The sequence below is a fragment of the Hakea prostrata genome, chromosome 3 (assembly GCF_041222555.1).
Source record: "Hakea prostrata isolate BN-2017 chromosome 3, UWA_Hpros_2, whole genome shotgun sequence".
Taxonomy (NCBI): Eukaryota; Viridiplantae; Streptophyta; class Magnoliopsida; order Proteales; family Proteaceae; genus Hakea; species Hakea prostrata.
The window spans coordinates 27908131-27980219 of NC_142602.1; the positions used below are offsets into that span (position 1 = coordinate 27908131).

The 72089-nt window shown below is 35.8% G+C and overlaps 1 protein-coding gene, 1 long non-coding RNA gene and 1 other non-coding gene across 3 annotated transcripts; 2 read left to right on the plus strand and 1 right to left on the minus strand.

Moving 5' to 3' along the window:
* Positions 1-12091: 12091 nt before the first annotated feature.
* On the minus strand, positions 12092-14301 carry LOC149021963 (uncharacterized). Its single transcript, XR_016172020.1, has 3 exons — positions 13651-14301; positions 12252-12360; positions 12092-12146 (listed from the first exon to the last, which is right to left on the minus strand). It is a non-coding gene; the product is annotated as an uncharacterized LOC149021963 (long non-coding RNA).
* Positions 14302-25123: 10822 nt separating this feature from the next.
* LOC149021964 (small nucleolar RNA Z279/snoR105/snoR108) lies at positions 25124-25227 on the plus strand. The gene has a single exon (XR_016172671.1). It is a non-coding gene; the product is annotated as a small nucleolar RNA Z279/snoR105/snoR108 (small nucleolar RNA).
* A 32014-nt stretch (positions 25228-57241) lies between these two features.
* LOC149021965 (uncharacterized) lies at positions 57242-58235 on the plus strand. The gene is made up of 2 exons (XM_089147511.1): positions 57242-57266; positions 57373-58235. Exon 2 carries the CDS (start codon positions 57489-57491, stop codon positions 58233-58235), a length of 747 nt encoding a protein of 248 aa, XP_089003637.1. The 5' UTR covers positions 57242-57266; positions 57373-57488.
* The last annotated feature ends 13854 nt before the right edge of the window (positions 58236-72089 follow it).

Below are 72089 nucleotides of genomic sequence, written 5' to 3' on the forward strand. Positions count from 1 at the left end.
CCACAATTTCTTGACCACCACGGTAGAACACATTTTTTGCAGGTTCGCATGTCCGATCAGCCGAACAGGATTTTGCAACAACAATTGGCTGTGGGAAACGCATCAAGAAGTCATAGTGCAAATCAGATCTGGGGGAGTGGTCGAGGAAGAGTCCAGGGAAGACGAACAAGAAATTAATACGGGAAACGTTCCCCTAGGGATCATGAGGATTACTCATCCTGATATCCTTCTAGAACAACCTAATCAATTCATTACTATAGATTAATTCAATGAACTCCAGAAACAAATCTTAGAGTCTGAACGAATTAGTTAGGATGAGCATTGGCCAGCAAGTTGCTCCAGAAGCACATCAACAGGTTAATTTAAGTAATCCTGAAGAAGCCAAAGAGATGGCCGACTCCCAAAGCAAAATGAAGTTCTAACATCAATGCCCGACCACGATCGCCCAAACAGGATTCTGCAACAACAAGCAGAAAGGAATAAAGTTAATTTTAGTTGTATGATTTAAAAAATATATAATATGATGAATCATGATAAATATATACTTATGAGATGAATTCAATGATTTCCTCCGATGTCTTATTCTCACTTATAATGTTTTATAATCATAGTTCTTTATCATAGTCTAACAATTTATCAATGTCGAGAGACGACGAAACAAGAAAAATAGTGTACGGTGAATACTTTAGAAAAGGAGTTATTATAACCATATATCACGCCAAGAATACATGATGGTATGTTGCTCATAACTAATGGATGCATTTTTAATATTAATTTAAGAACAAATTACATATGGACCCTTGAGTTTGCAATCAGTTACATCTATTATTCCTGAAAATACCAATTATAAATTAATGCACCCCTACTGTTTAAATCGATTCTTTTGGCAGAATTTTACCATCACTATTTATATTTTATACTTCTTTATATTCTAGTGGAACTCTTTTAATATCTATATTTATTTATATATATTTGAACTTTAATATGAACTAATTTCTTATTTTGTTGGGATGATAAAGTACCCAGACCTGTGATTAGAGTTGTGATTATTTAGTTTAAAGTTATAGCACATTTTATTAGTAGTGTATTCAATATGCATGTTTTTGAGTAATTTCATTTATCGATTGGCCATCCTTGAGTGAATGTTGTGGTTTTAGTTAACTGAAAAATAGTTGAAGTTAGATCAATGTTGAAAAATGTGTGTTAGCTTGATCTTTATATGGATTTAGCTAATCAACGAGTAGGGTAGGGATATTCACTTACATGCCACCATTGAAACCTAGGCGTAATTTACATCCTCAGTTCAATTCTACATATAAATAATGGTTAATAAACTAGGATATTAATGCATAAGTGGATCAGAAGATACCCGTGTACAATGTTGTTCCAAGTTCTCTAATAAGCCTTGTGTTGCATCTTTGCTGTAACATTCACAACCCAAATTTAGGGAGGAGAGAAATTTATCATTCCCAATGTTCGTATTATTTATTGTAGTTGTTTCTATTGTGTGCTTTCCAATTTGGGATCTCTTGTTTAATTTATATGTCCTTCATTTAATTAGTTTGTTAATCAAAGTAATTTTGTCAATCTTGTTTAAATTAGTCTCCCTTTAATATTGAGATTCAAGAATAAAATTCTCCGTGGGACTGATACTCTTCTTACTCTTTACTACTTGATTACAACACGTGCACTTACGTAGCATTTTTCGACACAAGCATATAAATTTTCACCACTAGCTTTCATCTTTAATTTACACATTATTCCCTATGTGGAAGCTTATGGGGAGATGGGAGGTGAGATGTGTGTGCGATATCATCTTTCAATTATCATTACAGCCCACTATATCCATTGTATAATGAGTTATATGTATATTATTTATGTTTGGTTCTTACTTTATTCACAACATATAAAATGTATATAGGCCTATGGTCCCACTTGGTTCTCATGTGAGACTCATCCATGAGTCCATTTATTGGTATTTTTTAGTTCAGAAAATTGTATTGATCATCTACCCGTTTTTGGTTTAGCCTAATTCTGCCAAGTATGAAATCTACAATGTTACTAGGGTTGGTCAAAATATGAATTTTGGGTTATCTTTAATATGCTTTTGCACAATTATTATATTCTTGGGTTATTCAAGATATTGATACCCTTTTGTGATTCGGGCTGGTGCATAATTGTCAGCATTGGCCCCGAAATCATTATTTTGTTAGTTTAATATGTAGAATTTTAACATAAGAAATTAAAATTTGAGTTTTTAGATAATCAAATCATTCCCCTTTGGAATGACTTTCCCATCCAGATTATTCAGTGGGTCACTTGCCAATTTGGTGATATCAATTTGATGTTCATTGGTTCAAGTTGATTTGTTAGCTAAAAATCAAATTAGACAGAGATTTTGGGTTGTGGGTGTTACAAATGTGATCCAAACTATGGTCGTCTATACATGTATCACTCTTAATAATTATTTTCATGTACTTAGATGTGAAACATATGATTATACTCCATATCATATGGGACACGGTTGCCATGAACTACATCATTAGTTGATAGCCTTCCACAACGTAAGCATTTGCTCGAGAAGAGATGTGGGATCAGTCACATCAATGAAAGAGTGTGGGAAGGAAATTGAAGTGTCAAATTTGAGACCAAATTGGGTTGATCAATTGACAATGACAAGTTCGACCAAGTTCAAACCAAATATTATTAAATTGAAATGTTTTAAGTTTCTTGTGTTTTCCCTTTCTTTTAATTTTCAGTTTTTGTCCTTCTCTACCCATGGCCGATCAGATGAGGAGAAGTGATTTCATTATTTTGGCCAAAGTGTCAGAAAGACTTGGTATGACGGAGGATATGCTGGTTTGTATGTGGTACGTTTACAGAACCAAGAAGAAAAAGAAATTCTTCTCAGAGCCTTTGACGAAGTCATTCATCGTTTCAGTCAAGCTATCATGGTCCTGGATCAAGAAGGTCCACGACCCTAGGTAATAGACTCATATCGAAGGTATTTACAACTCCAACTTGAAGATCTCTGCAAAAAAGTGATAACGGCCTTAGAGAAGTTCTTGGAGGAGTGTTTCATTCCCAGAAGAATCAACGCTCTATACCAAAGATTGAAAGGAGACTATTTCACTTACCTTTGCCTAGCACGGGACGGAGATGGTCGCTTTCAAAGCAGAGACAGCTTATCATGGTACTCTGGTAAATTTTCTTCTTCGTTTTTAATTTTGAGTCATATTTTTTGTACCCTCATTTGAACTCTGGAATCTTTTAGTGGTTTTGGTGCCGATGGTGAATAATATTTTGTACCTACAATCCACCTTTTATTTCAAATTAAGGATGAATACCCTTTGAGCGCTACTAGTTTCAAATTCTGTAACTTACAGTTTCACAATATGAATTTCTGTTTTCATTTGTTTTCAAGAAATCAATCTTATCAATTGTATCGAACTCATGGCACACAAGTTTGTGAATATTACCAAGAAAGTGTAAAGATTTTTTCTTGTAATAACATATGATTTTCTTTTCCTTTATAATAAGGGTGTCCTTAGATCAAACAAAATTTAGGTCCTCGTCATAATCCAAAAAGGCTGAGGCCTTAAAGAAAATGGACGAACCCTTGTATGAGTGGCCCCAAGTGGAGGTGATGGAATTTTGGTTTTTTTTGTTTTTGTTTTTGTTTTTTTTTTTTTTTTTTGCCAACATAAACAACTTCATTCATTTGAAAAAAGAAAAGTCTGGGGATATCCTCCTAGTAGGAACTGAAGGAGAATGTACGACACATATTGGTGGATGTAACCACCAAACCTTTGACAAGTCCAAACACCAGACCCCCTTAACTAACAAATCAATCAAACCATTGGCAAATCTATCAATGTGAACAACCTGAATATTGTCAAATAGAACAAAAGAATCTTTGAGAAGCTGGATGACTTTAAACAAATCCAGCTTTAACTACTTAGGACCACCTCTTGTGGTGAGGTGTGGCTTCATGTGCACTAAGCCATCACTTTCTTTCTAAGGGAGTAGTAGTAACCACAAAGTCAGAATTGTGTTGATCCATGCCAGATATATCCACAGAGTCAGAATTGTGTTGATCCATGCCAGATATATCCACAGAGTCAGAATTGTGTTGATCCATGCCAGATATAACCACAGAGTCAGAATTGTGTTGATCCATGCCAGATATTTCCACATAAGTCTATAATTTTTCTGATCTATTTTAATTTACTCTACAAAATTGAGTGAAACGGCCTGATAATCGATTGTATTAAAGACTACCAGGCATAGTTATTTGTTTCAGATTCGAGTATTATTCAGAATAATTTGATGAATCAATTTTCTGGTTCGCTCAACAAAGCAGTCAAAACAGCACAAAAATTAAAATTCGGATGTTTAAGTTGAGCAAATATTACAGAAATTCAAAATAAGAGTAAAAATTATAGAGATAACTTGTGTGTAGTTAAAGAAACTAAGTTTAAGAGAAATTAATTATACAAATAGCCAAAAGACTATTATTACTAAAGAAACATAATCAATACTCAATAGTTTATCAAAATCTAAAATTAGCATTGACATCCATCAAGGAAGTAAATTGTACTTCTTTTTTTTTTTTGGTTTGCCAACCCCGGTTTTTTTATAAACCGGTGTTCGACCCGCGTCGCACACCTGGCTGTAGTGGGTGAGTCTCCCAGCGGGGATTTTTTGCATCCACAAGAATTTGATACCGGAACATTGCTTAAGCGAACCAAGTTGCTTACCACTTGGACCAACCCCCGTTGGTAAATTGTACTTTAAAAATAAATAAATAAATAAATAAAAAGAAAAACTATGTTTGTGGATTCTACAAGTTTAAAAAGTTATGAACGAATAGATAACTCAGCCTCTCGGCTTAATATGTTGTTCTCAAGTTGAGGTTCCTCAATCAATTGGTAGAGGAATGTGTAAAAATCATTTGTAGAAGGGGAATTGCAAAGAAACCATAAGTGTAGAAATTGTTTGTAGAAGGACTATATAAAGAAAATTTGTAAAAGAAAGAGAAGGAAGATTAACACTAGACCTATTGGTAGTGAAAAATTTATGAGTTTCAACTTTTTTATGTTGTCATCAAAATTATTCAAATATAATTTGGTTAGGCCAGAATTAATCGTGAATTTTATTCATATGGGTAAAAGTCAAGAACTTTACTGAATCAATTGAGAAAATGCGAATTCAAGAGAATAAGTCGTATTAAAGGGGCCATCAAGAACTTTACTGAATCAATTGAGAAAATGCGAATTCAAGAGAATAAGTTGTATTAAAGGGGCCATCAATCGCCCGTCGAGTACTCCTCACAAGAATGGAGAAAAGACAAGTGCATGGAAGATGCAACTTCATAAAAGTTAAAGAATATGATTTAACAAAGTGCAAACTAGTGACCTCTTGATCGGCAATCAAATGATCTACCATTGAGCTAAGAACCCTTGTGGTGTTAATGGTCCAAAATTTTTTACAAGAGTACACGACTACAACAATAAGAAGATCTCTTTGTTAAAAAAAAATTTAATAATAAGAATATCTCTTTTATGAAAATCATCATATAAATGCTTCATGGTATCAAGTCAAGGGTTTGAATCTTCTTCAGACAACCAGAACTGAAACCAAGAAGAAAAAAATTGTTTCTCAGAGCCTTTGACGAAGTCATTCATCGTTTCGGTCAAGGTATCATGGTTCTGGACAGAGAATGTACAACACATATTGGTGGATGTAACCACCAAACCTTTGACAAGTCCAAACACCAGCCCCCTTAGGTAACAAATCATCCAAACCATTAGCAAATCTATCAATGTGAACAACCTGAATATTGTCAAACAGAACAAAAGAATCTTTGAGAAGCTGGACTGACTTTAAACAAATCCAGCTTTAACTACTTAGGACCACCTCTTGTGGTGAGGTGTGGCTTCATGTGCACTAAGCCATCACTTTCTTTCTAAGGGAGTAGTAGTAACCACAGAGTCAGAATTGTGTTGATCCATGCCAGATATTTCCAAATAAGTCTATAATTTTTCTGGTCAACTTTTAATTTACTCTATAAAATTGTGTGAAATGGCCTGATAATTGGTTGTATTAAAGACTACCAGGCATAGTTATCTATTTCAGATTCAAGTATTATTCGGAATAATTTGACGAATCAATTTTCTGGTTCGCTCAACAAAGCGGTCAGAACAGCGCACAAATTAAAATTCGGATGTTTAAGTTGAGCAAATATTAAAGAAATTCAAAATAGGAGTAAAATTATAGAGATAACTTGTGTGTGGTTAAAGAAACTAAGTTTAAGAGAAATTAATTATAGAAATAGCCAAAAGTTTATCAAATCTAAAACTAACATTGACATCCAACAAGGAAGTAAATTGTACTAAAAAAAAAAACCTTCAGTTGTGGATTCTACAAGTTCAAAAAGTGATGAACGAATAGATAACTTAGCCTCTTGGCTTAATCTGTTGTTTTCAAGTTGAGAACCTCAATCAATCGGTAGAGGAGTGTGCATAAATCATTTGTAGAAGGAGAATCGCAGAGAAATCATAAGTGTGTAGAAATTGTTTGCAGAAGGACTGTATAAAGAAAATTTGTAAAAGAAAGAGAAGGAAGATTAACACTAGACGTATTGGTAGTGAAAAATTGATGAGTTTTCAACTTTTTATGTTGTTATTAACCAAATTATTCACATATGAGGAATTAATCATGAATTTTATTTATATGGGTAAAAGTCAAGAACTTTACTGAATCAATGGAGAAAATGCGGATTCAAGAGAATAAATTGTATTAAAGGGGCCATCAATTGCATGCTGGGTACTCCTCGCAAGAATGGAGAAAAGACAAGTGCATGGAAGATGTAACTTCATAAAAATTAAGGAATATGACTCAACAAAGTACAAAATAGTGACCTCTTGATCAGCAATCAAATGCGGCGTTAATGGTCCAAAATTTTACAAGAATACACGACTACAACAATAAGAAGATCTCTTTGTTCAAAAAAAAAAAAAAAAAAAAAAAAAAAAAAAAAAAAGAAAGAAAGAAAGAAAGAAAGAAAGAAAGAAAGAAAGAAGAAGAAGAAGATCTCTTTTATGAAAATCATCATATAAATGCTTCATGGTATCAAGTCGAGGGTTTGAATCTTCTTCGGACAACCAAAACTGAAACCAATGAGGATGAAAATTTGAAACCTAAGCCTCTTCTAGAATTAAGAACAAACTTTCATATTTAAAATAAAATGATAAAATTCTTGAATTCAGTTACAAGTATTCTTTTAGTTTCAATAAGAATGTTCAAGAATAAGTGGTAAAAACAAACATCTCTAGCCAAGTATAATTTTCATATTTCCAAATATTAAGATAAATCTACTTCTACTGTAAATAGAAAGCAAAAAGTAAGAAAAGCAAATCTTAGTTTTATGATTTAAAAAATATAATATAATGAATCTATGATAAATATATACTTACTACATAAATTCAATGGTTTCCTCCAATGTTTTAATCTTCACTTTGAATGTTTTATTATCATAGATAGTTCTTTAGCATATTCTATAAACCTATTAGTGTTGAGAAAGGAAAAAAGAAATATTGCATACTCTGACTACTTTGAAAGATGATTAATCATAACCATATGTCATGTCAAAAATGCATGATGGCTTTTGATAAGTTTTGCTCATAACCAATGGATGCCTTTTCAATATTAATTTAATGACATTTTTTGGTCGAACAATTTAATGACATTTAACACGCATGTTATCAAAAGTAATGTTTCAGGATTTGGCTTCTTTTCATGGAGAGAATCTCCCAACTAGTGTCCAATGATTAATATGATTTTGAGATATTCTAATATGTATGCACTCATTAGATTTTTCTTAGCCTTTGCATTAGAATAATCAATGTAGCAATATCCTAAAACTCATTGGTAGAACCCCTCAAATAAGAGGATCCAAAACTATTTCATGGCTCTTGTTATTAAAAACAACATATTAAGGGAGATGTTAAAATTTCCAAATTTAGTTATTTGATTATATTACTACGTATGGAAATTTCTATCTGTTCCTTGGATTTTGTTTGAGGGTGGTGCTACTCAGAGCAGTAGATATCTAGTCCGTTTATACGTAATTCACTTACTCTGGACTGTTTACATGTGGATTAATTGGACGTCCATATTTAATCTGGATCAAGCAATGAATCTGCTTCCCCTTCTACTTCTTATCAACCCCCAAAAAAAAATAGTGAACTATCACCTCCCTTTCTCTCCTAATATTTAAAATGATAAAATTACCTTTTGTTTTCACTCGATCAAAATCCATAACTACGTAAGTATATTCTCTCATTAGGTTATTGTGAGATTTGAGATTTTTATCTGGTTCTAACGATTGGTTGAAAGATTTCTATTATTTTTTTCTTTTATGTAGTGAAGGTTTTTCTTTGCTCATAGATATAATACATTGCATTGATGTGTAAACCACATTAAATCTCTATATACTTTTCATGTTACTTTTGTTTCTGTTTGTATTTTCTTGATTTTCATTCTAACATTTTTATTTAGTTTAAGTTAGGATAATATTAGGGGATAAGTCAAAAGGGTGGCACTGATATTTTCAATAAATAAATAAATAAATAAAAATAAACAAACAAACCAACAAATAACTTTTGGTCTTACTGAAAACTTCTTCAATAATGATCCTTATTTCTTTTATTTTCAGTAGACTCTCTCCATCCGAGCAGTAACATATTGAACAAATCCGTGCAAAAATTGAAGATGTGAAACAAATGATGCTTCTTAATCTTAACCACAATAAACTCAAGGATTCAATACCTATGTTGATACGGAATCCTGCTCGTCTTTCCCTGTTACGTTCCTGCAAAACACGTGTTCGACCTTGGGTGGTTGAGGTACGTCTCCGACGTGCAAATCAGTACCAATGATATGATCTCAGGTACTACTCAATAGAGTTTCTAGTAATTGATCACACAAAATATGAATGCTTACCCTCTTAGACAGGGGCGGACCTATCTAAATTTTATGCATATTCCCTTAATTTTTCCGGTTTTTTCTCTTCCCACTTGTGAAATGTCACTATTCCCCCCCCCCCAATATTGTGATGAATGCTTACCCTCTTAGACAGGGGCGGACCTATCTAAATTTTATGCATATTCCCTTAATTTTTCCGGTTTTTTCTCTTCCCACTTGTGAAATGTCACTATTTCCCCCCCCCAATATTGTGAACAATTTTTAAAGGTAAAATGATGAGTATAAATGACATTCCTAATAAAAAAACTAATTCATCAATCCCTTTTTATTCTCCCCTCTCTTCTCTCATCTTTTCTTTCTATTTATTATCTTCTGTTTCTATAAAACGTGGGGTTAAAAGAAATTTTTGAAATTTTTTTTCATCTTATTAGGTATTCAAAAATCAAAATGCTATTTATAATTAAAAACTAACTCTTCAATCCCTATTTATTCTCCTATCTCCTCTCTCCTCTATTCTCTTTTTTTTCCTATTTATTCTCTTCCCTTTCTATAAGCGTGGCTAAGAAAATTTGGAAGAAATTTTACTCCACAATTAGGTCTCTTTCTCCTCTCTCCTCTATTCTCTTTTTTTTCCTATTTATTATCTTCCCTTTCTATAAGCGTGGCTAAGAAAATTTGGAAAAAATTTTACTCCACAATTAGGTCTCTTTCTCTTTCTCAATTTATTTATTTTTTTCTTTTTTTTTTTTTTTTGTTATTCTTTTTAATTTGATTTTATATTCTATGTTTCTTTATTTCTTCTGCAATTTTTGTTATTTGATTTTGTATTGTGAATAAAATATCTATAGTTAGTATGTAACTACCATTGATTTGCATTTCTTATCTAAAATTTTTTTTGTTTACATTTCCTACCAAAGAAAATTTTGGTTTACATCTAACTTTTTGGGGTTGAAGTCATGTGTATAATTTTTTATATTGTTGTTTTAATTTTACCTATATTTTGTCGGAAAAAAAATATCATCATCAATAATTTATATTTTTTTCAAATATGTGTGGCCCCCACAAAATATATGTGGGTCTATTATTTAATTTAATAAAATATTTTAGAGGTGGGACCCCAAATGGGAAGGTTATCTGGCTTTCATTCTTCGGCCCCCCACTATTGCATCCTGGGTCTGCCACTGCTCTTAGATTTACCTGAGGTGTTTATATAGTGTAAGATGGTAAAGTTGGATTCGGAATATGACTCTAAGATGAGTTACTCTAGGAAAGTAACTTTATGAAGAGTTCTTTACCTTAACTTGTATTCCCATGAAGTTGATAGATAATAGGAGTTTATCTATGTCAGGTTCCCTAAACATGTTGTTCGGGTACTCTTGACGTTGTGGTCGGTCCTACCATGAACCGTATGGTCGAACCATTATAAGTAACAAACCTGGTCGGATGAGTTTAGACCCACTACAAAAAAAAAGGGTTTTCGTGGCGGTTTTATCCGCCACGAAATGCGGAAAAAACCGCCACCATTTGATATGTGGCGGTTTATAAAACCGTCACAAATCCGACGCGAAATCCACCACAGCCGAAATTAGTGGCGCATATGCCGCTACTTGAATGTGTAAGAGGATGACTGAGGCTTCCTTAGTGGCGGTTTTTTATTTACAGCCACTAATTATACCAATTTTGTGGCGGTCAGGTTAAATACAGCCACTAATTATTGGTAATTTATTTTCTTTTTTAGTGGCGGTTGTATAAAAACCGCCACTAATTACGTCCGAATTCTATATAAATACCCTTGTGAATTTCTATCATTAGTGGCGGTTTTTTGTTACCGCCACCAATTACGTTATTTTTTTTTTTTAAAATCCCCTATATTTCTTTTATATTACATTTATCCCTGAAAGACCATACAAATACATGAATACAAAGAAAATTCAAAAAAGCTAACAGTATTCAAAGAACACAATTTAAGAAAAATAAATACAATACATATTAATCAAGTCAACAAAAACTACATGTTGTACTCTACTTGATGTTACATGTTAATCTAAACACCAATAAGAGAAGAAGAAAAATGGCACAAAAAGGAATAATCCAATCACATTTCGAGGTTGCAACAGCTAGATCTTGTCTTCACTCTCTCTGCAAGGCTAAGCAGCCACTCTTTTTCTTCAGTACCAAAACTTAACACAGGAGGCGGGTCCACGAGCTAACCATCTACATAGTAAGGAGCAGCATTTAGAATACAATTTAACATTCATTGAGGACAGCCAGATGATTTCTTCACTTGATAACAAACAAACACATGCTGCAATTAGATTGAAAAGATATAACCAATTAACATTTGAGGGACTTATAAAACATCCTGCTACTTGGTAGTAGAAGGTTTTAAACACAAAAAAATTGATGATGATCTGAACCATTATATAACCAAACTGTGTAAGGGGCTTTGTATAGCTCTATCAATGCCAATTCCTCAATTCCTGTCTACTTATCAAGTCTGCCTCTCAACCCCAAGAGAGCAGCTCCGGGATCACTTGAGATCAGATGCAGCAAACCAACTTGATATTCCAACTGCACAAATGCCTTCGATTTCATCAGTTGATTCTTGACTACGTCAAATGCCGGTTTCACTTCAAATTGGTCGTAGTCAGTGGCTCAAAATCAGTTTGATTCGACCCACTATCAAAGAAGAGAGAAGGCTATACAAAGCCCCTTTTTTTTCCGTCCAAAACAAAGCCCCTGTTTGATCAATCTTGACCTAAAAGTTCTATTTGTAGGGCTATGAAATCCCTCCTGAAACCAAGTAATCTCAAGTGTCCATAAAATCCATGTGGTCATCCCTGAGAAATTAGAAAGACATCCACGAATACCAATCCATAAGCTGAAATCGTCTAACATCTCGCAAGAATAAAATCTAAACACCAGTTCAACTTGCACATAGTAGCATATAGAGATAAACATGAACTCAGCTAATGAAAGCTTCAATTTCCTGATTGGAGAACATGTGAAAGCCTGAAGAAAGGAACCTGACAAAAGATATAAGCAAAGCAGAATTCACCTTCACATCTTTTGCATCACTGATAGCTCCATTATCAGCTAATTAAGGTGGCTTGCTGAGGGGCCATGCTCAACAAAGAGGTCATAGCTGCTTCTGTAGCCTATGACAAAAAGTCATTCTCATAAGGATTATTATTTTTAACCTATGTCTTTGGTATAGGAATGTTACATATTAATGGAAAGAGAGAGAGAGAGAGAGAGAGGACCTTGAAACTTTATAAACTGTATAACCCATCAGGACAATGGAGTTATGGTGGAAGTTTGGTGACAGATTTGGTGGAACTCAACACTCCAATTTCCTTCTCAAAAGCAGCCCTGCATGAAAAGAGAAAATCCAAAAATTTCAAATTATAAAATTACAAAAGCACTTGATAGAGTCACCAACTCAGATCTGAAACTCAGTCACAGCATGTTGGAACAGCTTAAAACCACCTTAGAACAGCTTAAAGTTGGCACTCTAGGGTTTCAACCACTTAATGGTCCATAACTTAAGTGGACTGAAACCTTCATTATTCATAAATTTAATTTCTGGGTTTTCCACTGCAATTGGAGTTGCAGATCTCCATGATAGCAATAGCCATTACTTATTCTATTTTAGTCACCATAGTTTTACCCGAAGACCGCCTCAGATTCATTCTCACTCTATTAACATCAATCTTACCTGTTAGTGTAAGTTTAATAATCAGATGGGTGAGACTCCTATTCAGATGTGCAAGAGCCAGAAGAGACATGTCCATAACCATAAACAGAAATGGCTTATTCCCATTAGTTTCTATTTATGCAGATTATGTTAGTACACCTACACTGTTTCAGACTGCATAGTTTATCACATATGCATGATTTTGCCAAAAGATCATCAGAATGTGTTCAAAAAGAATAAATTTTTGTTTCTATAAACTTGAACAAGCAAGCTTCTTGAAGTCCATTGCCTTTCTTGTCAAAAACTTGACCAGCTAGCTAGCAGAGGCTACAAAAGCATTATAAGCAGGAGAGAAATCACACAATGACAACGACAGCGAAAACTTGGAATTGGAATTCCACCCTGTAAAACGTAGACGTTTTTGCTTCTCAGAAATCAATCGAACCAAACAAGAGAAAAAGGTGTTGGCTTTTGTTGACTGATGATCGGCTGTAATGAAACAAGGAGAGAGTGCAAATGGGTTTGTCAAGAAACCAATGGCTGTCTTTATAACATTGTTTTTGTCAACAATTTAAAGCACCCTAGCACTTTTGTTTTTGTCAACAATTCAGAATGGAAGAATCAAATATATGATGAAATCAAAGGAAATTAAGACTTTAGTGGGCCAGCTAGGTGTTGGAACCAGAGAATTCTTTTCCACTGCCGCCGATCAAGAATGGGACTACTATAGTGGGTCTTCAAGTTCCAATGGTGCAATCAATATTGCAGCTCCCATTGCTGCTCCACTTGTAATGTCTGCTTGCAATTTTTAGGTTCTTGTAGTTAGTTCCCTCTGGGGTGCATATCTGGGTTTTCTAGGAGGGGGAAAATTACAGCAACTTATCTTGGTTTGAGGTACTGTTGACCAACTAATTAAACAATCTTGGAAATAGATGCAGAATTCGTCATTCGATCAAATACCATACCTTGTTTGAGAAAGGCCACTGCATTCCTGAACTCTTCATGGAAGCTAAAGATTAAACAGAAACACAAAGGAAACTAAATCAGTTGGGTAAGTGATCAGAACAAATCAAACATGAAATAGCAAAAATAACAGAAACCCATTTCAAATCTTGATCAGACTTACCAAGAAGCTAAATCAAATCTGAAGATAAGAGCAAATACGAGGTATAGGGTGGTCAAACAGGTGATCAGATCCTTGGGAACACCATTATACACGAGGATCAAAATGGACATAAAGATATAATAATAATAAATAATAAAGTAGAAAAAAGAAGCAGCGAATCTTGAAAGATTAATTTGTTTAACATAAACATCAAAACAAATAAGGAAAAGAACGCAAGATTCTTCACGTGAATATTATATCTCCAAAAAGATCCACAAGAACAATAGTTCTATTAAAAATAAAAACCACATGAAAAGTAATTCATCCAATAATTGTTAATATGGAAGATAGAGCGTGTGGCAATGCCAACACCAAAAATTCTGACCAAGAGACCTATTCCCTGCAATGAAAATGCACCAATTAGTAAAATAAAGCAACTAATAAATTAATTTATGCAAGTTACATAAGCACAAAAAGTAATGATGAATAATGTCTTACCAAACAAGAACTGTGAGTACTTACTTATGTGCAACCTACACTCCTATTTAACTTGATTAGCTGTTGGTCAATTACAACATAATTAAAAGTTAATTTTTAAATCAATTATACCTACTTAGTTCTTAGCTAAATTATATGTAGGTAAAATGAAACATAATGGTTTATCATTACCTAATACAGAATTCTTGTCCAATATCAATTTTGTTAATAACTCCAATTTCTCCTGCATTGCATCATACTTTTGAGCATTTAATTTCCTTTCTTCTTCTCTTTGTCTCTTTTCCTCTTCTCTTTGCCTCTTTTCCTCTTCTCTTTCTTGTTCAACTTGTTGGAGTTTTTTACTCAACTCTGCAAGTTTACCATCCAACTCCTTATTTTGTTGGGTTTTTGTTAGCCCTAAAACTTTTGGACTTACTCCCGCTCCTAACAAACGTACCCAACCATGGGTATCTGGTCCCAAATGAGTGGTGAAGATACTTTCTAAGACTGGAACGTCATTTCGATTCTCTTCAGGCAAATTAGCCAACTCTTCATTTATCGCTCTCTGATCATTAAACATTTCTCAACCAAGTTAGCCCACTAAGACTCCAATATCATATCATATCATTCATGCAGACATTAATCTGATACATAAATGCATACCATTATTTCAGCTGAAGTTGGATCAACAGGAGTTTGATCCTTCCTTGTATGTGTTTCGAAAAACATCTCTATCCTTGTAGGGTCAAAACCTTCAGGATGCTCCTTTTTCTAAAGAAATCCAACAAAAAATAAATAAATAAATAAACAAAGATAAAAATGTTAACTAATAATTTGCATACATGTTCACAATAATTTAAATAAAGTGAAATTTCATAAACGTGCCTTCATGCGAAATCTTTGTGCATAGCTTCTTCGACCACAAGTATGAGTCATCTTTTGGAGCTTTCTGATGTCAGTATTAACATGACCGAAATGTACAGAGTGACCAATTTTATCCTTAACACCTAAAGAGTTAGGACAAAAGTCAAATTTTGTATCAGGTATTTAGATTTAGAGTTGACAACCTTAAATTTGTAATAGTGAGGTCTCTCCGTCTTTGTTCATTCAAGGATTCTAACTAAGCCAGCCGGCCTTGGATCAGTGCAAACCGTTAAATGAAAGTTTGATTCAGTTAAAGTATTGCTCAGCTTTGAACCCCAAAACCTCTAAACTTGACCTTCAACTCTGAATTCAGTTGAATTAGTGCGGATCATCTCCCTGTCGTGGGAGCACAAAGTGCTCTCCAACGGCTTCCTGCCCACAAAATCAGTGGGGCCTACAGGTGAAAAATACATTTTGAAAAAAAATCAAAATTTTATCTATGGACCCCACTGTGTTTTTGGGAAGCCGTCGAGGAGATGATCCCGACTCTACACATAAACCCTTGGTTCAGCTAATAAGAAATGGACGGTTCGAAAGGCCAAACCAAAGATTAATAATGGAACAAACCACGGTTCAGATAAACAACACAAAATGGACCGAGTCAATGCATATTAATCGAAACATGAATTTGTATTAGTGATCACTGACAAAGTCGTCCATGTTAAACTAACCTCAAAAATGATGAGGATGGCGAACCAAAGATGGAGTTCCCTTTTCCATTATAAAAATTTTCTTTCTTTTTTTATTTTGAAAATGAGGTTAGTCAAGGCTAGCCTATGCGCACCTTGACTACATCTTAGAAGGTAACTGTTACATATAATTTAAATATAAGGCAAGGCTTCGCCCCTAGCCTTGAGGAAGTTCATACTCATGACATCTTATTTTTTCAGGTAGAGACGCACCATCAACCATGCATATTGGGAAATGTATGTGATAAAAAGGATAGACAGTTTCACAATCAAATTATGTGCAATTAATGGTGGTATAATACCAATTTCTCATGCCATATTTAATCAACAAATGATTCTCCATTGGTGATTTGATAGTCATCCACATTGATTTGGCCTCAAAGGTGTTTGCGAGAGGAGTGTTGTAAAATTAAAGAGATAATTACTATTGCTCCCTTGTACTATTGTTTTATTACTAAAGGGATCATATTCTTTATACTATTGTCCCCTTCCTTGTAACGGTGGTAAGTGACCATTACGGTTTTGTGTTTAATGTATATTTTACCCTTCCAGAAATAAGAAGCCAAAAGATGATATCATTCTCATTTACAAAAAAAAAATAACCATATGAAACCCACACCTCTCAGTAAAGAGGTCGTGGGTGTGATCTTACCTGATGGTATATTATGCAATACCCCATCCACAATATATAAAAAATCACCTATTTCGAAAAAGAAGAAAAAAAACATATTAAATGCCAAATTTCCCCATTATATTCTTACAATGTACGATTCTAAAAAGTTGAATCTTGATGAGATAAAACCCACTGCAAGTAAGAACTACTTTTTACCAAAAAAAAAAAAAAAGAACTACTTGAAATTGATTACACCAAATTAGAAAGTAAATAAATAAAACCAATACTTAACAAACTCTTCCCCTTACAACAACTTGATACTAGGAAGAACAGGGCTACAAACAGGGTTTAGATCTAAAAATCTTGCATTTTTTGTGTCTCAGTGTTATTTTGTGAATTGGATATTTACTAGGGGTGTATAATTGTAATTTAAGAAATGCATAAACTTAAAAAAAATAGAAAATAAAATGTCACTGTATAAGAACTGTCGGATTTTTTTACTTTTAACGTTTGTCATCACCTAACACCTGCGGGACGATACCCATGTAGGCAAGAACAAAAATCCAAAAAGGAGTCTACTTGCAAAAAAAAAAAAGAGCAAGAGAAAAAGTGTTCATTACTAAGAGGGTGCTTAGATTTACATGGAAGAAAGATTTAAGATTTTTCCTGCGACTTTAACAAATAAGGATAAAAACAAAATAATAAGAGGTTATCCAAAATATATATATATATATATAGAATAATAAGAGGGAAAAAGAAAATTTAAATTTTTTTTACATGTATGACCTTTGTTTTCATTGAAAAAAAAGCACACCCTTCCAAAATCAAAACATTACAAAGAAGTGATTTCATTATTCTGGCTAAAGTGTCAGAAAGACTTGACAGGATGGAGGATATGCTATTTTGTATGTGACACCTCTACCAAGGTACGGGCGACCTGAACCAAGAAAAAGAAATTCTTCTCATAGCCTTTGACGAAGTCATTCATTGTTTCGGTCAAGATATCATGGTCCTGGACAGATAATGTAAAACACATGATGGTGGATGTAACCACCAAACGTTTGACAAGTCCAAACACCAGCCCCCCTTAAGTAACAAATCTGCCAAACCATTAGCAAATCTATCAATGTGAACAACCTAAATATTATCAAACAAAACAAAATAAATTTTGAGAACTTGGACCGACTTTAAACAACTCCAGCTTTAACTACTTAGGACCACCTCTTGTGGTGAGGCGTGACTTCATGGGCATTAAGTCATCACTTTCTTTCTAATGGAGTAGTAGTAACCACATAATTGTGTTGATCCATGCTAGATATTTCCTGATAAGTCTATAATTTTTCTAATCTATTTTAATTTACCCTACAAAATTGTGTGAAACGGCCTGATAATCGATTGCATTAAAGACTACCAGGCATAGTTATTTGTTTCAGATTCAAGTATTATTCGAAATAATTTGATGAATCAATTATTTTGTTCGCTCAACAAAGCGGTTAAAACAGCGCACAAATTAAAATTCGGATGTTTAAGTTGAGCAAATATTAAAGAAATTCAAAATATGAGTAAAATTATAGAGATATCTTGTCTGTGGTTAAATAAACTAAATTTAGCCAACGCAGAGCTGTTTTAGTAGTTGAAACCAACACCTCTTAGTGAAGAGGTCGTGGGTTTGACTCTGGTGAGGCATATTAATATTCCCATCCCCCGGATTAATAAAGCCCCTTTGTACAAAAAAAAAAAAAAAAAAGGCATAAATGTAGCAGAACGGTTGTGTAAATAAATCTTACAATTAAATGTATTGAATTAAATCTGAACCGTTTATGATGAACAACTCTGATTTAATTCCACCTAATTTAATGGTAGGATATCTAGAAGCGTTCAACCAAACAATTTACACGGCCGTTCAGCTACCACCTTTCCTAAAAAAATAATAATAATTAAAAAAAAAAACACACAACTATGGTTGTAGATTCTACAAATTCAAAAAGTGATGAACGAATAGATAACTTAGCCTCTAGGCTTAATCTGTTGTTCACAAGTTGAGAACCTCAATCATTCAATACAGGAATGTGCAAAAATCATTTGTAGAAGGAGAATCGCAGAGTAACCATAAGTGTGTAGAAATTGTTTGCAGAAGGATTGTATAAAGAAAATTTGTAGAAGGAAGATTAACACTAGACGTATTGGTAGTGAAGAATTGATGAGTTTTCAACTTTTTTATGTCGTTATTAACCAAAAATATTCACATATAATTTGGTTCGCCCAAAATTAATCGTGAATTTTATTTATGTGGGTAAAAGTTGAGAACTTTACTGAATCAATGGAAAAAACGCGGATTCAAGAGAATAAATTGTATTATTCGGATTTGGAGAATTATTCACAAAATTAAATAACTACACGACAGGGTAAAGCACCTAGTTGGAAGTACACTCAACAACCAGGGATTGGAAAGGGGCCATCAATCGCTCGTCGGGTACTCCTTGCAAGAATAGAGAAAAGACAAGTGTATGGAAGATGCAACTTTATAAAAATTAAAGAATATGATTCAACAAAGTACAAACTAGTAACATCTTGTTCCACAGTCAAGTGCTCTACCATTGACCTAAGAACCCTTGTGGTGTTAATGGTCCAAAGTTTTACAAGAATACACGGCTACAGCAATAAGATCTCTTTATTAAAGAAATAATAATAATAAATAAGAAGAAGATCTCTTTTATGAAAATCATAATTTAAAGGGTAAATATCACTTACCTCCCCTCGTAGCTGAACAAATAGCACTTACACCCCCTCTTAGTTAGATAATATCACTTACCTCCCCTCTTATCTAGCAAATATATCAAACACCTCCCCTCCGTTAACTTTCTCGGTGAAATTTAACTTTTACAGTTAAATATTTTTCTAAAACCCCAAATTACCCTTGGCTAAAAATATTTTTTATTTTAAACCCTAAATTACCGTAATCATCCTAACAGTTAAAATACTAAATTACCCTCAATTAAAATAATTATTAAAAACCAAAACACTATAGTTAAAACCCAAATTATCTTTAATTATTAAACAATTAAACAAAAGGTACTTCTATCAAGTAAAATTAAAAATGCAATTAAAAAAAAAAAGAAAAGGGGTATGTTGATAAAATTAAACACGAACTACTATTTTGGGTTTTTTTTAATTGTTTGATAGTAAAAAAAAAAAAAAAAGGGTATGTTGGGCTTTTAATAATTAAAGATAATTTACGTTTTAACTATGATGTTTTGGTTTTTAACAATTATTTTAATTGAGGGTAATTTAATATTTTAACTACGGATGATTACGGTAATTTAGGGTTTAAAAAAAAAAAAGGTTTTTAGACAAGGGTAGTTTGGAGTTTTAGAAAAATATTTAACGGTAAAACTTAAATATAACCGAAAAAGTTAACAGAGGGGAGGTGTTTGATATATTTGTTAGGTAAGAGGGGAGGTAAGTGATATTATCCAACTAAGAGGGGGTGTAAGTGCTATTTGTCCAGTTCAAAGGGGATGTAAGTGATATTTACCATAATTTAAATGCTTCATGATATTAAGTCAAGGGTTTGAATCTTCTTCGGACAACTAGAACTGAAACCAATGACGATGAAATTTGAAACCTAAGCCTCCAATAGAATTAAGAACAATCTTTCATACGAAAAAAAAATTGATAAAATTCTTGAATTCAGTTACAAGTATTCTTTCAGTTTCAATAAGAATATTCAAGAATAACCAGTAAAAATAAACATCTCTAGCCAAGTATAATTTTCATATTTCCAAATACTGAGATAAATCTACTTTTTTTTTTTTTTTTTTTTTTTTGTTTGCCAATCCTTGTTTATAAACCGATATTCGACCTGCGTTGCACACCTGGCTGTGGTGGGTGAGTCTCCCAGCTGGGATTACCAGAACCTTGCTTAAGCGAACCAAGTTGCTTACCACTTGGACCAACCCCCGTTGGTTATAAATCTACTTTTACTGTAAATAGAAAGCAAAAATTAAGAAAAGTATGATAAATATAATATAATGAATATAATGAATCTATGATAAATATATTTACTAGAAAAATTCAATGGTTTCCTCCAATGTTTTAATCTTTACTTTTAATGTTTTATTATCATAGATAGTTGTTTATCATATTCTATAAACTTATCAGTGTTGAGAGAGGAAAGAAGAAATATCGCACATTGTGACTATTTGAAAGATGGTTAATCATAACCATATATATATATCATGTCAAGAATGCATGATGGCTTTTGATGAGTGTTGCTCATAACCAATGGATGCCTTTTTCAATATTTATTTAATGGTTATGAATGCCTTTTTCAATATTTATTTAATGACATTTTTTGGTGGAACAAATGACATTTAACACGCATGTTATCAAATGTAATGTTTCAGGATTTGACTTCTCTTCATGGAAAGAATCTCCAACGAGTGTCAACTAATTAATAGGATTTTGCTGTATGCACTCATTAGATTTTTCTTAGCCTTTGCATTAGAATAGTCAATATAGGAATATCCTAAAACCCACGTTTATAGAAGGATAATATATAGGAAGAAAGATGTGAGAGATAAGAGAGAGGAGAATTAATAGGAATTGAGGAGTTAGTTTCCATTAAAAATGGCATCTTGAATATTTAATAATAAATTATTTTCAAAAATTTCCCTTAACCCACATTTATAGAAGGAGAATAAATAGGAAGAAAAGATGTGAGAGAGAAGAGAGGGAGAATAAATAGCAATTGATGATTTGTTTTTTAAATAGAGATGACATTATACCCATTATTTTACTTTTAAAGTTTGTTTTCAATTTTGGGTAATTTTCATTTGGACCCCCTGAGGTTTGGTCCAGGTCACTTTTAGTCCAGTTTAAGTTTTCTTTTGCATATGGCTCCCCTGTAGTTTTAATAAATGATTAAATAAGGACAAGTTTAACAGAAACTGTTAATTTAATAAATTGGTGACAAAAATACCCTCGTTTGGAATTTTTTATTTTTTTTAATCTATTAAAATAAATACTATAAAATAAATAAATAATAAACAGTCATCGATTCCCTTTGAACAGTTATCTGTCGGATTCGGAATACATTCGCCGTGACGAAGAAGATTGAGTGAGCCACATTTGGAGATCAAAACCATACCTGTGATCCTCATGCTACTGCACAAAAAAGAAAATGAGGACGATTTACTCTTATTCTGCTACTACTGTTGGTCTCCGTCTGCAATAGGGGTAACTGCTCTTCAAAAGTGTTACCTTTCTCATGTTTAAAGCTTGGATCAGTTGCTATTTTTCTTGGAAGTGGATCTTTTGCTTCATTCTTTAGAATCGCAGAGGTAAGAATGACAATCGGTTCTTTTGCTGTGGGATTATTGAATACATGAATATACCCATTTCTAATTTTCAATTTTTTTCAGGTTTCTGACTTTGTTTGATGGTCTTTTTTCTTCTGTACGGGCTTTTTTTTTCCGATTTTTTTCTTCTTCTATTTTAGAATGGATTCGTAGTTGACGTTCCTCTACATTCTAATAGAAAAAATCAGTTTTTTCTTTTTGGCTTTTGACTTTCTTTATTCGCTTTTGTGCTCTTGTTTTGTTTTTTTTGGATTGTAGATCCATCGTTTTGAATTTTTTTTCTCAAAGAACCAGTGGTGAGAACAGGTATGGTATCTAACGAATAATCTTTCATCTCAGATCATAATCGAATTGAAGTTTGAAATTTGTTCCTCATGACTTCCATTTTGATGTTTTTTAGGGTTTGAGAGGTTGTGATTTGAACTGAATTCAAAAAGATAAGAGCAAGTTATTGCTGCTAGGGTTTCCCTTCTCGCTTGAAAATTCCAAACGAGGGTATTTTTGTCACCAAATTTATTAAATTAACAGTTTCTGTTAACTTGTCCTTATTTAATCATTTATTAAAACCACAGGGGAGCCATATGCAAAAGGAGCCATATGCAAAAGGAAACTTAAACTGGACTAAAAGTGACCTGGACCAAACCTCAGGGGGTCCAAATGAAAATTACCCTTCAATTTTTTTTGGGGGGGGGGGGGAAATAGTGATATTTCACATGTGAGAAAAGAAAAAAAGCAAATTGCACTGGCACCCCAAAATGGAGGCTGTAAAACACTGACACCCCATTTTATGTTTAAAAAACACAAACACCCCATTTATTAAACACACTAGTCCATTCTGTTAGTAAAACCATTAACCCACAGTTATGTTTTTTTAATTCCAAAAATGCCCTTACTAACACTTAAAACCCTAAACCCAAATTTTTTCTCTCTCCTCACTCGGCTCTCCTCTACTTCACCGTCTCCACTTTCCTCCGGCAAGTTCATTTTGATGCATCCACAACACCACAATAGTGACTCAAGAAACAAGCTCGAATCAGAAGCAGCACGACTACTGGAACACCATCAGTTGAGAAAGTGTTGGGGTAATTGTATTACAAATTCTTCAAACATATAAAAGTGAAATTGCAATACAATTGAGAGATGAAGATCTTTAGCAAATTTGAAGAGCTTGAAGTAGCAACTGAACGAACCACTGATTGATGAGGTTGAGTCACACCTTGATGCTGTCTTTAAGGTAATTGATGCACCCTACTACCAAGGTTTCTTCGCACCACCACCTCCAAGATAAAGCAACCTCCAACTAGAAGATGAGGTACTTCTTCTAGTCCCTTAAAGGAGCCAAAAGCTAGAGCACAACACTTAGACAACTCAAGTAAGAAATGAACTTTGTAAAACAAATAATGTGGAGAGTCACAATAGCACACAATATGCAAGGAAGGGTTGGGTTTATATAGGCCCAAACCACACCTCCCCACAAGGGGAGAATCAATTCTCCACTAATGGAGAATCAATGGTTTGTCCCTCCTCCACTAATGTGAATAAACCCCCTTGACCTAACCTCCCCACTACTTGGGGAAGTAACTCTCATATTCACTTCTTTGGAATGAATAGGCTTTAACCCATTCAAAGACCTTAACCCCCACTCATGGTAATGGCCATGAATGGTCATGAAGTTGAAATGAGAAATAAAGATCAAGAATTAGAATTTGAGTAATTCCACCATTCAAGTTAGCCCACCTCATCACCATGATCAAGACCTTTAAGACCCATGACCAACGTCATGAAGAGCCTCATAACCAAAGTCATGAAGGGTCTCCTTTAACCAAGGTCATGAAGGGCCTCCTTTACTCATGGTGCCTCATTACCACCCTTACCTCATGGTGCCTCATTACCACCCTTACCTCAAGGGTCCCACACACAAACAAAACAATTAAATAAAAGAAATGCAAAAACTAATTTTGAAACTTAATATATAGATAATATAGATTTTAATAAAAAAAACCTAACAGAAAGGAATAGATGACGAATAGTTAAAACACCAACAAACTTAAAATTACATAGCCTTCTCCTTAATTGCAATGAAGAAAACCTGCAAGGTAATATAAAATCGATTCGTCAACGTCTGCTTTCCTAGAAAATCATCCTTAATCAATGTTGAAATCAGCTCAAAGAACGAGAGAAGAAAAATCGAACATCAGAAAGCAAAGATTTAACACGGGAGCAATTCAATGAAATTACTCGCTCAACAAAGCATGACAATGAACATCAATTAACATATCTCGTGTTCAATCCCTCGAAAACAAAGAATTAAGACATTCAATCGTTATTTAAAGACATAAAAAGCCACTAGAGAATAAATCACCATAATCCATGAACAATTTAGTAAGCATTTATAATGCGTAACGCCATATACCCAACTAAGCATCAAACAGGAAACCAAATCAACCTAAAAAGCGTAAATTCTACCCTCTGAACCAATAAAACATTAAAAATGAAACACTAAGAACAGATGCTGAAATTTAGAGAAAGAAAAAATGAAAATTTTAAGCACTGGCTTCTCAAGGAAGAACAGTCGATGACTATGGAAAGGGAGGGAGAGAGAAGACGAGACAATCCTAAATCTTCTGCTGCTTCTGTAATGCCAAATATCCCAATCGCCTTGCCTTGTTGTCTTCGTTTTGCATCGTTCTTGTTTAACACACAGTTGGAAGATCAGCTTTGCAATCAAAATTCGAGCTTGTTTCTTGGGTCACTATTGTGGTGTTGTGGATGCATCAAAATGACCTTGCCGGAGGAAAGTGGAGACGGTGAAGCAAGGAGAGCCGAGTGAGGAGAGAGAACAAATTGGGTTTAGGGTTTTAAGTGTTAGTAAGGGCATTTTTGGAAATAAAAAAACATAACTGTGAATTAATGGTTTTACTAACAGAATGGACTAGTGTGTTTAATAAATGGGGTATTTGTGTTTTTTAAACATAAAATGGGGTGTCAGTGTTTTAAAGCCTCCATTTTGGAGTGCCAGTGCAATTTGCTCAAAGAAAAAAACTAGAAAAATAAAGGAAATTAATATAAAAAATGAAAAAACTAAGGAAATAGTAAAAAAAATAAAAAATCCAGGGGGCATGGCTCTCCGGCCCCTTAGTGGGTCCGCCCCTGAAGGGAATTAGATATTAAATAGTCCCACATCGATGGCGGAAAAAGGATCGATGCACCCCAGCTTTACAAAATGGTGAGGAAGAGTTTCAACTAAAATATGATCCTTCAGGCAGAAATGGGATGTGATGAGTGGTCATGACACGCAATAGAATTGCGTGAGGGGTGCTCACTCCAAGCCTGGTTACGACACAGGGTCACCCAAAAGTTACCAATCTGATCCCAATTTAATACAGTTGAAACCGAGCACGTGATTAATATGTATTGTATTGATTTTTCTTAAATTGTGTTTTCGAATACTTTTAACTTTTTTGAATTTTCTTTGTATTCATGTATTTATATTGTCTTTCAGGAATAAATGTAATAAAAGCAGATAAATGTGTGTTTTTTTTTTTAAAAGAATCAACCTAGGCGGTAAACAAAAAACTGCCACTAATTAAGAGGAAATTACAGATGAATTTACAAAATAGGATACTGAATTTGAACACAATTAGTGGCGGTTTCTTTTGAACCACCACTAAATAATACATATTTCGTGGCGGTTTAGTAGATTACTGCCACTAAAAGGACGTAAATAGTGGCAGCTTTTAAGCATACGGCCACTAAAAACGATACATTTTGTGGCGGTTTTTCATTTACCACGGCATATATATGACTAGTGGCGGTTTTATTAAACCGCCACTATTTGCACATTGCATGCACCCCACATTTCATGGCATAACCTGTATCGAACTAGAACATAAAATATATGCATAATCATAGCATGACAAAGTGTCAATACTAGAGAGCAATAGCATGCTCCACAAAACATAAATCTATACCAAAACCCAGAACAGTGAAACAAGCACAACAAGGCATATGAAAAACATGCACAAGAGTTGATAAAAAAATCGACAGCATATCCCCTAAAAGATGCATCATATGAAAAACATAATAAATGGAAAAAAATAACGCCTGGACATCACTATAACCAATAATAGAAAGAGAAAAAGAAGAAAAAAAACACTACTAAGTGACATCCAAACACAAAACCTGAGTCAACGAAGCCCCAAATATCATAATAACACACTTTGGGATCTAATTTGTACCAAGCAAGAATCAACACACATGCTCACAAAGCTCCAAATAAGGTCTATTATGTATCAGAGGATACATAAAAGAACAAAAAACAACTAGAGAAAGAAAATTTAAACTATTTAACTTTAAATGATATTAATTATGACAATGACCATTGAAAGTTCAACAAATGAACAGCTAAATAAATTTAACTGAATTAAAATAAGTAATTAAACTTTTAGTGATTTTGTTAAATGAAACTGTGACAAATATGTATAGATCTCTCCCCCAAATCATGTACATAGATATATAAAAAAACATCTAGGATTCCCTAGCAGGTCCAAGTACACTTATTCCAAGTTTTAAATTTTAATTTGCATAATATAGTAAATTTCAAATGAAAATATGCAATCAACATTTAATCCACATAAACCAGTAAACACAAAGGCACATAATAAGAAATGATAGACCAGAGGCAAGTTTTAAACTCAGATATGCAAGACACATTACTAACACATAGAAGACAAGTCGTATATGCCAAAATCTAGGAGGTAAACAAGAGACCAAAGGAATTCTATAAGAAACAAGACATATCGCAGAGAAAAACTTCCTTCTAAATTATTGTAAGAATGACCATAATTAAAGTTGCCTGAGAAAATGATGGCCATTCTTAATCTTAAATAGAATTTCCCCGCTTAATGGATAGCCATTTGCTACCAATGGGGAATTGCTTCTCATCTCAAATGGAGGTGATTGGATTTGCACCAATGGAAACCATAAATTTCATACTGAATAGAGGTATATGATAGATCTTTTGCCTTTGACTTTTAGTTTTAAATAGGGAATAGGGCTCTATCCTAATTTGAACGAGTCACACATACACCCTAGTACAGGTTCCTTGGCACTGAGGACATCCCCGAAGCGCAGGGAATTTCGTGACATTTCTGATGGGCTGTCTTGTGTTTTTAATAAGTTGTTTAATAGTTGGCATGCTGAATCGTATACCGTCTCCGTACAAACCCACAATAACAAATACTAACGGAGCAAAATCTCTTCGACCCGTTACTTCCATTGAGTCTGGAATGCACAAAAACCTTAAGACCACTTAACCCTGGAGCAACCGAAGATAGTAACACCCTTATAGTCTTACATTTAACAAGTGAAGATGTAAAATAGTCAATCCCTTCTCTCAAAACAAATCCTAAGGTACCACTCCCAACTCTATCACTGGACTAATAAGCACTATTCAAATTGAAACCTTACCATCCACACGTCACAGGAAAATGCACAAGTCAACCACCAGACACATCTAGGTCAGCTAAGAGAAAACACCAGTTAGGGATAAAGAAAATGAGTGTAAACTCCAAAAGACTCAATAACTACTATTCCTCATAAAACCACACAAATAAGACATTAGAGGTGAGGTACCCAACACCAAATTTTACCTATGTTGTTTGCTACAATGCATACATACCCTAAACCCTAACACAAACATGACCTAACCTAACATGCTATCACTAGTGCAAGACTTACCCCAAACAAACAACATGACTTAGAGACATCCTCTTGGTATGCACTCCCCTCTAAAACATATACACCTAACTAAATCATACCCCTAAGAACACATGTGACTCCTTACAAATAGTGAGTACACAATTGACAATCCTAATGTCATACCTAGCACTATCTAGGCTATTGATGGAGGTCAAACTTCTTATAGGACTAAGGATATACCTAACAACGTACAGAGTGAAGATAGAACCATTGTGTGCACAGTCTAATAGTACCAATGCCAACAATATCACACATGTCATTACCCATGAACATTCTCTTCCAGTGGAGGTGATTTTTCTGTAGATTGGACGTGCTTTTTGGCTACTTTTTTTTTGAGGGTTTTCAATCCTTGCAATGTGTATATCCTTTGTCGGTGGTTATAAGCAAGGTTCATTGTGTCGGCGATATATCGCCGACACAGGGCGATATATCGCCCTGTCGCTGGGGGGCGACACGACTCCCCCCAGCGACACGACATTTACCATATGTCGGCGATATATCGCCCTGTGTCGGCGATATATCGCCGAAAAGTCAGCGATATATCGCTAAATTTGCCATATATAACTGTATTTCGTTTGTTTTTCGCCGATTTTTCGTTCGTTTTTTGCCAAGGTGACATAGGGCCTCTAATCATCAAGGAGACGGTTAACAACATTTGTGCAAGATACCGATCGTTATCGTATGGATAACTACCATATAACGATCATCAAATGAGTTATCTATTAGCCAAACCTCAAACGGATCTATCACTAACGGATCTATTCGTTAAGATCTGACGGCTATCCGAAGAAGGTTCAAATACATCCAACGAAAGAGATCGTTATCATATGGATAACTACCATATAACGATCATATTATCAAAGGAGTTATCTATTAGCCAAACCGCAAACGGATCTATCACTAACGGATCTATTCGTTAAGATCTGATGGCTATCCGAAGAAGGTTCAAATACATCCAACGAAAAATATTCGAATGTACACACTATATAAGACATCACCTACCCACAAGGTAGAGATAGAAAAATGTATACAATCTGAATCGTATTCTCATCATTTATTCTTTAGCTTTGTGCTTAAGCAAAGCTGTTTATGATCAGTTCATCAATTGACTTAGCCTTCGGAGGTGGACTCCCGTCCCCAGTGGTCGGGCCACATCTGACGTTCGTTTTTGCAGGTCATCCACAGGAGATCTAAGGGTTGAATAGATTTTAGATGCATCACTATCATGTCTTTTATTAAGGTGCACTTAAAATTTCTTATTCTAATTATTTTTTGATATTTTATCGCTGTGTATCATCTAGGATTAATGTATCTTAAAAGATGGTTGTCCGTACATATAATTACTCTTAAGGAATATCTTGTTCTAGTATTGAAAACGAACTCCTCCCACTTCCTTTTTACGTTCCTGCCTTCTTTTTAGCAAATAAAATGTTGAAAGTTTAGTATTAGTGCTTCGTTTGTTTGATGTCTTTCTATTCAAATTTTATGAAATAGGACCTCTCTTTGTGAGAAAGAATGTATGAGTTTAGTAAATGTCTACGTAGGTGAGTGTGAATAAATCTCCTTAGACCCGGTTCATGCTGATCCAATCGGAATCGACCAACAGTACGGAAGGCCACACAAGGATCTAATCCTGACCATTGGATCTAAATCACTCAATCGACAGTCACCAGTGGCTCTAGTCCACAAAAAGAATCTATAAATAGGGTTGCAATGCACATGATTAAGGGGGACATCCAAATTCATTCACTAGAGCCTGCACTTTTCCCTCTTTTTAGACACTCAAGCACACCAGAGAGACTCTAAGGAGCTCTGCAACCTTAATTCTCATTCATCACTGACTTTGACCGTCGGAGATGGAGTGGCGATCCAGCTGATCGGCTCCCTTTCTAACAGTCCTTCATCTTACAGGAGAGTGGCTCCCTTTCTAACAGTCCTTCATCTTACAGGAGAGTGTGAGTTCCAAGTTAAATCTGATAAGTTCGGTGTGAGATTCACAGTTCACTGACCCTGGCGAAATCTGCACCAACAGTGAGCAAGAATGGACGTGAGACATCCAGATAGAATCCGTCATGTAGAACACACCCTTTGCATGAACTACATCAATAATTGACCAATGAAGGAAATAAGCAACAACTCCATCACCATTGTCGACCTGCCACAGGGAGAAGATGCAGTGGGTCATAACAACTACGTCTTGAAAGGGGTTTGTTTGCTTCCAGTTGAAGGTCTGGCAGCAGAGGTGAAAGTGAAGAGGCAAGAAGCCCAGCATTGACTTTCCCAGGTTGAGTATTCCCTGCTTTGAGGTTTTTAGTTTGTTTCCCTCCAAATTATTAGGGTTCTTTTTAAAGGCTCTTTGCTGTTGGAGAAGGTAGGAGTGAGCTTTCTCTTGGATTTCTTGAAGGAAGAAGAGGACTTTTTAATTGATCAATTTGTTAGATAGTTTTTGGTGTTGAAGTTGTTTTTGAAGGATTCTATGGTTTATTTTTTTCTTGATTTTCTCTTTGTATGTGTGAAAATACACTATTTGTCCCCTACCTTCACTTTCAAGAATCTCTAAACTTTCTTTTAAAATTTTAATTCTTTCTAATAACAATTTTTCCAGAAATCTTGAACTTTCTCTTAAAATTTCGATTTCTTCTAGTAACAATTTAAATTTTAAGGTTTATTAGATTCACATTTAATTAATCCGATCTAATCATACCCATTGATTTTTTTTTCCTACCTAATTTATGGAAATTGACGGTTTTCCATATTTAGTTAATACTCTTCAAGTTTATCTTTCTCCTATAATTTCTCCCACAATTTCTTCCCTACCTTCTTTTCTTTCATGATTTTTTTAAAGTTTAAATGATAACAAATCTAATCATACAATTTTAGCCCCTATATTTTATTTCAATATATTTTTAATAATTTACATATAATTGTGTCATTTATATGTTAAAACCTTATTAATTTATTTACATTTTTAATGTGAGCCCTACGTATGAATAGGATAAAATAATTCAGAGGTGGGACCCATAGTGAGTTCTAGATGGACTCACAATATAGGTGGTGAAAAGATACTAATGCTTGCCTAACTGAGAGATGATCTACACTCATTATTCGGCCCCTCCCCCAGTGTTCAATCCTTGCTCCGCTCTTGCTTGGGAAAGCTCTAAGACACTTTCTTCAACAGGAAAACAAGATGGTTTTTGACATTACATTGGATTTATTAACAATAACGCTCATACGGACACGGGTATTAATCCAAATTTAAGAAATTACTAGTGCCACCCCGGGAGTTACTTTCTAATATATCAATCAACCCCAGCAACAAGTTTATGTCACTTACATATTTATTTATTTATTTATATTTTTGAAAAAAAATTACCCCTCAAATGTCCAATCATAAGACTGCAAGATCAACTTATGGAGAGATTGATGAAGGAAGCATGGTCGTAATTTTACTTTTATTTTTCCTTTTCAAGCTAATTAATTGAAGACTATATTTACTATTATTATATATTTTTTCCTTTCTTTGAATATATATATATATATATATATATATATATATATATATATATTCAACTATATAATGAAAGGCTTAATGACCAATAATTTTTTATTTATTATTATTATTATTATTTTTGTGTGGTTATGACCAATTATCTCTTTTTAAAACCATAATTAACACAATGCATTAAACAACATGAACACTTTGGTCCCTCTATGTTTGAAATTTGAATACAGACAGCTAACAGTGCTAGTTTGATTGGTACCCACACATAATATATTATATTATGGGGGCTCAACATTAGTTTATGGTCCACTAAAGGGATCCAAATGTAAAATAATCTTAATTCAATTATATGTTTTCCTTATTTAACTTAGAATATTCAACATGGAAAGAAGTGGAAAAAATAATTCATGTCTCTAGTTAAGTTTAATTTTCATATTTTTAAATGTTGAAATAAATCTACTTGTTTTATAAATACAAAGCAGTGTTGTGATCCAAACAATACATAATGGTCGAACTGCTTGGACCAAACAATTCGACTAGACTATTGCAAATCGATCAGATCTTGGACCAACCAAGATCAAACCAAGTAGACCACATGACAAGTCTTTTAGTCACAATTAACCCTTAATCAAAGATAAGAATGAGACTCCATAGAGATAAGACGAAGAGTCCATATCTTATTAATACAGTCCAAATAAAGTTCAACTAATTCTAGAGAGACGGTGAAAGAACCCTATTATGACTCTCACACAAGGAACAAGAAATATCGTTTACTAACAATTATAAATACTGAGATCTTAACCAGTATCGGGTATGCATTCTTGAGTTATTCTAATAACTTGAAAATTTAGAAGTAAGTTTGCTTTGTGTATAGAAAGAGAGAACTGACTGGCTCGTCGGAGACGATACTTGACCACCACGGTCGAGCACATTTTTTGTAGGTTCGCACGTTCGATCAGCCGAACAGGATTTTGCAACAACAATTGGCTGTGGGAAACGCATCAAGAAGTCATAGTGCAAATCAGATCTGGGGGAGTGGTCGAGGAAGAGTCCAGGGAAGACGAACAAGAAATTAATACGGGAAAAGTTCCCCTAGGGATCATGAGGATTCCTCATCCTGATATCCTTCTAGAGCAACCTAATCAATTCTTTAATTCAATGAACTCCAGAAACAAATCTTAGAGCCTGAACGAATTGGTTAGGAGATGAGCATTCGCCAGCAAGTTGCTCCAGGAGCACATCAGGTTAATTTAAGTAATCCTGAAGAAACCAAAGAGATGGCCGACTCCCAAAGCAAAATGAAGTTCTAACATCAATGCCCGACCACGATCGTCCGAACAGGATTCTGCAACAACAAGCAGAAAGGAATAAAGTTAATTTTAGTTGTATGATTTAAAAAATATATAATATGATGAATCATGATAAATATATACTTATGAGATGAATTCAATGATTTCCTCCGATGTCTTATTCTCACTTATAATGTTTTATAATCATAGTTCTTTATCATAGTCTAACAATTTATCAATGTCGAGGGACGAAACAAGAAAAATAGTGTACGGTGAATACTTTAGAAAAGGGGTTATTATAACCATATATCATGCCAAGAATACATGATGGTATGTTGCTTATAACTAATGGATGCATTTTTAATATTAATTTAAGAACAAATTACATATAGACCCTTGAGTTTGCAATCAGTTACATCTATTATTCCTGAAATTACCAATTACAAATACACCCCTACTGTTTAAATCGATTCTTTTGGCAGGATTTTACCATCACTGTTTATATTTTATACTTCTTTATATTCTAGTGGAACTCTTTTAATATATGTATTTATTTATTTATATATATATGAACTTTAATATGAATTAGTTTCTTATTTTGTTGGGATGATAAAGTACCCAGACATGTGATTATTTAGTTTAAAGTTATAGCACATTTTATTATCAGTGTATTCAATATGCACGTTTTTGAGTAATTTCATTTATCGATTGGCCATCCTTGAGTGAATGTTGTGGTTTTAGTTAACTGAAAAGTTAGTTGAAGTTAGATCAATGTTGAATAATGTGTGTTAGCTTGATCCTTATATGGATTTAGCTAATCAACGAGTAGGGTAGGGATATTCACTTACACGCCACCATTGAAACCTAGGCATAATTTACATCCTCAGTTCAATTCTACATATGAATAATGGTTTTAAACTAGGATATTAATGCATAAGTGGATAAGAAGATACCCATGTACAATGTTGTTCCAAGTTCTCTAATAAGCCTTGTGTTGCAGCTTTGCTGTAACATTCACAAATTTAAATTTAAGGAGGAGGGAAATTTATCATTCCCAATGTTCATATTATTTATTGTAGTTGTTTCTATTGTGTGCTTTCCAATTTGGGATCTCTTGTTTAATTTATATGTCCTTCATTTAATTAGTTTGTTAATCAAAGTAATTTTGTCAATCTTGTTTAAATTAGTCTCCCTTTAATATTGAGATTCAAGAATAAAATTTTCCATGGGATTAATACTCTACTTACTCTTTACTACTTGATTACAACACATGCACTTACGTAGCATTTTTAGACACAAGCAAACAAATTTTCACCACTAACATGGATAGAAGTGGAAAAAATAATTCATGTCTCTAGTTAAGTTTAATTTTCATATTTTTAAATGTTGAAATAAATCTACTTGTTTTATAAATAAAAAGCAGTGTTGTGGTCGAAACAATACATAATGGTCGAACTACTTGGACCAAACAATTTGACTATTGCAAATCGACCAGATCTTGGACCAACCAAGATCAAACCAAGTAGACCACATGACAAGTCTTCTAGTCAAAATTAACCCTTAATCAAAGATAAGAACGAGACTCCATAGAGATAAGACGAAGAGTCCATATCCTATCTATACAGTCCAAATAGAGTTCAACTAACTCTAGAGAGACGGTGAAAGAACCCTATTACGACTCTCACACAAGGAACAAGAAATATCGTTTACTAACAATTATAAATACTGAGATCTTAACCAGTATCGGGTATGCATTCTTGAGTTATTCCAATAACTTGAAAATTTAGAAGTAAGCTTGCTTTGTGCATAGAAAAAGAGAACTGAATTGCTCGTTAGAGACGATACTTGACCACCAAGGTCGAGCACATTTTTTGCAGGTTCGCACGTTCGATCAGCCGAACGGGATTTTGCAACAACAATTGGCTGTGGGAAACGCATCAAGAAGTCATAGTGCAAATAAGATCTGGGGGAGTGGTCGAGGAAGAGTCCAGGGAAGGTGAACAAGAAATTAAAATAGGGAACGTTCCCCCAAGGATCATGAGGATTCTTCATCTTGATATCCTTCTAGAGCAACCTAATCAATTCATTACTATAGATCAATTCAATGAACTCCAGAAACAAATCTTGAGCTTGAACGAATTGGTTAGGATGAGCATTCGCTAGCAAGTTGCTCCAGGAGCACATCAACAGATTAATTTAAGTAACCCTGATGAAACCAGAGAAATGGCCGACCCCCAAAGCAAAATGAAGTTTTAACATCAGTGCTCGACCACGATCGCCCGAACAAGATTCTACAACAACAAGCAGAAAGGAATAAAGTTAATTTTTGTTGTATGGTTTAAAAAAATATATAATATGATGAATCATGATATATATATGGGATGAATTCAATGATTTCCTCCAATGTATTATCTCACTTATAATGTTTTATAATCATAGTTCTTTATCATAGTCTAACAATTTACCAAAAAAAAAAAAAAAAAAGAAAAATAGTGTACAGTGATTACTTTAGAAAAGGAGTTTTTATAACCATATATCACGCCAAGAATACATGATGGTATGTTGCTCATAACTAATGGATGCAATTTTTTTAGGATAATCTACATTTAAGAGCAGATTTATATAGAGATCCATTGAGTTTGCAATCCCCGGCCGTATACGCCAGATACTGGGTGTGCTCTCTAATGGATTTTTTTTTTTTTTTTTTGGGGGTTGTGGTTCTTGGTTTGCTTACATCTATTATTCCTGAAAAAACCAATTACAAACGCACCCCTACTGTTTAAATTGATTTTTTTGGCAGAATTTAGCCATCACTTATGGCGCATATATGGATGGATTCTTCGCCTGCCTTAGGTGGAAACTCAGTTCAAATCCCTTCCCCAAATTCCAACTAGAAATCCTAGAATTTCTCATTATCCACTTCCAAGAAACTGAAACTCAAATACCTAAATTGCAGAAACTTAAATTCCAGCAATATTAATATCTGTGAAACCCAAACCTTCACAAACAGCTTTTGCTACACCTGCCTAGCAAAACTAAAATATCAAAGCCTACAATTGACCAAAGTCGTTCGAACAGAATGGTGGTTGTTCAAATTTTAGCAAGGAGATTGGGAGGTTTGTGGAGCTTTTAGGTACTCTCATAGTGAGTATTCTCATGGATCAGAGAAGCATGTGGTGGTGGTGAGCAAGGTTTAAAGTATCGGTATTGAGTATCGTATCGGTGAGGTGATTTTAAGAGACGTATCGTCCTATATCAAGTATTGTATCGTTCTGGCTAATGTATTTTAGTGTAATCTAATAGAGAGACGTATCTAGATGTATCGTATCGGTTGGGTCAAATATTGATACATATCAGCTAGTATGGTATGGTATCATGGAATACTTTAAACCTTGGTGGTGAGACTGATGTCTCCAAAGCTGAGAAACAATAGTCGAGAGAGGAGAGAGAATAAAATATGGGACTAGGGCAAAATTGGTATCCTAAAAAAATACTTGAATAAAGAAGGTTAAATTGGTATTTTAGAAACTTGTTTATTGATGACATCATCATTTAACTTCAAACCTTAACATTAGGGGTGTGTTCGTAGTTGAACCTTTTTTCAAGGGTAGTAGATATAATGGATTGCAAACCCATGGGTCTATATGCAATTTCTCTTAGTTTAATGACATTTGACGTGCATGTTATCGTGATATTGTTTCATATATATCGTTATTAAAACAACATCAACATATTAAGGCACACACTAAAGTTTCTTAATCAGATTATTCGATTATATTATTACATACCATTTTGAATAAATGTTGTCACACCCCGATTTCGCTAAACCGGAATGCAACATTGAGAGTACTTACTGGTCTGCTTCCAAACCAAACCAAGATCAGTTTGTTGTATACTCCTGCTTGTTATAAGAACCAACATCAACAAACCAATAGAGTTAGACCAATAATAATAAAAAATAATTAAGGGCAAAAAACAAAACTTGTGATATTTCATTTATATCAAAAGTCATTTGTACACATATATATATACCCCACCTCAAAGGCTAGGACACATCACATAAAGATGTTTTAGATGCCAACCCCAAACAAGTGACTCACAAACAACAAAAATGAAATAACACAAACTCCTATAACATCTCCCTCTCTACACAGACTAGTCGTGAACCATAGCTCACTTGGATATCAACTGAACCAACAAAGTCCATTATTCCTAGAAATCCCATGTGATCTATGCAGGCCTACTATAGGGACAAATTAATGTCGCATACACAATCATGTCCATAATTAGGAGTAGGAATCCCAACTATCAGGTATGTGTGCAAACAGGCATCCAAGCACGAAATCGGACGTAGAATGATCAGCATCCTTAGGCACTATAGGATTTATGAAACATATACACATTCAAGAGTGAAGTCCATAGAGCCAAATGAGGGTAATATGTAATGCATAACCACAACAGTATATCATGAGGACATGATGCGCAAACATATGCTTTAGCAAATAAATGCTTAAGTCCCTGAAGGGTAAGTTCTACTCCAGTTCGCGGTGCAATATTTTCCATCCTGGAATATTTTGCTATCATCCAAATAATCCCCTCAGTATTATCAAGGGCCTCCCATTGCCCATTATAATCACATAACCCCTAAAGGGAATAATCACACAAAAATATTGTGAAATCCTTTAGGATTGTAATCCAAAATCCATCTTGTAGGTCGAAAAACTCAAAATGCCAGTAGAAGACAGTTGGGATAATACAAGAATGTGAAAATAGGCAAGACTTAGAGCAAAAGTCAATGTAAACTTCAAAAGGAGTCAACGAAGCCCCAAATATCATAATAACACACTTGGGATCTAATTTCTACCAAGCAAGAATCAACACACATGCTCACAAAGCTCCAAAGAAGGTCTATTATATATCACACGATACATAAAAGAAAAACAACTAGAGAAAGAAAATTTAAACTATTTAACTTTCAACATATTAATTATGACAATGACTAGTGAAAGTTCAACAAATGAACAGCTAAATAAATTTTAACTGAATTAGAATAAGTAATTAAACTTTCAGTGATCCTTGTCAAATGAAACTGTGACAAATATGTATAGATCTCTCCCCCAAATCATTTACATAGATATAAAAAAAAGCATCTAGGATTCCCTAGCAGGTCCAAGCCCATTCGTTAATGTTAATTTCATGAATGTAAATTTCAATGAAATATGCATCACATTTATTCCTAAACCAGTAACACAGGCACATAAAGAATGATGCCAGGGCAGTTTTAACTTGGATATGCACCTTCTACACTGAGACAGTTGTTGCCAAACCTGGGTGCGGCCGGTTCTTGAGCTATCCGAGAAAAACTTCCTTCTAAATTATTGTAAGAAAGATAATAATTAAAGTTGCCTGAGAAAATGATGGCCATTCTTAATCTTAAATAGAATTTCCCCGCTTAATGGATAACCATTGCTACCAATGGGGAATTGCTTCTCATCTCAAATGGAGGTGATTGGATTAATTTGCACCAATGGAAACCATAAATTTCATACCAAATAGAGGTATATGATAGATCTTTTGCCTTTGACTTTTAGTTTTAGATAGGGAATAGGGCTCTATCCTAATTTGAACGAGTCACACATACACCCTAGTATAGGTTTCTTGGCGCTGAGGACATCCCGAAGCGCAGGGATTTCGTGACATTTCTGATGGGCTGTCTTGTGTTTTTAATAAGTTGTTTAATAGTTGGCATGCTGAATCGTATACCGTTTCTGTACAAACCCACAATAACAAATACTAACGGAGCAAAATCTCCTCGACCCGTTACTTCCATTGAGTCTGGAATGTCCAAAAACCTTAAGACCACTTAACCCTGGAGCATCCGAAGATAGTATCACCCTTATAGTCTTACATTTAACAAGTGAAGATGTAAAATAATCAATCCCTTCTCTCAAAACAAATCCTAAGGTACCCACTCCCAACTCTATCACTGGACTATTAAGAACTATTCAAATTGAAACCTTACCATCCACACGTCACAGAAAAATGCACAGGTCAACCACCAGACACATCAAGGTCAGCTAAGAGAAAACACTAGTTAGGGATAAAGAAAATGGGTGTAAACTCCAAAAGACTCAATAACTACTAGTCCTCATAAAACCACACAAATAAGACATTAGAGGTGAGGTACCCAACACCAAATTTTACCTATGTTGTTTGCCTAGAACACAATGCATACATACCCTAAACCCTAACACTAACATGACGACCTAACCTAACATGCTATCACTAGTGCAAGACTAACCCCCAAACAAACAACATGACTTAGAGACATCCTCCTGGTATGCACTCCCCTCTAAAACATATAAAGCTAACTAAATCATACCCCTAAGAAACACATGTGACTCTTTACAAACAGTGAGCACACAATTGACAATCCTAGTGTCATACCCATCATTAAGGCTATTGATGGAGATCAACTAAGGATATACCTAACAAAGTACAAAGTGAAGATAGAACCATTGTGTGCACAGTCTAATAGTACCAATGCCAACAATATCACACATGTCATTAACCATGAACATTCTCTTCCAGTGGAGGTGATTTTTCTGTAGATTGGAGGTGCTTTTTGGCTACTTTTGAGGGTTTTCAATCCTTGCAATGTGTATATCCTTACATCGGTGGTTATAAGTTCCTTTTGTAAGTTCTTTATAATCTCTCAAATAGTGGATCTGGACATCATCTGAAACCCGGGGACATAGACATTTGCCGAACCTGTAAACAATCCGGTAGTGTCTCCTCTTGTCTATTTTCCTTCTTGGTATGATTTTCTCCATCTCTGAGTTTTGGCTTTTAATGTTTTATCATCGTAATTCTTTATCATAGTCTAACAGTTTATCATTGTTAAGAGAGGAAACAAGAAAAATAGTGTATTGTGACCACTTTAGAAAATTGAGTTATAATAACCATAAATCATACCAAGAATGCATGATCGATGGCTTTTGACTACGGTTGCTCATAACAAATGGATCATTTTTTAATATTAATTTTAATGACATTCGACATGCATGCTATATATCAATGCATTGTTTCATGTCTTTTATTAAAGCGCACTTAAAATTTCTTATTCTAATTATTTTTTGATATTTTATCGCTGTGTATCATAAAGAATTAATGTATCCTAAAATATGGTTGTCCGTACATATAATTAACTCTTAAGGAATATCTTGTTCTAGCATTGAAAACGAACTCCTCCAACTTCCTTTTTACGTTCCTGTCTTCTTTTTTAGCAAATAAAATGTTGAAAGTTTAGTATTAGTGCTTGCGTTTGTTTGATGTCTTTCTATTCAAATTTTATGAAATAGGACCTCTCTTTGTGAGAGCAAGAGATGTCAAACTATAGACTCATCTTGGCTATTTTTGAGTGTTTAGTTGTGGAATGGTGTGGATTCTCACTGTAGGTGATTGTGTGTCATGTATATTTTTTTGAAATCTCGTTCCCCCTTACCTATGAACACCGGTTCATGCTGTAGGTGAACAATTCATGACGGTTTTACACCCTCTTCGATCGTTCGTTCTGTCGTGTGTTCCCGGCCGGTTCTGCCGATCCAATTGGAATCGACCAACAGTACCGGTCAATTAAGGGATCAACCCGAAGGTCACGCAAGGATCTAATCCTGGCCATCTGATCTAAATCACTCAATCGACAGTCACCAGTGACTCGAGTCGACAAAAAGAATCTATAAATAGGGTTGCAATGCACATGATTAAGGGGGACATCCAAATTCATTCACTAGAGCCTGCACTTTTCCCGCTTTTTAGACACTCAAGCACACCAGAGAGACTCTAAGGAGCTCTCCAACCTTAATTCTCATTCATCACTGACTTTGACTGTCGGAGACGGAGTGCCGATCCAGCTGATCGGATCCCTTTCTAACAGTCCTTCATCTTACAGGAGAGTGTGAGTTCCAAGTTAAATCTGATAAGTTCGGTGTGGGATTCACGGTTCATTGACCCTGGCGAAATCTGCACCAACAGTGAGAAAGAATGGACGTGAGACATCCAGATAGAATCCGTCATGTAGAACACACCCTTTGCATGAACTACATCAGTAATTGACCAATGGAGGAAATAAGCAACAACTCCATCACCATTGTCGACCTGCCTCAGGGAGAAGATGCAGTGGGTCATAACAACTAAGTCTTGAAAGGGGTTTGTTTGCTTTCAGTTGAAGGTCTGGCAGCAGAGGTGAAAGTGAATAGGCAAGGAGCCCAGCTTTGACTTTCCCAGGTTGAGTATTCCCTTTTGAGGTTTTTAGTTTGTTTCCCTCCAAATTATTAGGGTTCTTTTTAAAGGCTCTTTTGCTGTTGGAGAAGGTAGGAGTGAGCTTTCTCATGGATTTCTTGAAGGAAGAAGAGGACATTCAAATTGATCAATTTGTTAGATAGTTTTTGGTGTTGAAGTTGTTTTTGAAGGATTCTATGGTTTATTTTTTTCGTGATTTTTCTCTTTGTATGTGAGAAAATACACTATTTGTCCCCTTACTTTCACTTCCAAGAATCCCTAAATTTTCTTTTAAAATTTTAATTCTTTCTAATAACAATTTTTCCAGGAATCTTGAACTTTTTCTTAAAATTTCGATTTCTTCTAATAACAATTTATAAGTTTTCTTAGATGCACATTTAGTTAATCCGATCTAATCATACCCATTGATTTTTTCCCCTACCTAATTTATGGAAATTGACGGTTTCCCCATATTTAGTTAATACTCTTCAAATTTATTTTCTCCTATAATTTCTCCCACAATTTCTTGACCACCACGGTAGAGTTTCGCACGTTCGATCAGCCGAACAGGATTTTGCAACAATAATTGGCTGTGGGAAACGCATCAAGAAGTCATAGTGCAAATCAGATTTGGGGGAGTGGTCGAGGTAAGAGTCCAGGGAAGACGAACAAGAAATTAATACGGGAAACGTTTCCCAGGGATCATGAGGATTACTCATCTTGATATCTTTCTAGAGCATCCTAATCAATTCATTACTATAGATTAATTCAATGAACTCTAGAAATAAATCTTAGAGCCTGAACTAATTGGTTAGGATGAGCATTCGCCAGCAAGTTGCACCAGGAGCACGTCAACAGGTTAATTTAACTAATCCTGAAGAAACCAAAGAGATGGCCGACTCCCAAAGCAAAATGAAGTTCTAACATCAATTCCCTACCACGATCGCCCGAACAGGATTCTGCAACAACAAGCAGAAAGGAATAAAGTTAATTTTAGTTGTATGATTTAAAAAAATATATAATATGATGAATCATGATAAATATATACTTATGAGATGAATTCAATGATTTCCTCCGATGTCTTATTCTCACTTATAATGTTTTATAATCATAGTTCTTTATCATAGTCTAACAATTTATCAATGTCGAGAGACGAAACAAGAAAAATAGTGTACGGTATACATTAGAAAAGGAGTTATTATAACCATATATCACGCCAAGAATACATGATGGTATGTTGCTCATAACTAATGGATGCATTTTTAATATTAATTTAAGAACAAATTACATATAGACCCTTGAGTTTGCAATTAGTTACATCTATTATTCCTGAAAATACCAATTACAAATTAATGCACCCCTACTGTTTAAATCGATTCTTTTGGCAGAATTTTACCATCACTGTTTATATTTTATACTTCTTTATATTCTAGTGGAACTCTTTTAATATCTGTATTTATTTATATATATTTGAACTTTAATATGAACTAGTTTCTTATTTTGTTGGGATGATAAAGTACCCAGACCTGTGATTAGAGTTGTGATTATTTAGTTTAAAGTTATAGCACATTTTATTATCAGTGTATTCAATATGCACGTTTTTGAGTAATTTCATTTATCGATTGGTCATCCTTGAGTGAATGTTGTGGTTTTAGTTAACTGAAAAGTTAGTTGAAGTTAGATCAATGTTGAATAATGTGTGTTAGCTTGATCCTTATATGGATTTAGCTAATCAACGAGTAGGGTAGGGATATTCACTTATATGCCACCATTGAAACCTAGGCATAATTTACATCCTCAGTTCAATTCTACATATGAATAATGGTTTTAAATTAGGATATTAATGCATAAGTGGATCAGAAGATACCCGTGTACAATGTTATTCCTAGTTCTCTAATAAGCCTTGTGTTGCAGCTTTGCTATAACATTCACAACCCAAATTTAGGGAGGAGGGAAATTTATCATTCCCAATGATCATATTATTTATTGTAGTTGTTTCTATAGTGTGCTTTCCAATTTGGGATCTCTTGTTTAATTTATATGTCCTTCATTTAATTAATTTGTAAATCAAAGTAATTTTGTCAATCTTGTTTAAATTAGTCTCCCTTTAATATTGAGATTCAAGAATAAAATTCTCCGTGGGATTGATACTCTTCTTACTCTTTACTACTTGATTACAACACGTGCACTTACGTAGCATTTTTAGACACAAGCATATAAATTCTCACCACTAGCTTTCATCTTTAATTTACATATTATTCCCTATGTGGAAGCTTATGGGGAGATGTAGGGGTGTCAATTTTCAACCCAAACCGTTAAAACCGGACCGAACCGGACTGTTATAGCCCGAACCGGCCCTAACCGATCCTTAATGGGCCGTAATTGGGCTGAGGGTCCTCAGCCCGAACCGGTGTCGGTGGCCGCCCTATCGCTCCTAGTGTGCAGCCCGTCAGCCCGTTAGTCTTTTGCATAAATAAAATTAAAATATTAAATGTAATTAAAAATTTTTTTGGTATTGTTTAAATGTAATTAATGATCAATGAATTTCGATGTTTGAGACGTTGAGACTCAAGTTTGCGTAGTTGAGAGTTGAGTGTTAACACGTTTAAGGTTTAAATTTTAAGTTTTAACTTTTTAATTTTCAAATTTCATTTAATTTTATTATTTTAAAATTTAAAAGTTTTAATTAATAACTCTTAACTCTTAAATCTTAATCGTTAACTTTTTAATTTTCAAATTTCATGTAGTTTTATTATTTTAAAATTTAAAAGTCTTAATTGATAACTCTTCACTCTTAAGTCTTAATCTTAATCGATAACTTTTTAATTTTCAAATTTCATTTAGCTTTATTATTTTAAAATTTAAAAGTCTTAATTGATAACTCTTAAGTCTAAATCTTAATCGTTGTTTCACCGTCTACACATGATAGAAAAATTTTATTTCTTTATTTTTTGAGGGTGGAGGGTGGTTTGGATCAAGCTAATGCCATCATGTGTAGATGGTGAAATAAAGAATAAATTTCAATATTGCTTTTTAATTTAGTCCAAACTGTTAGCCAAACTAAATCTAAACCATTTGGCTAAACCGTTAGTCAACCCGAACCCAAACCGCACCAAACCGAAACCGCACCGAAACCGTTATATTTTAAATGGGCTGGTTTGGGCTGAGGGTTTTTCAGCCCGAAACCGTTAGGCCCGGCCCGAAACCGCTCCAAACCACACCGTTGACACCCCTAGGGAGATGGGAGGTGAGATGTGTGTGCGATATCATCTTTCAATTATCATTACAGCCCACTATATCCATTGTATAATGAGTTATATGTATATTATTTATGTTTGGTTCTTACTTTATTCACAACATATAAAATGTATATAGGCCTATGGTCCCACTTGGTTCTCATGTGAGACTCATCCATGAGTCCATTTATTGGTATTTTCTAGTTCAGAAAATTGTATTGATCATCTACCTGTTTTTGGTTTAGCCTAATTCTGCCAAGTCGTATGAAATCTACAATGTTACTAGGGTTGGTCAAAATATGAATTTTGGGTTATCTTTAATATGCTTTTGACACAATTATTATATTCTTGGGTTATTCAAGATATTGATACCCTTTTGTGATTCGGGCTGGTGCATAATTGTCGCATTGCCCCGAAATCATTATTTTGTTGGTTTAATATGTAGAATTTTAACATAAGAAATTAAAATTTGAGTTTTTAGATAATCAAATCATTCCCCTTTGGAATGACTTTTCCATCCAGATTATTCAGTGGGTCACTTGCCAATTTGGTGATATCAATTTGATGTTCATTGGTTCAAGTTGATTTGTTAGCTAAAAATCAAATTAGACAGAGATTTTGGGTTGTGGGTGTTACAAATGTGATCCAAACTATGGTCGTCTATACATGTATCACTCTTAATGATTATTTTCATGTACTTAGATGTGAAACATATGATTATACTCCATCATATGGGACACGGTTGCCATGAACTACATCAGTAGTTGATAGCGTTCCACAACGTAAGCATTTGTTCGAGAAGAGATGTGGGATTAGTCACATCAATGAAAGAGTGTGGGAAGGAAATTCAAGTGTCAAATTTGAGACCAAATTGGGTTGATCAATTGACAATAACAAGTTCGACCAAGTTCAAACCAAATATTATTAAATTTAAATGTTTTCAAGTTTCTTGTGTTTTCCATTTCTTTTAATTTTCAGTTTTTGTCCTTCTCTACCTTCTCTACCCATGGCCGATCAGATGAGGAGAAGTGATTTCATTATTTTGGCCAAAGTGTCAGAAAGACTTGGTAGGACGGAAGATATGCTGGTTTGTAAAAAGAAATTCTTCTCAGAGCCTTTGATGAAGTCATTCATCGTTTCAGTCAAGCTATCATGGTCCTGGACCAGGAAGGTCCACGACCCCAAGTAATAGACTCATATCGAAGGTATTTACAACTCCAACTTGAAGATCTCTGCAAAAAAGTGATAACGGCCTTAGAGAAGTTCTTGGAGGAGTGTTTCATTCCCAAAAGAATCAACGCTCTATACCAGAGATTGAAATGAGACTATTTCACTTACCTTTGCCTAGCACGGGATGGAGATGGTCGCTTTCAAAGCAGAGACAGCTTATCGTAGGTACCCTAGTAAATTTTCTTCTTCGTTTTTAATTTTGAGTCATATTTTTTGTACCCTCATTCGAACTCTGGAATCTTTTAGTGGTTTTGGTGCCAATGGTGAATAATATTTTGTACCTGCAATCCACCTTTTGTTTCAAATTAATGATGAATACCCTTTGAGCGCTACTAGTTTCAAATTCTGTAACTTATAGTTTCACAATATGAATTTCTGTTTTCATTTGTTTTCAAGAAATCAATCTTATCAATTATATCGAACTCATGACACACAAGTTTGTGAATATTACCAAGAAAGTATAAAGATTTTTTAAAATTCGGATGTTTAAGTTGAGCAAATATTACAGAAATTCAAAATAAGAGTAAAAATTATAGAGATAACTTGTGTGTAGTTAAAGAAACTAAGTTTAAGAGAAATTAATTATAGAAATAGCCAAAAGACTATTATTACTAAAGAAACAAAATCAATACTCAATAGTTTATCAAAATCTAAAATTAGCATTGACATCCAACAAGGAAGTAAATTGTACTTCTTTTTTTTTTTGGTTTGCCAACCCCGATTTTTTTATAAACCGGTGTTCGACCCGCGTCGCACACCTGGCTGTGGTGGGTGAGTCTCCCAGCGGGGATTTTTTGCATCCACAAGAATTTGATACCGGAACATTGCTTAAGCGAACCAAGCTGCTTACCACTTGGACCAACCCCCGTTGGTAAATTGTACTTTAAAAATAAATAAATAAATAAAAAGAAAAACTATGGTTGTGGATTTTACAAGTTTAAAAAGTTATGAACGAATGGATAACTCAGCCTCTCGGCTTAATATGTTGTTCTCAAGTTGAGGTTCCTCAATCAATTGGTAGAGGAATGTGTAAAAATCATTTGTAGAAGGGGAATTGCAAAGAAACCATAAGTGTAGAAATTGTTTGTAGAAGGACTATATAAAGAAAATTTGTAAAAGAAAGAGAAGGAAGATTAACACTAGACCTATTGGTAGTGAAAAATTTATGAGTTTCAACTTTTTTATGTTGTCATTAACCAAAATTATTCAAATATAATTTGGTTAGGCCAGAATTAATCGTGAATTTTATTCATATGGGTAAAAGTCAAGACCTTTACTGAATCAATTGAGAAAATGCGAATTCAAGAGAATAAGTTGTATTAAAGGGGCCATCAATCGCCCGTCGGGTACTCACAAGAATGGAGAAAAGACAAGTGCATGGAAGATGCAACTTCATAAAAGTTAAAGAATATGACTTAACAAAGTGCAAACTAGTGACCTCTTGATCGGCAATCAAATGCTCTACCATTGAGCTAAGGACCCTTGTGATGTTAATGGTCTAAAATTTTTTACAAGAGTACACGACTACAACAATAAAAAGATCTCTTTGTTAAAAAAAAAATTAATAATAAGAATATCTCTTTTATGAAAATCATCATATAAATGCTTCATGGTATCAAGTCAAGGGTTTGAATCTTCTTCAGACAACCAGAACTGAAACCAAGAAGAAAAAAAAATGTTTCTCAGAGCCTTTGACGAAGTCATTCATCGTTTCGGTCAAGGTATCATGGTTCTGGACAGAGAATGTACAACACATATTGGTGGATGTAACCACCAAACCTTTGACAAGTCCAAACACCAGCCCCTTTAGGTAACAAATCATCCAAACCATTAGCAAATCTATCAATGTGAACAACCTGAATATTGTCAAACAGAACAAAAGAATCTTTGAGAAGCTGGACTAACTTTAAACAAATCCAGCTTTAACTACTTAGGACCACCTCTTGTGGTGAGGTGTGGCTTCATGTGCACTAAGCCATCACTTTCATTCTAAGGGGTAGTAGTAACCACAGAGTCAGAATTGTGTTGATCCATGCCAGATATTTCCAAATAAGTCTATAATTTTTCTGGTCACTTTTAATTTACTCTACAAAATTGTGTGAAATGGCCTGATAATTGGTTGTATTAAAGACTACCAGGCATAGTTATCTATTTCAGATTCAAGTATTATTCGGAATAATTTGATGAATCAATTTTCTGGTTCGCTCAACAAAGCGGTCAGAACAGCGCACAAATTAAAATTCGGACGTTTAAGTTGAGCAAATATTAAAGAAATTCAAAACTAACACTCGTGTGTTTGTTTAAGTAGGAGTAAAATTATAGAGATAACTTGTGTGTGGTTAAAGAAACTAAGTTTAAGAGAAATTAATTATAGAAATAGCCAAAAGGATGTTGTTTACTAAACAAACACTCAATACTCAATAGTTTATCAAATCTAAAACTAACATTGACATCCAACGAGGAAGTAAATTGTACTAAAAAAAAAAACCTTAGGTTGTGGATTCTACAAGTTCAAAAAGTGATGAACGAATAGATAACTTAGCCTCTTGGCTTAATCTGTTGTTTTCAAGTTGAGAACCTCAATCAATCGGTAGAGGAGTGTGCATAAATCATTTGTAGAAGAAGAATCGCAGAGAAATCATAAGTGTGTAGAAATTGTTTGCAGAAGGACTGTATAAAGAAAATTTGTAAAAGAAAGAGAAGGAAGATTAACACTAGATGTATTGGTAGTGAAAAATTGATGAGTTTTCAACTTTTTATGTCGTTATTAACCAAATTATTCACATATGAGGAATTAATCATGAATTTTATTTATATGGGTAAAAGTCAAGAACTTTACTGAATCAATGGAGAAAATGCGGATTCAAGAGAATAAATTGTATTAAATGGGCCATCAATTGCATGCTGGGTACTCCTCGCAAGAATGGAGAAAAGACAAGGGCATGGAAGATGTAACTTCATAAAAATTAAGGAATATGACTCAACAAAGTACAAACTAGTGACCTCTTGATCGGCAATCAAATGCGGCGTTAATGGTCCAAAATTTTACAAGAAAACACGACTACAGCAATAAGAAGATCTCTTTGTTAAAAAAAAAAAAAAAGAAAAGAAAAGAAAAGAAGAAGAAGAAGAAGATCTCTTTTATGAAAATCATCATATAAATGCTTCATGGTATCAAGTCGGGGGTTTGAATCTTTTTCGGACAACCATAACTGAAACCAATGACGATGAAATTTGAAACCTAAGCCTCCTCTAGAATTAAGAACAAACTTTCATATTTAAAATAAAATGATAAAATTCTTGAATTCAGTTACAAGTATTTTTTTTCAGTTTCAATAAGAATGTTCAAGAATAAGCGGTAAAATAAACATCTCTAGCCAAGTATAATTTTCATATTTCCAAATATTAAGATAAATCTACTGTAAATAGAAAGCAAAAAGTAAGAAAAGCAAAAAGTAAGAAAAGCAAATCTTAGTTTTATGATTTAAAAAATATAATATAATGAATCTATAATAAATATATACTTACTGGATAAATTCAATGGTTTCCTCTAATGTTTTAATCTTCACTTTTAATGTTTTATTATCATAGATAGTTCTTTATCATATTCTATAAACCTATTAGTGTTGAGAGAGGAAAAAAGAAATATTGCATTTGCATACTCTGACTACTTTGAAAGATGATTAATCATAACCATATGTCATGTCAAAAATGCATGATGGCTTTTGATAAGTTTTGCTCATAACCAATGGATGCCTTTTCAATATTAATTTAATGACATTTTTTGGTCGAACAATTTAATGACATTTGACACGCATGTTATCAAAAGTAATGTTTCTGGATTTGGCTTCTTTTCATGGAGAGAATCTCCCAACTAGTGTCCAATGATTTATAGGATTTTGAGATATTCTAATATGTATGCACTCATTAGATTTTTCTTAGCCTTTGCATTAAAATAATCAATGTAGCAATATCCTAAAACTCATTGGTAGAAACCCTCAAATAAGAGGATCCAAAACTATTTCATGGCTATTGTTATTAAAAACAACATATTAAGGGACATGTTACATTTTCCAAATTTAGTTATTTGATTATATTACTACGTATGGAAATTTCTATTTGTTCCTTGGATTTTGTTTGAGGGTGGTGGTACTCAGAGCAGTAGACATATGGTCCGTTTATACGTAATTCACTTACTTTGGACTATTTACATGTGGATTTATTGTACATCCATATTTAATCTGGATCAAGCAATGAATCTGCTTCCCCTTCTACTTCTTATCAACCCCCCTAAAAAAAAAAAATTAGTGAACTATCACATCCCCTTCTCTCCTAATATTTAAAATGATAAAATTACCTTTTATTTTCACTCGATCAAAATCCATAACTACGTAAGTATATTCTCTCATTAGATTATTGTGAAATTTGAGATTTTTATCTGGTTCTAACAATTGGTTGAAAATTTTCTATTAATTTTTTCTTTTATGTAGTGAAGGTTCTTCTTTGCCTATAGATATAATACATTGCATTGATGTGTAAACCACATTAAATCTCTATATACTTTTTATGTTGCTTTTGTTTCTGTTTGTGTTTTCTTGATTTTCATTCTAACATTTTTATTTACTTTAAGTTAGCATAATATTAGGGGATAAGTCAAAAGGGTGGCACTGATATTTTCAAAAAATAAATAAATAAATAAATAAAAATAAACAAACAAACCAACAAACAACTTTTGGTCTTACCGAAAACTTCTTCAATAATGGTCCTTATTTCTTTCATTTTCAGTAGACTTTCCATCCGAGCAGTAACATATTGAACAAATCCGTACAAAAATTGAAGATGTGAAACAAGTGATGCTTCTTAATCTTAACCACAATAAACTCAATGATTCAATACCTATGTTGATAACGAATCCTGCTCGTCCTTCCCTGTCACGTTCATGCAAAACATGTGTTTGACCTTGGGTGGTTGAGGTACGTCTCCAACGTGCAAATCAGTACCAATGATATGATCTCAACTACTCAATAGAGAATTCAAGTAATTGATCACATAGAATATGAATGCTTACCTTCTTAGATTTACTTAAGGTGTTTATATAGTGTAAGATGGTAAAGTTGGATTCGAAATATGACTCTAAGATGAGTTACTCTAGGAAAGTAACTCTATGAAGAGTTATTTACCTTAACTTGTATTCCCATGAAGTTGATAGATAATAGGAGTTTATCTATGTCAGGTTCCCTAAACATGTTGTTCGGGTACTCTTGACGTTGTGGTCGGTCCTACCATGAACCGTATGGTTGAACCATTATAAGTAACAAACTGGTCGGATGAGTTTAGACCGAAATGTACAGAGTGACCAATTTTATCCTTTTAACACCTACAGAGTTAGGACAAAAGTCAAATTTTGTATCATGTATTTAGATTTAGAATTGACAACCTTAAATTTGTAATAGTGAGGTCTCTCCGTCTTTGTTCATTCAAGGATTCTAGTTGAGCCAGCCGGCCTTGGATTAGTGCAAACCATTAAATGAAAGTTTGATTTAGTTAAAGTATTGCTCAGCTTTGAACCCCAAAACCTCTGAATCTGACCTTCAACTCGAATTCAGTTGAATTCAGTCGGGATTCATCTCCCCATCGGGGGAGCACAAAGTGCTCTCCGATGGCTTCCCGACCACAAAATCAATGGGGCCTACAGGTGAAATATTTTTTGAAAAAAAAAATCAAAATTTTACCTATGGACCCCACTGTGTTTTTGGGAAGCCGTCGAGGAGATGATCCCGACTCAACATATAAACCCTTGGTTCAGCTAATAAGAAATGGCCGGTTCAAAAGGCCAAACCAAAGATTAATAATGGAACAAACCACGGTTCAGATAAACAACTCAAAATGGACCGAGTCAATGCATATTCATCGAGAACTCGGATCATCTCCCCGTCGGGGGAGCACTCTGTGCTCTCCCATGACTGACAAAAAACCAGTGGGTCCAACTGGTGAAAAACAAATTTTATTTTTTTTCAAAAAGTGTTTTTCACTATGGGCCCCACTGATTTTTGTGGTCAAGAAGCATCGGGATCACTGATCCGGACTCATTAATCAAAACATGAATTTGTATTAGTGATCACTGACAAAGTCGTCCATGTTAAACTAACCTCAACAATGATGAGGATGGCGAACCAAAGATGGAGTTGCCTTCTCAACTCTCAACTATAGGGAATGCTTCTGATCACAAGGACAAGTATAGATTTACACTTGACATATAGTTAAATGTAACAAGATAGTTACGAAACCCTAATTTCTCATGCCATATTTAATTAAAAAAAATGACTCTCCATTGGTGATCTTGTATAGAGTCATGTGCATTAATTGCAACACCAGAGATTTTTACGTGGACAGCAAATTTTAAGATGGTAACGCATCTTCTCTAAGTTTATAGAAAATTCTTATGACAAGGACATGCAGAGATTTATTGCCGAAATCAAATTCAACGACGGAGGAATGATTTTTTATTATAAAAAATTTCTTTCTTTTTCTATTTTGAAAATGAGGTTTGTCAAGGGTAGCCTATGCGCACCTTGACTACATCTTACAAGGTAGCTGTTACATATAATTTAAATATAAGGCAAGACTTCGGCCTTAGCCTTGAGGAAATTCGTACTCATGACATCCTATTTGGAGATGAATATTCTACTTCATTCAATTAAGAAATAACTTTACATTGGTGATCATTGATAGTGTCATCTACATAAAAGAACCTCAGTAGTGCTTCTGAGGATGGCAAATCTTAAGGTACATAGAGGTGCATCTTCACACAAATGTAATAACCGTTTGATTAGAATTACTTGCTAAAATTATATATCAGTGATGATGACACAACACGATTTTCCACAGCTTTGTCGATCTAAGGATGAAATTTTTAGGTGGAGATGCACCATCAACCATGTATATTGGGAAATATATATGATAAAAAAGATAGACAGTTTCACAATCAAATTAAGTGCAATTAATGGTGGTATAATACCAATTTCTCATGCCATATTTAATCAACAAATGATTCTCCATTGGTGATTTGATAGTCATCCACATTGATTTGGCCTCAAAGGTGTTTGCCAGAGGAGTGTTGTAAAATTAAAGAGACAATTACTCTTGCTCCCTTGTACTATGGTTTAATTACTAAAGGGATCATATTCTTTAAAAAAAAATACTATTGTCCCCTTCCTTGTAATAGTGGTAAGTGACCATTACGGTTTTGTGTTTAATGTCTATTTTACCCTTCCAGAAATAAGAACCCAAAAAATAATATCATCCTCATTTACAAAAAAAAAAAAAACCATATGAAACCCACACATCTTAGTAAAGAGGTCGTGGGTGTGATCTTACCTGATGGTATATTATAAAAAATCACCTATTTCGAAGAAAGAGAAAAAAAAACATATTAAAGGCCAAATTTGCCCATTATATTCTTACAATGTAAGATTCTAAAAAGTTGGATCTTGATGAGATAAAACCTACTGCAAATAGGAACTACTTGAAATTGATTACACCAAACTAGAAATTAAATAAATAAAACCCATACTTAACAAATTCTTCCCCTTACAACAACTTGATACTAGGAATTATAACCTATTAGAAATAGGAACTTTCTAAAATTGATAATGTCAAATTTGAAAGTAAAAAACAAAACCTTAAAAATAGTGCCAAATTGGAAAGTAAATAAATGAAAACTAAAAAAATAAAAATAGTAATAAGGAGTTACCTTTTTCTTTTTTATGCCTCGTAGTTGAATCTCAAGACTCAGGTTTTGGGTTCCGTCTAGGGGAGGAAGGATTTGGGCAAAGTCGTTAAAAGGAAGAGGAAGAAAGACATTTTTCTTTTTCTATTTTTTCATTTTTTAATAACGGGGTAAGAGAAGAACTTTCTATTAGCTCTATTCGAGCTCATACTGGATACAAGGACTAAGCCATGCATTTTTTTCTTCTTCCAGCAACTCTCCTAAAGTCATTTTAATCAGCCCCTGACTCTTTTAATTCGTTCAATTTGGATTAAATCAATCCTCCGTACTATGACATTGAACATGGCCACACAACTTCAGACAACTATCTCGTAGTTTATCATATACTGGAGCTACTCCCAAACCAGATCTAGTGTGATTGATAGGAACCAAGGTTAACCCTTGATGAATACAAGCACATATCCTCCAATCTCCTGCAATTACCATCACACACTCTACAATTCAAAGGCAAAACAAAGCTACAGAGAATGTAATCGAATCCCTTCTTATTTAATTCAACCGTGGATTGAATTCAGCTGAATTACAACCATTAAACTGGACTCAACGGGAGTATATGACATCTCTAACTTGAATGCTCCCATGAACTACCCCTAACCAAGGGTCTTCCCATCTCCACAAGTAATCTTGCCCAAAAACACTACTTCAATCACCCCCTAATATAGCTTTCATACTCCCCATTAGGACATTGCCATTTGTCTTCCCCCCCCCCCCCCCAACATGGTTATTTTTATACCCTACAACTCTCCTATCCCTACACCCTCAACTTTAGGGTCCTATCACTACTTCCCTCCTCCAGTTTTGAAATTGAATATTGCTCTTAAGGTGATGTCCGATCGGGAGCTTAATCTTTATATGCTTGCTGCATAACCATGCTAATTCATCAACAAAAACAAACCTCCTAGGAATCATCCCCTCTCTAAACTTCTCCACGTCAACATAAACAAAACAACCCAGTGGTATCAACAACGGTTCAAAGCCCATTGTGTCAATCGAGCATTGTTTTGTTGCGCCCGCCCTTCGCCCCCTGAGTGGCCCGGGAAGGCCAAAGAGAGGCAAGGAACAGGAAGGCGGCCCGCGGCGCCCGCCCGCCCTCCCCCCCCCCCCCCCCCACCCCCCCCCCGCCGCCCCGCCCGAAAAACAAAACCCCCCCGGGTTCCGCCCCCCCCCCCGCGACGGGCGGGGCTCGTGGGAATTTTTCATTAATTATCCTTTGAATTTATCTGATTTTCTCTCTCCTCACCCACACCATCCAGAGCTTCTCTCTCCTAGTTCTAGGTGTTTTGGCCATATTTTTGTCCGATCTTGGACATAAAATCGCAGTACTCACTTCATTCTTGACAGGTATAGCATTATTCGCGACGATCAAGCGAGATTTCACACAAATCTGGGTGTTTTTCATCTGAGAGGTAAATTGTTCTTCACTAAACTTTTTTTTTTTAAATGCATGCCATAATATTGTTGGATGGGTATGAAATTAATATATGTTGAATACAATAGGCTGATCTACAAACTCACGGAGTCGAATTTTTTTTTTCACTAAGTAATTTATTTATTTATTTTCGGGCGTCAAAAATTGTATTTTTATACATTTTAAATGCTTGCTTTTTGCATGATATATGTGTTGCATTGTGATTGAAAAAATATATGTGGATCCCCATGGGTCGATCTACAAACTCACGGAGTCGGAATAATTTTCGACCCAATAAATAATTATTTGGTTTTTTGAAATTTATTAAAATATGAATATAAAATATAAATAATTATGAAAAAAGAGAAACAATTAGGAATAAATAAGGAAAATGATTTTGAAAATTATAGAAAATTATAGAATACCTATATAATTATTTTCAAGTGCTTCTTGTATGGTTTCATTGTCGGTTTTGATATGATAGCCTTTTCTTTTGTCGGAAAAAATTTAAATATTGTTTAAAATATTATATTGGTATTGTTTAATTGTTTGTGAAATCATTTTTGTTGCAACAGACCAACAGTTATCATGTCTAGCGGTGGGAGAGGAGCAGGTTCACAGGGCCAGGGCCAGGGACAGGGACAGACACAAGGAGCGGCGTCTGCAGGGAAGGGGAGGGCTGATCCTGCATGGCAATACTGTGTTGCAATTGATGGCAATAAAAGTAAAACAAGATGCAACTTCTGTGGTAAGGAGTTGAATTCAGGTGGCATAAGTAGGTTTAAGGCTCACATTACTGGTAGTTCAAAGGATGTGGCCACCTGCACTGAGGTGAATGCGGATATCAGAAAGGCAGTTAGGGAGATGGAGAAAGACAAGGGGAAGAAGAAACAAGAGAAGAGAAGGGTAAATGAAGCATTGGATGAGGCGGTGTGGGCACCATCATCTTACAGAGTTGATTCAGATTCTGATCAGGAGGTTGATCCCGTTGATTTGAGAGAGCGGGAGGAGAGGGATGTTAGACGGGCGATGGCTGAGAGTAGGGCGATGCAGTACCAGGAGGAGGAGAGGGCCAGAGCTAGATTTACAAGAGCTGGTACCTCTAGGCCTGTAGGGGCTGGAGCATCCGGATCAGGGGCTGGAGCATCTGGATCTAGGGACAGGGGTGGTATACGTGGTATGTTCAGCCGATCACAGAGTCAGAGGGGTCCCTTCTACGGCTGATGTACGGGGATCACGTGACTATCCACGAGAGGTCGGATCCTATCCTAGAGCAAGATCCCGATATTTTCGAAAAATAAGGGGGCCAAGCAGCCCAAGATCACAGGTGCATGGAAAGGGATGGCGAAGAAAGTGAAGAAGGCAGTGTCGAAGTGGATGTACTACAATGCGGTTCCACCACATACAGCACAGGGTCCTTATTATAGTAATATGGTTGACACTATTGCAAAGGCAGGTCCTGGACATCCTGGTCCTACCCCTAAGGAGGTGTTGACCACTTTCCTGGCTGAGGAGAAGGATGAGCTGCAAGAGTACATCAGTAGTTTGAGAATATTTTGGGAGACATATGGATGCACCATTATGTGTGATGGCTGGACCAGTCCGACAAGAAAATCCATCATCAACTTTATGGTGTATTGTGATCGAAAGACTGTCTTTCTAAAATCTGTGGATGCTATTGGGCAGACAAAAGACCACATGTATATTCTTGGACTTTTGCAGGATGTGATTGATGAAGTTGGGAAGGAGAATGTGGTGCAGATTGTCACCGACAATGGCGCCAACTTCAAGAAAGCCGGTGAGGTACTGATGAATACGGCTAGATATAACCTATATTGGACACCCTGCGCAGCTCATTGTATCGACCTCATATTAAAGGACATCGGCAAGATCAATATTATCCAGAGCACAGTGGAGAGGGCCAAGCAGGTAACAAATTTCATCTACAATCATACTGTTGCTCTAAATATGATGAGGCAGGCATGCGGTGGTGAGCTAGTGCGACCCGGTCCTACGAGATTTGCCACGAATTTCATCGCCCTCAACAGTATTCAGGAACGGAAGACGGGCTTGAGATCCATGTTTTCATCAGAGGAGTGGTTCTCATGGGTTGGATCAAAGTAAGTATTTTTATTTATTTTTTATCTATAGTCTCTACTATTTGATTTAACAAGTTGTTAACTTCTTATACATTTGTACTATGAAATATGAATATCTAGTATGTAGTATTTATTACTAACTTAATGTGTTTGTGATAATTCAGTACTAGTAGTGGGCGCACCGTGCAGATGACAATCTCGTCTGATGACTTTTGGAGGAATGTGAAAATTGTGTTGGAGACCTTAGATCCTATAATAAAGGTCTTACGTATGGTTGATTCCTCCCTCAGGGGGCCCACTATGCCGCACATATATGCAGCCCTGGAGAGAATGAAAACAACAATCCAAAGAGCTAACCCCAGAGGTTTTGTTGCATACTTGAACATTGTTGATATTAGATGGACCGCTCATCTGATGCATCCGATGCATAGGGCGGGTAAGTAGTTAGTGTGGGTTACTACTTATTATTATAATTTGTAACTTGTAGTAAATATTAATTCTTTGACTGTGAGTTTGTGAATTGTGCAGCCTATTATCTCAATCCAAAATATCAGTACACTGAAAATTTGGGATTGCGGTCAGACCTGCTCGGTGCCGTTATGGAGGTTATTGGGAAATTAGAGCCAAACGTAACGGTCCAATCAAATTGCCATATGGAGGTTAGAACTTAGAAACTTAGAACTTAGTACTTGCTTTTTATTTGTGAAAGAATTTAGCTAACCATCAATACAAATTATTGCAGATAAAATACTTTAGAGATGCACTGGGGACCTTTGGTTCAGTTGCTTTGCTATTAAAAACCGACAAAATTATGATCCAGGTTAGATGCATGATTACATTTACATTTACATTTTACATATAAGTGATATAAGTAGGATTTTTGTTAAGAATTAAAGTATTAACTTGCATTATTTGTGATAATGCAGCTGAGTGGTGGATTCTATATGGGGGCGATGCAGAGAACCTCCGAAGAGTGGCAGTGCGGATCCTCTCCCAGACTTGCTCTGCCTCTGGGTGTGAGAGGAATTGGAGTACATTTGGGATGATTCACTCGCAGAGGAGGAATAGGCTGGGAAGTCAACGCCTGAATGACCTTGTGTTTTGTCACTACAACATGAGGCTAAAGTTAGAGAATACCCGTTTAAATACTAACAATGGGCCAGATAAGGACATCCAGCTCGATGATATCTTCGAGCTCACTGCAGATGACCAACATCCACTCACGGATTGGTTGTTGGATAGGGGCGAGCCAGTGTTAGACCAGCCTGGAGGTAGGCTAGACCCAATCATTGCTCAAGCTGCGGGAGTTAATGTAGATGAGTACATGGCTTCTCAAGAGGGGCAGGTACATCAGGCGGCTGCCGCCACAACGGATGAGGATTGGATGGTGCTGCCTGGCACGCAAGATGATGATCCAGATGACACCCTTGCTCCCAGTCCCAGTCATACTCGGAGGGATGATGATGACGACGGTGGTGGTGGTGGTGGTGGTGGAGGAGTACAGGAACGATATTATATTCCATTATCAGAGGCACAGGATCCCCCCCAGAGATACATTGGAGAGACTCAGTACACACATGCCACCCAGGATGACGATCATGGTGGTGAGCTTTATCGTGGTCGTCCTACGAGTTACAATCGGCCAGGGAGGGGGGAGTTTCGGGGGGGGAGCAGCAGCATATGCATGGCCACCATGGGTATGGGTCGTATGGCTTTGGTTATAGTGATGATACTCGATCATATGGCTCATACGGCCATTTTGATCCGATGGACAGGTTGTCAGGAGTGATGGGGTCCATGACCTTGGAGGAGTCTGTAGGCTCCACACCTGCTTATGGCTATGGTGTCCCTTCTGCTTATGGACACGATGATATGTCGTCTAGGAGTTCGCACTATGGATATAATGATGGATCTTCCATGAGCTTGGCATCGCAGGAAGGTAGTACATATGGTGGTTGGGGTAATGATGTTTGGGGTTATCAGCATCAGGGTGTCCCGCTTATGCCTCCATTTGGCTCACAGAGAACTGCTATGTTGGAGGCAACATACAGATATCCTTTCGATGCTACGATGTCAATTGAAGAGCTCCGTTCACGTTACCCCCCTGAGGGGAGTAGTTTTACCGTCATGGATGATGAAAACTACAGAGGCTTGGTTTCCTTGTATGTCAACAACCATCAACATGACATGTCTTGGAATGACTTCAAGAAAATAATGGAGCGGAAGTTTAATGTTGTAGCCTATGGGCCTTGTACCCAATTATCAACGGAGACAGAGCTGGAAGACATGGATCCACCAAGGCATAGTACTTGGTATTGAGTAGTTGTATTTTTATTATTATATACTTGTATTTTTCTTACTAATTTTCAGTAATATAATAGTTTTGTGCTTATTTATGTTAGTTTAATTGTTTAAAATAAGGTTGTAAAATTACAGTTTTACCGGTATATACAGTCGATTATATGCCGATCAAGAACACCAATTTGGGTGAGTTTTTAGGCAAAACCAACCATTCCATTGTGTTTATTGGCATCAAATTAGGTTACCTACCAAATTTCAACTCATTTGGACCCAAAAAACCCATCGAAACAAGGGGATGGGGGGGGGTTATGTGAAAAACGGCAAAAAAAACGAAAAAAAAAAAAAAAACCAAAGCCAAAAAGCCCCCCGTTATCTCTCCCCGCCCCAAGGCCCGCGCCCCCGCCCCCCCCCCCCCCCCCCCCACCCCCCGCCCCCCCCCCAACCCCCCCCCCCCCCCCCCCCCCGCCCCCCCCCCCGGCAACAGCCCCCCCACCCCCCCCCCCCCTCCCCTTCCTTCCCCCGGACCCAGGGGAACCAGCTCAAGAAAGGAAAGAAGAAAGAAATAGGAACATAACTTGCCTTCTTTCCCTCTTTTTTTTGCTTCGCCCCTACTCCAACCCCCCCCCTTCTTGTTTTGTAGGGGGGTCCCCCCCCCCTCCCCCCCCCCCCCCCCCCGCCACCGCCCCCCCCCCCCCCACCACCCCCCCCCCCCCCCCCCACAACCCCCCCCCCCCCCGGGCCAAGGTCATAGATTCGATTGTCCCCTCCATTCACTGCTGCTGCAAATGGCGTCCCTACATATGTCGCCTGAACGATGAGTGGGGAAAACGACGTCCAATTGACTTCTAATTCCGTTGGACCGATGCAGCTTGGTTCCTGAGTTGGACTTCAGTCCATTCATATTAGGAGGGTCCAAGTTAATAAAATGTTGGGTTGGACCTCAAGTGAGTGAAACAAGCTGGGCCTATTTTAATCCATTGGAATTTTTTATGGCCCAGCTATTAGAGCCCACATGTTGGGCCGAGTCCTTCATTTGGCTCAATCTAGTGGGCCCAATTAACCCCTCTGTGACCCTATGCTCTTCGTGTAGCCCAACCCTAGCAGCCCTTAAAAGCTTCCTTCCCAAGCTCAAGCAGTTGGTACGATCTTCTAAGAACTCCCTCTGCCTTGTACAGTGGCACCAATCTACATCTACTGAGGCTCTAGAAATCAGCTTTGCGATCAATCTCGAACGAGATGAAGGACCCTCTGTACTCTTCTAGGTACAATTAAGGCTACAACGGTCTATCTTCCCTCTCCTCTGCTATTTCCAATGTCGGTGAATCAACTTCTAGGGCTTTCCCATGCAAAAGGTATGCTTTGATTTCTTCCCTAAACTTCTAATTCTCCTTCTCATCCTCCTCCATGTGTTGGACTATGGATTCAATTTTGAATCCCCATGACTAATACTTGACTCCGCAAATTCTGCAATTGTGGTTCCAGATCTTTAACCCTAACTCCATATGACTGCTAGCCATACCTTAGATCAACGTGCTTTGATACCAATTGAGAGGAACCCAGGTTAATCCTCGATGAATACAAACATACCTTCCAATCTCCTATAATTACCACCACAACCCCACACCCTACAATTCAAAGGCAAAACAAAGTTCCAAAGAATGTAAATGAATCTCTTCTTATTTAATTCAACAGTTGATTGAATTCAGCTGAATTACAACCAATAAACTAAACTCAAATGTATTACATGACCTTTCTAACTTGAATGCTCACCTGAACTACCCAAGTAACTTTGCCCAAATATTATTAAATTGAGATGTTTTCAAGTTTACTATGTTTTCCATTTCTTTTAATTTTCAGCTTATCAGATGAGGAAAAGTGATTTAATTATTCTGGTCAAAGTGTTAGAAAGACTTGGCAGGATGGAGGATATGCTGGTTTGACGAAGGAAAATAAATTCTTCTTAGAGCCTTTGACGAAGTCATTGTTTCGGTCAAACTATCATGGTCTTGGATCTAGAAGGTCCACAACTTCAGGTAAATAGATTTCTATTGAAGGTATTTACAATCCAACTTGAAGATCTCTGCAAAAAAGTGATAACGGCCTTAGCGAAGTGCTTGGAGGAGTCCTATAAGAATCTAACACTATACCGGAGATTGAAAGGAGACTATTTCACTTACCTTCTCCTAGGACGGAGATGGTCGTCATCTCGCCAAACAGTTATTCCAATGCTCTGGTAAGTTTTCTTCTTTCGTTTTTAACTTCATTCATTTGAAATGAACAAGTCGAGAGATATCCTCCTAGCAGGAACAGAAAAAGAATGTGAACAACCAAACCTTTGACAAGTCCAAACAGCCCCTTATCTAACAAATCAATCAAACCATTTTGAATCTATCAATGTGAACAACCTGAAAATTGTCAACCAGAACAAAAGAATCTTTGAGAAGCTGGAACGACTTTAAACAAATCCATCTTTAACTACTTTGGACCACCTCTTGTGGTGAGGTGTGGCTTCATGTGCACTAATAAGCCATCACTTTCTTTCTAAGGGAGTAGTAGTAACCACAGAGTTAGAATTGTGTTGATCCATGCCAGATATTTCCAGATGAGTCTATAATTTTTCTGGTCTATTTTAATTTACTCTACAAAATTGTGTGAAATGGCCTGATAATTGATTGTATTAAAGACTACCAGACAAAGTTATTTGTTTCGATTCAAGTATTATTTGGAACAATTTGATGAATCAATTTTGTGGTTCGCTCAACAAAGCCGTCAAGTTTAAGAGAAATTAATTATAGAAATAGCCAAAAATACTATTTTACTAAACAAACACAATCAATAGCCAATAGTTTATCAAAATCTGAGACTAACATTAACATTCAACAATCCAACTTCCCATAGGGAGGTCTTGGGTTCGCACCCATCCGGCGGCACATATATTAGTAATATCCCCCCATAATATCAACTCGCCAACTCAAAAAAAAAAAAAAAAAAAAAAAAAAAAAAAAAACTATGGTTGTGGATTCTACTAGTTCAAAAAGTGATGAACGAATAAATAACCCAGCCTCTCGGCTTAATCTGTTGTCCTCAAGTTGAGAACCTCAATCAATTGGTAGAGGAATGTGCATAAATCATTTGTAGAAGGAGAATTGGTAGAGGAATGCCAGGATTGTATAAAGAAAATTTGTAAAAGAAAGAGAAGGAAGATTAACACTAGACGTATTGGTAGTGAAAAATTGATGAGTTTTCAACTTTTTACATCGAAATTAACCTAAATTATTCAAATATAATTTGGTTCGGCTAGAATTAGTCGTGAATTTTATTTATTTATATGGGTAAAAGTCGAGAACTTTACTAAATCAATGGAGAAAATGCGAATTCAAGAGAATAAATTGTATTATTCGGATTTGGAGATGAATTCCCAAATTTTCACTGAATTAAATAACCATGCTACAGGTTAAAGCGCCTAGTTGGAAGTACACTCACCACCCATGGATTGGAAAGGGCCCATCAATCACCTGTCGGGTACTCCTCACAAGAATGGAGGAAAGAAAAATGCATGGAAGATGCAACTTCATAAAAATTAAAGAATATGACCCAACAAAGTACAAACTAGTGATTTCTTGATCGGCAGTCAAATGCTCTACCATTGAGCTACGGACCCTTGTGGTGTTAATGGTCCATAATTTTACAAGAGTACACGACTATAAGAAGATCTCTTTTATGAAAATCATCATATAAATGTTTCATGGCATCAAGTAGAGGGTCTGAATCTTCTTCAGACAACCAGAAGTGAAACCAATGACGATGAAATTTAAAGCCTAAGTCTCATGTAGAATTAAGAACAAGCTTTCATATTAAAAAAAAATGATAAAATTCTTGAATTCAGTTACAAGTATTCTTTCAGTTTCAATAAGAATATTCAAGAATAAACGGTAAAAATAAACTCTCTAGCCAAGTATAATTTTCATATTTCCAAATATTGAGATAAATCTACTTCTATTGTAAATAGAAAGCAAAAAGTAAGAAAAGTAAATCCTAGTTTTATGATTTAAGAAAATATAATATAATGAATCTATGATAAATATATACTTACTAGATAAATTCAATGGTTTCCTCCAATGTTTTAATCTTCACTTTTAATGTTTTATTATCATAGATAGTTCTTTATCATATTCTATAAACTTATTAGTGTTGAGAGATGAAAGAAGAAATATTGCATACTGTGACTACTTTGAAAGATGATTAATCATAACCATAAGTCATGTCAAGAATGCATGATGGCTTTTGATTAGTTTTGCTCATAACCAATGGATGCATTTTTAATATTAATTTAATGACATTTTTTGGTCGAACAATTTAATGACATTTAACACGCATGTAATCAAAAGTAATGTTTCAGGATTTGGCTTGTTTTCATGGAGAGAATTTCCCAATGAGTGTCTAATGATTAATAGGATTTTGTGATCTTCTAATTTGTATGCACTCATTAGATTTTCTTAGCCTTTGCATTAGAATAGTCAATATAGTAATATCCTAAAACTCATTTGGAGAACCCTTCAAATAAGAGGATCCAAAACTATTTCATGGCTTTTGATATTTAAAAACAACATATTAAGGGACATGTTAAAATTTCCAAATTTAGTTATTTGATTATATTACTATGTATGGAAATTTCTATCTGTCCCTTGAATATTGCTTGAGGGTGGCACTGCTTGGAGCAGTGGACATCTGGACCGTTTATACATAATTCACGTACTTTGGACTGGTTACATGCGGGTTAATTGTACGGTCCAAATTTAATCTGTATTAAGAATGAATCCGTGCCACCTGCTACTTCTAATAACACCTCCCCAAAATAAGTGAACTATCATGTCCATTATCTCCTAATTTTTAAAATCATCAAATTGCCATTCGTTTTTACTCGATCAAAATTCATAACTATGTAAGTATATTCTCCCATTAGGTCATTGTGAGGATGCCTGTCATTTCCTGCGGGGAATCATTGAAAAAGACCAAACCCTATCTTCCAATTAGCCCCTTCTTAGACAACCAATTAGTAGCCATGTTATTTTGATGCCTTACATGACCAAATCTAACATGGCCTCGAGAAGCATATAGGCTACGAATTCCAGCAACTAATCTTCCCATCGATCCTTGCTCGTTAACTTCTGAGTCCAGTAACCTTATGGCCAGTTTGATTCTATTTGTAGTGGTCATGCTCCCATATCCAAGACTTCCTTTACCCCTTCTTTGATTGCACGCATTTCCGCCTCTACTACATGGCATAGAGGAATCTTGATAGCATATCCTCCTCTGAACAGGCCTACTTGATCCCGAATCACCCTAGCTAATTGAACATAGCACTCCTTCACATTCACAGCAGCATCCGTGTTACACTTAAACCATCCTCTTCTAGGGCATGTCCACCCTATGAAATTTTGTAATTGAAGAATTTGGATAATCATTCAACTCATTAGATATAAATAATCTAATTTAGTTCATTTATGATTATAAACTTAGAAATAAAAACTTACCTAAGGTTTTCATTTCAGTTGCCTCCAGTATATCAAACTTATTTTTCAAAAAATTATAAATTGAAAATCATTGTGATAAACTATAACTGAATACATAGAATGACCAGAGACAATAGCTACAAACATTTCAACTATCCATACAAATTTTGTATGTTGGCCAAGAAAAATTCGGAATTGAATTCGAAGTTGGTTACAACTCCTTCAAGTAGCGTGGATTGCTTTGCTGGAACAAGTGGGTCCCAACAAAATTTGAATGGAGATAATGATCAATTGGTTGAGCATCATGTGAGACCATGTGGGGCCCAGCAAAATTCGGATGGAGTTAATGATCTGTTGGTCCAGCAAAACTCGGATAATGAGCCATTAGTTGAGCATCAAGTGGGATTAGGTGGGGCCCAACAAAATTTGGATGATTTGGAAGGCTCTTCTTTGGTCATTCACTCCAGTATGTATGAGCAGCAACTTTTGGAAGTAGTTCTTCTTTCAAGCTCTCTTCCTGATCAAGTGGAGGGTGGCTCTCTCCGTCGTAAGCCTGATCGCCGAAGGAAAAATAAGAAGGTTAGAGCAAACTGATGTTAATATATTCTGGACAGCAATGATAAGGAGAGAACTTGATTCAGAAGATGTTGGTTGCTCTCGTTTTAGATTTTGATTCATTATCTATGATTATGTGAGTTGGATCCAGTGATGTTGGGTATATTTGGGGGCAACTGATGTTGCTGGTTTGAGGGATGACACTTTGATAGTATTTTTTTATTTTTCTTTTCGCTTTTTAATATAAATGACCCTTTTAGCGAAAAAAGAAAAATAAAAACTATATGTTCGACTTTTATAGACAAAGTATTATAAGATCTATTAGTAATTTTTTACATTGAAAATTAATTAATCACCATTTATTTTATTTTCTTTTTACAGAAATTAATTACCATACCATATATATGAAATATATTACTCCCTTCTTCTGTCTGATAATTTTCTATACCTTCGTATACGATATGCACAAGGAAGTTTACTAATATATATAAAAAAATCACTTGTTCCCAAAGAAATATTAAAAATCTAAACCCATAAAAGGTACAACAACTGAAATTTTAAAACATAAAAAGTAGTAACAATTTTTGGAGAATTGAAAAAGTTATAAATAAAATTAACAATTTAACATACAGAGATGATACTTGAATGTGTAAAAGAAAGATTTAATAGTCAACTGCAAAGGTAGCAAGAGAAATTCACACATTTAGTACAATTAGCAATCTTGTAATTGCTTAGAATTGGCACATGACAATAAACTATCCAATTATTACAGAAACTACTTTTAATAAATCCCTAAAATTTCTTCCAAATGTCAAATTCTTCTCCTTCTAAGGAACAGATGAAGAGGCCAAGATATCAGCCTCCACTATTCTTAGGTATGGTAAGAGCAATCAATGCAAGGTTGGTAGAGTGGTAAAATCCATACTTTTCAGTAAAGAGGTCATGGTTTCGACCCTTGCGGACGATAGCTGGCCCGGATAAACCTCAGACACTAGTAAAAATAAAAAATAAATAAAAAAATAAAAATTGTGAGCTATTTTCACTTAAATCCCGTAACCAGAATTCTCTATTATGGTTTTGCAAAATTGTTTGCAAAATTGTGAACCTGTCCACATAATACAGTTCTCTATTGTTACAAATTTTTCAGAAGTTGTATAAGCCTATTTCATTGGGAAAAAATCGTCTGCTGTGCACATCTCTGTTGTGCACAGCAGTGCGGCACCACAAGCCGACACGTGGCTTATTCCTATTAAACGGTTCAGATTAGAAGGAGGAATTTAAGTGAAATTGACCCACCTTCTTACCCTTTTTAACAGAACCCGTTTTGTGACCCGTCTAAATATGGATGCCGAGACCTCCGTCTTTCCGCCCCCGGCTTTTAGTTGGAAAAAAAAAAAAAAAAAAAAAAAAAGAAAAAACCCCCCCCCCCCCTTTCGTGTTTTTAGAGATGTTTTGCAAGACGCTGTCTTCTTCCCTCATTCGTTTGTGTACCCGGGTCAAAATATGTGAGGTTGTGCCGAGACTTCTTTCTGTTTTAGTTGGAAAGTTTTCCCTTCCTTCATATTACTTTTGTTTTCGATGAATGTTCCCGTTTTCTCCTCCGTCTCTCTTGTGGGCTGGGGGGCCTGCACCATGAGCAATTGTAGAGTTGCAAATAGAAGAGGAAGGGAAGTCGTAGGGGAGAAAGCTAGACGGCTCTGTTCGTGGTTTGGAGAGATTGTCTTGCAAGTATACTGCTGTCTTCTTCTCCTCTTTCGTTTGTGTATCTGGGTTCAAAATCTGAGGTTGAGGTTGTGAATCCCTTCGTTCAAAATCTGGTTCAGGTTTTCCTCCAACGATTATTCTGTTTTCATAACTTCATATATACTTTTGTTTTAATCAATTGAATCCTCCAACGATTATTCTCTCACCGTCTCACATCCGTTTGAGTTTCACCACTTTGTGGGCTGGATTGTGGATGGGAATCCTTGTTCTTTCATCCTTGTGAATGCTGCCTTGTTATGGGTTTGGTTGTTCATGGGTGGTGGTGGTGGTGCAGAACTGATTGAAAATTATAATTCGCTTTGTGGGCTGGATTGTGAATGCTGCCTTGTTATAAGTGAAATCAAACCTAATTGTTATAAGTTTGAATCGTGAACTATTAAGGAGTGCTTTGTTTTGAAAGGATATATTCTACAACAAAAGATTGTGTTGCATAGAGGATAGGATATTTTCTTTGATTTTTTTAAAAGGTGTGTTCCATGCCAGAAGGATTATATACTTTGTGAGAAAAGTAATTTGGTCCAGTAAATAATTCTTCATGACTGATTTGAGATTATACAGTGTGATATGATAGTATGATTCCATTCTCCTGTTCAAATTTGTCCCATCCGAGCATCAGGGCTAATTGGAAGTTCACATGACGGCTACAAGAAGTACCCATTAATCTTGACCAAAAAAAAAAAGTACTCATTAATGAAATTCAATAAAAAAAATACAAATAGTATAAAATCAAACAGCCCAATTTTTTTTTCTGGTAAATAGAAATTTATTCATCACCTTAGGCAAAATACCAGGCATCAGAAGTAAAAAGTTCAAATAACAGGGAGTGGAGGCCAAACTACCTCCCTTCATCATGCATTAATTTTCATTGAGACAAATTTACTGGGATTGAAAAATGCCCAGATTCCCATCGAGGAGGTTAAATAAAAGAATGACAAGAAAAGATTCCCATCAAAGAGGTTAAGTAATAATAACATAAGACCCCAAAAAATGTAAAAGGGTCATACCCAGGTGGGGAAAAAAATGCAGGAGTCACCCATTTGTTTAAAAGCTCAATGAAGAAGAAAAGAAAAATAGTCTAGATACTACCACCCTCAGTCTGGGCAAGCTTAATCCTTTGTTGGTGCTCTGCAACTTTATAATCCACCACCTCACGGAACAGGTTTGAATCAAGCACACAGTCCTTGCTTCCATAAACAGCAGCTTGAACACTTGCCATCAACTTTGCTATTTCTCTTCCAGAAAAGCCCTCAGTTTTAGCAGCTGCTTCTCGAATCACATCTTCAGACAAACCCTTGATCTCTATCTTCTGCGGTTGTTTGCGAAACAAAGATGAAATCCAGCCAGACTTACGTTCTCCAGCTTCCTATGTACTTGTCCAGATAGAGCTTAAGCATCTTTAAGCGTTCTTCTTCCCCAGGCACTGGGAATTCAAGGGCTTCATCAATACGGTCAGCAACAGCAGAGTCCAGATCACCTGGCTGGTTGGTAGCTAGAGCAAGGACAATGTCCTTGGACTGGTCACCTGTGCGGAAAAGGAGGGCATTTAAGGCACTCCGTTGTGCTTCACTCATGTAGGTTTTGTTTCACCTGCAAAATTAGGCAAGCAGAGTCGATCATCTCAGAAAGTGTTCCCAATGGGAGAAAGTAATCAAAAGGAGAGTGCCAAATTTGCATTTTGTTCCTGTTTTGGTAGATTTGCAGTTCAATTGACCCAAAATTACAGCACCAGAAGCTCACGTCACGTGGAAGATGCGTATAACCCAACAACAAATGACACGGGTGGATAAAAATCAATATTGATGAGGCAAGCTCAAAGAATTCAAAGCTTGCTAGCAGAATTCAAAGCTTTGCATAAGGATGTGGCATGTAAATTGCAATTGTGGCTGAGGCTCTTACTGTTTGGAAAGCGTTTATCTTGGTTCAGTAAAAGCATTTATCATAGATTATTTCGAAAGGAGACAACTTTGGTCTAGAATGAACAAAGGAGTTGGGTGTAACTAAACTGTGGGTTGAGTGTGACTCAATGACTGGTGGTTCTAACTCAAAAGGGATCCCTCATGTGGTACATAGGAGATAGGACAATGGTGGTCGAGTCTGCAATGATATATAGTGGTATACAAGTGGAAGATTACGCAGTTTGATAGAGACCAAAGAAAGAAATTTCGTTCGTTTCGCCAGGTTCGCTGGGCAGCGAACCGAGCGAAATGACGAAATTTCGCCTACATTTCGCCGAACTTGGGCTTTGAGATTTCGCCCAAAAAGCTTTTTTATTCTGAGTTCTGACTTCCAAATACTGAGGTGAGATAAAGACAAAACAAGCATTAAATGCTTGTATCCCCATTAATGTAAATAAATAAGACCCTCTTCAACGTGATTTATTTTAAAATAATAAACTCTATTCAACCTACACTTCAGAAATTTCAGGTTTTGAGTTCGTTTCTTTCTCATTTCTTCTTGTCGACGCCGCTGCAACTCTAATGGGTGGTTCGCCGCTGCTGCTATTCTGATGGTTCGCCGCTGCAAGCCAAGATCTGTCTCACTGTGTTTTTTTTTCTCTTTCCTTATTTCTTTCTTTCTTCTTCTTCATCTCTTTCAACGATCCAGCACCACCGGTGGTTTACTCTTCGTGTATTTATGTTTCTCTTTTCTTTCTTCTTCTTCTCCATCTCCTTCAACGTCCGGCAAACAGCACTAAATCCGGCAATTTTCGTTTGATTCGCCGGAAAATCGTCGATTTTCCGACGACATTTCGATTTTCCGGCAACCATTTAAACATCTCGTTTCGCCCCCTGGCGTTTGCGACCTTAAATTTCTTTCCATGATAGAGACACTGTAGTACTAGATCTTTTGGCAGCTTCTACTATCTATGGGAGACCAGGTGTCAAGTTGCAGTGTAACCCGGCCTAGTACAATCCAAATAGAGTTAAACAGTGATATAGCATGTCTTTCTAGATTTATAAATTAGAGACCACTTGAAAGCTGGATTAGACATGTCCTTGGCTGGGTTGTCTTCTTGATGTTGGTGATGCGCTACTCCAAATATACAATGAACAGGGGAGTATAGTGGCAAGCTGTTTGTCCCTGCTTTCACCCCCGGGACATCTTTTCCCTAGCCAAAAGATCACCCGAAAAAAATACCTCATCCACACTATTAGTTTCTATTGGTAATACATCAAAAGTAATTCAATTCAATTAATTGATGGGGAAAAAATTCCTTACCTGATCGCTTCTTACTTGAAGTATTCACGGAGTCTAGATCCACGTCTGTCCACCACCAAAGGTTTACCGGGAGATTCCAAATCACGGGGGGATAATATCCACAACCCAATGCGTGGATTATGGAATGAATCGATACTAGCAGAAAAATCTAGCTGCGATTCTTGAGAGTGGGCCGGTTTTGGAGTTCGCTCGTGGATGAATCACTCCGTTCTTATACTTGCGGTGGTTACAAAATATATAACCCTATTTTGTAACCGCCTAATAGTGAGTTTCCAATATTGCCTTGGGCATTTAATTTATTAATCAAATTAATAAATTCATCGCTCCACTTGCACAAGGGCAAGTGTTAATCTTTCAATGTGTCTCGACACACTTGTATATCCCGGATATACACATTCAATCTCTCTGCTATGTATCCCGGATACATGACCTCTTGTGTCCCGGACACACATGCATATCCCGATATACATATATTTGATCTCTTCACTATGTATCCCGGATCATAGACCACTGTGTCCCGACACTAATATCCACAAGTCATCGGCAAATGGGTTGTGCGACCGTGATATACCTCCGCGTGAGCCCCAAACTAGAAACCTTCCCGGGCGATGGCACATCACTCATAGAACAAATCAAATAAGCATTAGTATAACACGGTGTCTAGGTTTATTCAAACTCACCGGACTAAAGGTATCTCGATCCCTCCGAGAGATCACCTTCTTGTCCTTAAGATGTTCACTACTTGAACACATCGGTTGGCGCCGGCAAACACTTTTAGGGTGCGGTTGAATCAAACCTTTCCTTTCGCCCCGACCATCACTACACTTAGGTTGACTCCTTTCCGGTAGTGCCCCTTTAGGTCGAATCTATCATGACCATAGGTAACACCCCAAGTAGCCACATCAACCCTTCGTTTCATGATGTCGTCGAAAGTCACTAAGAACACTAATGGACCATAAGGTCCGGGACTCACACAATGAGAGGAGCGGGATCCATCCTCTCATTTCCAATGATCGCTAAGCACACATAGTATGATATATGTGCTTGGTGGAGCATTCTATATACAATAGAACGTATGTCCATCTCAACACCATACGGGTCTTAGTCCGTCGCAACCCTTGCGCCTAACCCGAGTTACTTTATTATCGCCACCCTAGCGCCACATAGTACTGACTGCTCCTATAGGCAACATGAATAGTGGGAACATTCATGTCGATTCTCTTCAAATAGAGAACTCATCTTGATTCCAAATCAAGGCGACATCATGATTATGAATTGACCTACACAAGTCATTCACAATCCGTCTCATCTCTGCTCGTCTCAGGCGGGGCGATGCTCGTGTGAGTGAGCCATTCTCTTGCCTATTGACATATGTTGTTTTATGCTAGCAAAACACAATCACACGAGTGAATAAAAATGCTGGAATGAACTCATATTACTCATTAATAAGAAAGTCTCGGACAAAAATAAGTCACAATCTCGTAGCCCAAGGATTTTACATGAGAATAAAACATCCTTGGTTATAGGTTTGGTAAGAGGGTCAGCTACCATCAAACTAGTAGATATGTGCTTAAGTACAACTTTCTTTCTTGATGTAATGTCTCTAACAAAGTGATATCTCAGCTGTATATGTTTGGTCTTCCCATGATACTTGGGGTCCTTGACATAGCTAAGAGCTGCCGTACTATCACGTAGACAAGGGCAGCCTCTTTGGATGTCATCACAATCCCGTATGTCGAAGGAATCTCCTCAACCAACGGCCTCTTGAACAGCACGGGCATGCCGCATACTCGCTTCCATGGTCGAGAGGGATATACAAGCTCGCTTCTTGTACACCACGAAATGGCCCGCCATTCAGCAGAAGCATATCCGGAGGTTGATTTGCGCTCATCGATGTCTCCGCCCGTCGGCATCACTATAGCCAACTAACCGCAAATCCGATCCTTGGTAACACAACATGTAGTTACTCGTTCCTCCGAGATATCTCAATATCCTCTTGGTCGCTTTCCGTGCTCTATGCCGGGTTTGATTGGTACCGACTAACTGCACCCACCGCATAACAAATATCCGGCCTAGTACACATCATGCGTCATAAGGCTACCCATCGCACTGGATATGGAACTCTTTCCATCTTGGTTTTCTCCTCTGAGTCTTAGGACCCATATCAAGGCTCAAATGCAAACCCTTCTCCATGGAGTATCAATTGGTTTGCGTATCTGGTATCTCGTCAAGACATTGTCAATATAGGTCTCTTGAGATAAACCCGTAATCTCTTTTGCCTATCTCGACAA

Excerpts from the sequence above, each read along its gene's own strand:
- LOC149021965 (XM_089147511.1), top strand. The coding sequence starts at position 57,489 with ATGATTCACTCGCAGAGGAGGAATAGGCTGGGAAGTCAACGCCTGAAT.